This window comes from Vanellus vanellus (genome assembly GCF_965231255.1).
Source record: "Vanellus vanellus genome assembly, chromosome: 3".
NCBI lineage: Eukaryota > Metazoa > Chordata > Aves > Charadriiformes > Charadriidae > Vanellus > Vanellus vanellus.
This window is the reverse complement of record NC_138907.1, coordinates 59,018,325-59,084,567: the sequence shown is the minus strand read 5'-3', so window position 1 is coordinate 59,084,567 and position 66,243 is coordinate 59,018,325. Positions and strand designations below refer to the sequence as shown.

Genomic DNA, 66,243 nt, shown 5'->3' with positions numbered 1-66,243 from the left:
TTTATATATTAATGGTAAGGTTCTGACAGATCAGTTTAATCTCTAGTAACCCAAAGGACAATTATGAGCTTACAGTCGCTGTGATTATTTTTCCCCTGCATTGTTGCAAGAACCCTGGTTAGAGTTAATGTGATAATTTAGGTCTATTATGTAAGGCTGTCTCCTTGCCACAGGACAGTGCTTCAAGCGCTACTACAATTTGGGGCAATGCTATTCCTAATGCCTGGTAAGTGAGATATGTGATTGATTTTTTTAGGGAAATTTTTGTAGCACTATCCCTAGTTTCATATCGCCTGTCAATTCATTTCTCATTGAAGTGCAGATTGTCACAGGCAGACAAATAAACAGAAAGCAAGCAGAGAGGTTACAGCTGGTGACCAGTGTGAGAAATGTAAACAGAAGGAAGGCAAAAATCTTATTTTCCAGGTTGTCTTACAGCCCTGACTTGGTGCTTGGTAAAGCAGAATTTTGGGTTTGTTTTTTTTTTCTTTTTTTTTTTTTTTTTTGAGTAGTCTGTGTCAATGCCATCTGAACAGGAACTGAGCTACACACATTTTGGGTGCTTCTGCAACACAAATAGTTTGAGTCATGTTACATATCTCAAATATTTTGCTCAGAAGCAGGAAGGCATATGGCCACTCTGGATGTCATCTGAAGGACTCCTGGAAGGCACGTCTGGCAGGCTTATACCAATATCACTGCAGATTGACATACTCACTGTAGCTTGTAACTGGTAAGACACAGTGTCAGGCCTTGTGGATTTTGACTTCCACAAAAGGAATATTACTAATGAATTAAGATTGCTTTTTGCAACTGGAATCATTGGAACCTCAGTGGTTTTCTTCCCTTTTTTCCACCCTTAACATTGCTTTTGATCTTTAACAGGGATATTTCTATTTATTTCAGAAGAGATGATGTAGTCAAATGGAAATGATTGCAAGATATTTCTGATAAGTCACTCGCTGTGTTTCCACGTTTGTTGCATCAGCTATTACTCATGAACCTATTTGTTTATTACTCTTCTTGAAAGAACAGGAGTGAAGTGGGACCAATAAAACTATGCAAACTGATATTTATAGTTCAGCTGTTCAATCAAATGAAAAAACCCTCAAAAACTTGAAATAGAAATCTTTTAGCTGAAACCACTTTTGACATATTATATTCAATTCAGATTTAAATTAAACTAGTTGTTTCGGGCACCTCTAAGGAAGCCAAAGGAATGTAGGTATTACAAACTGATAATGTAAACCCATCCCCTTTGCTTTTATCCAGTAGATCGTTACATTTTATTCTCCAGAAAGTGAGAGATTCAAGTTTGTTTTCTCACTAAAAAAGCCATTTGAAGTGGGACAGGTTTCACTGTGCCTTGTTTTATTGTCTCTCTTTGGTTTGTTCCACTTTGCAATCTTAGTGAATTGAACATCATTCACAGCAGACTGCTATCCTGGCACGTGTTTTCCATGTGGGTGCCTTAATCTGTAGGCTGGAGGGTTTCACCTCTCCTTCTGTTTCTAGATCTTGTTGCAAATGGAGAGGCTTAGGAAGAGGGCTGGAATCCCACATCCTCGCCTTGGCGTTTAGGGTACACCTTTGGGGGTGAGACACCCCACTTCAAATTCAATGTCCACCTAAGTCAGGACAAGGATGTACACATGGATGTCTCCAGTCCGTAATATAGTGCCCTGAGTGCTATGAAAAGAGGTGGTCTGAGCCAAGTCTTCTGCTGCGGCTGTTCCAGTTAGGAATCGGGACACCCTCATGGTGGTATGAACACAAATGTTGTCTCCTACTAACCTCTTGCTGGCTTACCAAGCTGCCGAGCTCGGGTGTAGCTTTCATGGGCTGGGAAACTCTCTGCCAGCAAAACTGTCAGCCCCGGACAGGCTCCTGGGCTGCCGTGGTGTGACCGCCCACAATCACACAGAGGGCACGTGAGGGGCACAGCTCAGCCAGAGATGCTAACTGCAGAGTCTGGGATGGGAATACTGGAGAGTGGGGAGGTATAGTTCCCAAAGATGGCCCCTGCAGCTTCATGCTGAACCATCCAGTAAGATGGCTATAGACTAGCTCTACTTGACTGGCCACATATATCCAGTTCCATCTTTGAATTCACCAGCCTGTTTAGAAAGAATAGATGGTTTTCCCACAGTGCTCCTGCAGAAAACTGAAAGGAAACCCTTATTTTACTGTAGTGCAGAGATAAACAGGTTATGCCCTTCTGAAATGTTGGTTTTGCAATGGTTGAGCACGCTTGAGCAGACATAAAGATCCTAATGCTATTTCACTGTGTAACTAATCGTCTCACTCAGGTTGGGTTTACTTAAGAGAAATAAACTCAAGTTATGTGTATGAGAGTTATTTCTGCAGTGAACGTGTGATTTTTATTTTTTTTTAATACCTTTCTTTACACAGGGAATAATAAATTATACTCTTAATTAGAACGAGACAGAAGTCAGTGCTGCGTTTGAAAATTGGAAGCTGACTCAAAGATTGCTTATCCAGTGTCTGGAAACTAAACAAAAGTTTGAGTTCAAGTCACTGAGAAAGTTCTACTGAAATCCATTTCAACTCCTTTGGCACAAAGCATGCAGGCGGAAACGTTTCCTTGCCAGTTAACTAACGCTTCTCCTCTTGCTCCTGGTACCGTGGCTGATTCAAATCTGTGCAGTTCCTATAATTACACCCCACCCTCTCCAAACCCAAAGAACACATGAAATGAAAAAATGACAGGAAAAAGGCCACATGTCACAATAATTACTATAATTTGGTCTGTTATTCCCTTGCTTTCTGGCTCGGTATTTGAGGCTTGATGTTAATTTGCTTGTATAACTAAAGGTGTTTCCTCTGTTTGTTTATACTAGCTATGATTTATAAACATCCTTGAAATTATTTGCCATAACATCGCTCCTCATCATGATATTACTTCAATTTGAGCCACTTATAGATAGTGCTTCTTTCTATTTTCGAGCAGAAACAGTTGGGAGCCAGAAAAATATGTATTTGTTTGCCTTTCTATTTTTGGTTTGAAATTGCTGGAAGCCAGTAGGTGGGTTTTTATTTTCTGTTTTAAGATTTTATTCTCAAACTAAAACAAATATTATGTATGAGGATTGGCATATATCTTAAATTACTGGGTTTAGTAACAGGAAAAAGTTCTTGTTAGAAATTCTTCTGAAGTGCGGCTCTATTTCTGGAAATCCTTTCTTGCTCACTTCAACAGAGTCTTGTATCCTCTCCCATTTCACTGTATGTTTCTTTCATACACAGGAGGGTGAGTTTTATAGGAACTGTGCCGGCACTAAAAATTTGGTATGTTTTCTTTCATCTTGTACGCTGCACTGATTCTTTCATCATCCAGCCAAAAGAAAATCATGTAAGGAGTTGACTATTCCTTGAGTATGCCAAATGAAGTCACCTGAACTATCACCTAAATGGATAACTGCTAAGTTTGTGTATCTTTGGAAAATAAACCCTAGCATCTGATGTTGGACTGCATGTATCTTGCTCTCCAAAAGGAAAAACTGCAATTCGTTATAGAATGGGTGGTTCAGTATGAGGTCCCATCCTGCTCAGGAGTGTGGGCATATTAGCTAATTAGAATTCCCAGAAAACACTGGGAATAGCTCAACCAAACTTAAATCAAAATCTTACAGATTTCTTTCAAAGTAAAACCAAAACAAATAAAAAGCTCCACCCCCAGTTTTACTGATTTATTCCCTATTCATTTCCGAACACTCCCCCCTGCCCCCAAACTCCAAACCACATCCGTGAGTTTTATTCTGTTCATTTCTTACAAAATCTTGGATACCTCTGGATTAGTGTTCCTTAGTACTGGTTAACTTCTAAATTGGTAAAATCAGGTCTCATAACATAGCATTATCTTTGGAAAAGGTCTTTTTTGAGGAGGTGGGGAGAGTGGGAAGGGTAAAGTTGGCAGGTCAAAAGTGTATTAACACATTTTTCTCTACTGTCAAGACTTATGTTATATGAAAATGTAATACAGAACGTAAATAAACAAAACTTTCTCTTTTTACAGTTTTCCCACTAAGCTCTGAAAATATTCATGGAAGCTGATGGCAACACTCTTGTAAGTATAAATGAAGTTATGCTAGACTTACTACTGATCAGCTGAAGACGTCGCATATTGAGGTTGTCTTTGTAATCATAGAAGACTGTGGAAAACATCAATATCTAAACAAGATGTTCCTTATGGGCCAGGCCAAGTGGTGAGGCTGCCACAGGCTGACCCAGTTGTGCTTTAAGGGTGAAATGAAGTTTACTGTATGGGCCTGATGCCACTTCCAAGTCCGACCCCTCAAGGGATGAGAAAGCAGTAACTTAGGACACATGAGCTTATCAAAGGATTTTCCTAGCCACATATCTGTCTAACTATTGACAAGCTTAAGGAAAATACAGCTCTGAAGAAGATGATCTATTGATCATAGCTGCCTTTGGAGCCTCCTCAGACTCGGGCGTTGGGACATGAAACGTGAAGTCTGGTTTTCGGTGCTGCTGCTTTCCCCAAAATAGCCTCGTACACCAATTTCCCTGGTGAGTCTGCAGGCTGCAAGCCCCTCAGTCTCTAGGCAGAAGCGTCCCCTGGAGGGACCCTCGACTGCTCCTGGCAGCCCCTCAAAGGGATGCTGCCCACCTGAGTTTGGTTCCTGGTGATGATTGCTCAAGGCCACCCATTTGGAACAGAGGCTGGAAACATGTAGCCTCCATGACATACCTTTGCAAATCCTCGCTGCCAGGCAAGGACAAGATAAGGGGACCAACAAGGGTGTGGGCCTGAGGATGCTCTAGCAGCTGCTAATGTGTGTCATTAGCTGCCCTTAACCAGGAGTGCCTGGAGCTTTTGATGCAGCTTCCTTGGTTTAGGGAGGGCCAACCATCCTTTAACTGGTGCTCAGGAGGGACCTATCTAAGACCTAGGACCAGACTACAGACAACAGACCCAGCAGTTTGTGCAGCCCAGTGTGAAGGACTGAAGTAAGGGGTCCCTAGGCATGGTGGTAACAGGGCACTTTCACTAAGAAATGTGGGCCCATCTGCCCCTGCTAGTGTAGAGGCTTCCACACAGACTGAGCTTCAGGTGGCGGATGCCGCCCTCCAAGTCCCAGGTTGCATGAGATGCCTGGGACCTCTCTCTGAGGCCAGGAGAGATGGTCTTCTGCCCTGCAGGAGGTGTGCCATCTTGGGGGCGTTGTGCTGCCGAGTGGAGGAGGTACAGGAGGAAGTGAGCAGGCTGATGAAAGGGAGATAGATATGGTTTTCTCTGAGGCACAACAGCTTGAAGACCCTCAGTCCCCAACTGCAATGGACAAGTAGGCACTGTCTACTCCCACTATCAAAGTAAGCAAAACATCTGGAGAAGGATGGAAGCAGAAGACTTCTAGTACCAAGAGGAAGGCTCCTGCCCCACCTAAGAACTTGCAGCTGCAAAATAGGTTGATTGCCCTCAAAACTGAAGAGGAGTCAAGCTCAACCATACTGTCATTCTGTGGAAATCTAAACTGACAGAAGTCTCTCACTGAAGTTATCACTTCTCTCATACGCTTTTGCTCAGCAGTGGAGCCTGCCTAGCACAGAAGTGGCTGTGAACAACGTTCAGTTGTACATCTCCCTTTGCAAGTGGCTCATGGGTGTATTTGCCAAGTGGAGGAGTAATGGATAGCCGGCTTGAAGCCTGCATTGTCCTGCAGGATCACTATCCCATGTTCAGCCTTCAGGTCTTGGTAAACTGATGACCGAACCAAAACCTACTAAAAAAGATTAAAACCTACCCCGTATTGCCAACCTTGCACAAAAAAAGATGACTCTCCTAAAGCTGCAAAGAACTGTAATGTTTTGCATTTATTTCAGAGCTTTTTGAGGATTATTGCTTTTGGATTTTCCCTGGTAACAACAAGAGCTAAAAGTAGATCTGATTTTTTGGGTTGAACCTGTGACAATGAAATAAATCGTTTGTTATCGGGAAATTGAGCTTTGTAGAGAAACATCCACCACTGTCAGAAACATAGTAAAATCATGACATTTGGTTCAGTTTCAGATTGTTTCAGTGTCTATGTCTGGTAGCTACAGTACATTCACATCTGAAACTGCTGTTATGCCCCTGGTCTGTATCATTGGTTTTACTGGTAATAACTTAGCTTTTCACAGGTTTCTCTCTGTTCTGCACTGGTGGTAATGTCCCCTATTAGGAGTGAAACGTAAAAGTATCTCTTAGTCAATGTTCACCCAGGCTCACTGAAATGAAAGACTGTTGACTCTCATGAGATAGTTTTCAGAGGAGGAAATTTTAATTTACTTCTTGAGGAAAGGTTTGCCAGTGGAAAATTGCTAATGTGTTGTATTCTTGTGGAAAACTGAATCCAAATCCTGCTGGTGAGGCATTTTATGAATTTTTAGATTCATTTAGATATAGGTTTTCTATTGGTTTAAGATGAAAAGAGTTTCACTGAAAACTGTTTCTTTATTTCGTAAAATATCTATTGGCTCCAAACACTGGTGGTTTGGAGAAAGAGGTTGCTTTTTTTTTATTCATTAATGAATAAGATTTGGGAAGACAATTTTGTGAATAACACCAGAGTTCGTTGCTGCAGTCCAGGATTTGAGGTTTCTCTTGTGCAGAGCAAAATAAATATCTTCATAAGATTACACCGGGCTTCTGAAGAGCACTACAAACATTTAAAATTGCTGAATTCCAGGCTTAAGATTAATTTGAAGTTGAAAATTTACTTCAGTTTTCAGGAATACTGGGAAAGAAAAACAGAAATGTACCTTATTTCATGAAATCTCACTCAGTGATGCTTTTATTACAGATTTATCAATGATTTTATCCGGGCAAACTAAACACAGTGCTGTCTGGGCAAACTGCCCTTCCTTCCCCCATTAATTTCCCAACTTCTCCCACAAAATATGAAGAGAAGGGGATTCATCACCCCTGTCAACTTGCAACAGAATACCACCATTGCCACTGAATAATAAATACACATTTGTAAATTCTTTTTGCTATGTTATAGCAAAGGTCTTACTAGGTAATCAGTTTTTTCCTCAGTCTATATATAAAGCAGGCCCTAACAGATGACTTACGTAGTATATGTATTAAACCTTTTTTGACAGATGAGCCATAGACCATGTTATTTTGCTTTAGATCATCAATAAGGTTGGTGGAAAGATCTACTTCCTCGGTTGTTTACAGAGAGCCACATCCTGTCTCAGTATTGCTCTTGTTGTACAACTTCATGTCAGTTAAAGATGAAATGACCCCACTGTAGTATCATGGCAAAAATGTGATGTTGTCCCACTACATAGTTTTTGTGCAAGGAGAGCCGATTCATATTTGTTTTTCTTAATACCACTTTGGGTAGCCCTGAAGGAAAGTAATTAGTGTGACCGCGTGACCCGTTGCTTCATTGAGGCTGTATGTTATTTCCAATTAGCATGACCCATTGCTTCATTGAGGCTGCACGTTATTTCCACGTGTCCTAAATAAGGCATTACTTTCTTTGGAATGAAGACACGAAGGGTGGCCCGTGTAGGATGGGGAAACTGTGGAGCCTCCAATAGAGCTGATGTGTTTTCTCATTGCTTTTCTTTGTCTGTTGTCATGGAGAATAGTCTGAGAGAGAAAGAGGCAGTGGTAGAATTGAAAAGAAAAAAGGAGAAAAGAATATGTGATGATTAAGCAGGAGCCTGAGATTATTCATTCCTGGTAAAGCCTCCCACAAGGGTGTTGCTCAGGTCATCTCAAATAGGCACCAGATAAGCACACAACTGCGCTGTGTGGTTCTGCACACTGATCCATGCTGCAAAGATCACCGGTTAGAGAAAGTTCTAGCTCTTGTAAATACTGGTGGCAGTGGTCTCTTCTACTACTGTTTCCAGATGGTGTAGCTTTACTCATCTTTAATTTGCTTGTGAGAAGAACCATCAAATCCTTCAAGAACAGTATGAAATGGGGTTTTGTTTTCCTGAAAAGCCGGCTGGCTCGGCAGAGGGGCTGCATTAAGGATGTTCATAGCGTAGCTCTGCAGCGGATCAGGTAGCTACTGGCTTTGCATAGCAACGTTGTGGCCCAGCATATTAAATCATACGTCACCTTATCCAGCATTTGTCATATGGAGGCTTCAAAACCTTCCTAAAAATAGAAAAAGGTGAATACTTTTGTTCCCATGCTAGAGATGGAAAGGTTGAGGCAAAGAGAAGTCAAGTGTTTTGTGCACAATTGCGTGACCAAACAGTCTGTCTGCGAAGAATTTACTCCAAAAGCCAGACCTTACATCTCTAATGACCTCCTCTTCTGTCTGTGGTCTTCTGTTTTAGTTTCATTTTCTATGTCTTTAAGTGGGATGAGATATATAGACTGCAAATGAGTAAATATAATTCAATTGTGTTATTTTTGCAGTGACTAAAACTCTCCTATATGGCATGCCAAATTTCTGGCATATTTATATTTTACAATTTGGATAATCTGCGAGGTTTGTGTGATTTTTTTTTTTTTTTTATTATTATTATTTGGGTTTTTTTAAGAAATATTATGAATCTCTTACATAGAAGGAAATACATTTTCTGCACTAAATTAAAGGAAGAGGAGTGGAAAATCCAATTTTTTTCCTTTTTCAGGATTTCTTAAAATGAGCTAAATGACAATCAGACCCCTGGCATGTACTTTTAATCTCCCCATGTTTGCAAATCCCCCTTGTGGAGTGTAACGAAGCATTAAAATGTTGGAGTCCTAACTCCTATTTTTTTAACTTCTGAACACAGAATACAATTCAGGCAAACGTAGCAAAGTAGAAGCTGCCTGTGGGTGTGAAACAGGAAGCACTAGTAGATAGACACATGTATAATAGTTACGTTTGCTCTTGCTCAACTAGATACACATCAATTTTAATTAACACATTTTATGCTTCAGCTACTAACGTCCCTTCAGCAGTGAGTGGGTTATGCGTTTCCATCCTGCATATACCACCAGCATCACCACCACGTCCTTCGCTATCTTCCCCCTCCCCTTTCTACACAAATGTTGCAACACAATCTGAAATTTCCTCTTTTCTTTCCTTCCTGCATTTCTTACAGGTTCCCTTGCGTCAGAAGACAAAAAAGAAAAGTCAAGGTAACGAGAGACTGTTTTTTTCTTTTCTCTTCTGTGTTCCTCTTTTGTTATTTTCTTAGTATGTCTTATTCTTGGGAGGGTGAGGATTTTATACTGCTACTCAGCTGGTGGAAAGCTGCTTTTTAACTCCACCGATTCTTGCACTGATTCTGGGAAAAAATGACAACGGGCTGTTCCTTTGGATTAAATCCTTGTGGTATGTTAATTGAATCAAAGCTGGAAATCAGTGAGGTAGAATCAGCTGCCTGCACATACACACTGCACAAACACTGGCGGTTTTCATGTACTTGGCATAATAGTTTTCTCTAGCTGACTTAAATAGACGTATTCTTTTCAGTGCAGCTGTGTGAAGGGAAATATAGGCATGCTTCTCTTAAGGATATATTTTTAATTTACAAAAACTTGTGTATGGTTATCTTGGCGTTAATTGGTGTCTGCATTATCTATAGCTTACTGTTTTGTTTCTGCACATCAGAATGCCTTTCAAATGAATGTGTGTTACTGTCACAGCCATTATAAAACTGAACGACTTCTAAGTATATTTTAAGATATGCTTGGATGACTTGCTGAGATTGCTAAGTAAGGTTGATATCTTTAATTAGCAGCAACATCTTTCTTGGTAAAGCGCTTTTAAACAAGCAGAACACTGTATTTTTAATGGCACAGGGTTCTTTATAATGAGCCGACGGAGGATATCATGTAAAGAGCTGGGGCAAGCTGATTGCCAAGGATGGCTCTACAAAAAGAAAGAAAAAGGAGCTTTCATTGGCAACAAATGGAAAAAGTTCTGGTGTGTGCTGAAGGAGTCATCGCTCTATTGGTACAGCAGTCAGCTGGTGAGTACAGCGTCCATCCAGCTCTGGGTGCCGGACAAACAGTATCTGCTGGGACTGAGAGAAGGGGAGCTGGGGGTCACAATTTAGATGCACCCTGGAGATGTACAGATGACTGGGTTTGTTTCTCAGCCCTGACACTTCTTGTAGTCTGGGAAGTGTCTGTGTGAATGTGAAACATGCAGAAAACTGTGTTTTCTAGTTCAGCAAGTACTTGTGAAATGTTAACTTGCTGTCTGTTCTGCCCTTTAAAGAGCTGCTCTTGCAGGCGCTGGTGGCATTTGAATTTGGGAAAGGTTTTCCTGGGTTGGGCAATTTGTAGACATTCACTATCAAGACTCAAAACGGGAATGCTTCTTCACTTCTAATTAGTTTAATTTTCAGAAGTCTCTTTCCTGCTTATCTCTCCATCCCCTTTCACACTGAAATTAATATGTTTATTTGTTTGCTTGTTTGTTGGGGGTTCTTTTTTAATTTCCTCTCTTCCCTCCCCCCCTTCCCCCCTCCCAATTTGCACTGGTAGGGTTGCAGATATGAATGCTGTCGGTGGTATTTTTACTCCTGGTATTGCTGGTGGTCTCATCGAGGGCGTTGTAGTTAAAGGTTCTCCTGTTCTGCTGATTTTTAACTTCCTTCTCTGATGAGTCAATGCTAAAAGTCAAATCTGCAGGAGGACACAGTGTTTTGAATTGGAGGTCCAGCTTTCTGTTCAGAGGATGAGCTTTTCTCAGGACAGCTGGTAAGGATAACATTTTTCTTCCAGCCAATCCAGCCCAGATAGCCTACTGCACTTACAGCGTGAGTGGGAAATAGTCTGAGACAAAGAACAGCAGGCCCTGAATTCCTGTAATCAATTGAAGAAACTAGGAATTAAAAGCTGAAAAGGGTGGGGGGAGAAAACATAATGAGAAATCCACAGTAACCCTTTTAATGAAATGTTATGGCTGAGTGCAAAGAAGCAGCGAGTCCTAGGGAACAGCCGGTTTTATTCCTGGTTGTTTGCTACAGCTTGGCAGGGAGGGTGTCTTGCCCGTCCTGGGAAGCTTCAGACATAATTATTCTCTTCGCTTTGCTCTCTTGCACTGCTACCTCTAAGAAAACTCCTATCGTGTTCAAATGATGGACTGACAGAGCCCAGAACTGGGATGTGCAGAGGATGAGAGGACACAAGCAACAACACAGATTGAAACTCAGACGCTTCCATGTGGAATCGTGGATGGGTTTCCTAAATACACATGGGTTGCTCTGGAAATCAGCATGTCGCAGGCCCAGCAAAGGATGAAAGATTACAGAAACCTTTATTAATTAGAGCATTTTAAGAAATTAAATGCAATCTGGATTGTTTCTACTTGTTTATTTCTGTTGCAGTAATTCCCGTTTTAAATCTTGCTAGCTGTTTCAAGGAACAAATGAAATAGTTTAAACCATAAAATAAACCCCAAAACCCTAAAGAAAACTCTACTCATGTAAAGAGTATTTCACATTCTCCCTTCAGTTGTGGGTACAGTGTTAGGGTTTTTTTAACAGAATGAAAACTTTGACTGACATTTAAAGACAGTATAAGCTATTCTTTTTTGGGGGAAAGGTGAAAACAACTCTGCTGATCTCGGGCTGTTGTTTTTTGTGGTGTTGCGGTAGTTTGGTTTAGCTTCCTTTCAAGACCGAGTCAAATACCTGCATGAGAGAAAAAGAGAAAGAAAGAAAAAAAAAAAGGAAAAGCAGAAAAAAAAAAAGACAAATGAAAGGCTTTGTTTTCCCAATGCTTACAATACCTTTGCTTGAAAGACATGGCCTGGCAGATATACTCATCAGTGGCATTAATACTCTGCAAACCCTTATTAATGTTGGCTGTTCTAAATCACTGCTTGCAGTTGAACTTCTGGCCAAGCAGTGTTAAGAAAGGAGAGCTGTCTGGCTGATGTGCCTTTTGAGTTGGGAAGTGTCAGAAAGGAATTATTCTGAGGAGTAATCAAGGTGAGAGGAAATAAAGCAAGGCAAGATTAGGCAAAGTTTGCCTTCTGTGAAGAGAAGGGTCATGGGGGAGAGGTGCAAAGTCCTCCACTTCCTTTAGTTGTTGGGGCCTGGCTAAATTCTGCTCTTGGGATCCAGAGAAGCCGTGGTCATGCTGATACCAGTGCTCCCGGGCAGCATTCGTTATTTGGGTGAACTCATCCTTTTAGTGCATGCCTGCTTTCCAGCTGTCACTGGCTGCCCCAGAATGAACAAGGTTGAAGAACAGGTGGCATCCTCATTCTGATTTATTTCATATGCTCTAAAGAGCTCATATGGCTTCAAAACACTGTTGACTTCTATGTCAGCCCTGACTTCTCACCTATCACAATTCTTCTTGTAAATACGCTAGCTGGTAGCACCTCTTTGCTTTCAACTTCTGCTGACTCTCACATGCTATTTTACATTAAAAACCCAAGGTTTCTTGAGACAATTTAAAGTGCAGCCTCTGCATAACTGTAGATTCAGGTAATGTTTGCAGAATGGCAGTAACTAGGGGGTGTGGGAAGGAGAGGAGGTGTCCTTTGCTAAGATCTGCTTACTTAAATTGATGAGACCAGAGCCATGCTCAGGGTCATATCTGAGATGAACTAGACCCATTGTGTTTTCATAGATACTTTCACCGCTACCTTGATGAAAGAGAAATAGCAGTGACATATTCACTGGCTTGCTTGATATTTCTTTCACTTCTGTATCTGGCCTGTCTTTAATACTGCCTGCACTTCCACTGCTTTCAGTGGAGTTAATCCGTCGTCCCAATAGGGCATCCAAGATGACAATCTTAAGTTCATAGTTGTGTTGGAAGAGGAGAAGCCCTCCTCCTCCAGTGCCCAAGGATTCCCATGACAGGCCCTCTTTGAGGCTGAAGTAAAAGGTGGTGGCAAAGGAGTGGGGCTGAGACTGAAGGAACTGGGGCATGCTGGTTGCCTGTACCTCTGCCTGACCAGTTTCGTTCTTGTGAGAAACGAGCATGTTTTGTTCGAGGCTGTGTGGAAACCGCAGTCAACCAGACACTGGCAACTGTAGCATAGCAACGGGGTGGTGGACCTAACCTTTTTTTCTAATGGAGATGGAGAAAATAGGGAGTGGGTGGAATTTGTACAGGAACGTGCTTTGTCCTGGATTTGGATAGGTAACCTCAGCTGTCATCATGTTCTCAGTGGAGTCTGTCTTCAGGCACCTCCAAAGCTCTGGATGTTTCTGTCGCTCTGATTAAATTTGCCTTCAAACTACTCTGGTTCTGGGTCTTTCACATGAGGCAGATAAAGGGAGGCAATACATGACATTTGTGGTGACATCTGCAGATGGTAGTTCCTTCAATTTAACGTAAAATACCTTGTGAAAGCCACAGCTCAAAAGAGAAAGAAATAATAAAATGCCGAGAAGGGTCAGCAACAGCAGATCAGACACCGTGAGTGTCAAGCTTCTCCTTCACTGAAAGCAAACCAGAGCACATAGGCAAATCCAAATTAGCTTTTGACCGGCTAGCTGAGGTACTGAGACTGGTGAAGTTAAGGTCGTGGTGGTCTCAGCAGGCTTGGGTAGACTGCCCTGAAAACTCTTCCTAGGTACCCTTGCTCTTTCTACAAAACAAAAGTTTACGTGCCTCATGTGGTATTCGTTTGCAGCATGGATGTGCCCCCAGTCTGGGGAGGGAAACTTGTCGGGTTTGTCAGGAAGGTCGGGTTTGCAATGGAAGTGCAGAAAATGTCAGAAAATGGGTCTGAGCAGTCAGACTTCCTGGGCGTCTTCAGGAATACCAGATTCCTTGGACAACTGCTCTTCATTAGTGTTTGGTTCCCTCTTCCGAGCACTGCTCTCTGTAGGGAACTGCCTTGAAGGCAAGTGTTTAAAGAGGACAGTGTGTGATCACCTGCCCCCTTTTAGCAGTTTTAATTCTCATGCTGAAACCCCGGAGGGAACCAGTACTCCTGCACAGGAAGAAGGGTGGAAGGGGAAGATCGTCAAACATAATCCCAGGCTCCTGGCTCCTTGTACTTGTTGTGGCCGTGTTGGATAGTGTTGGCTGGAAAGGGACTAAAAGCCTCTGTCTTGTGAGCCTTTAGGACTGCTCCTCTGGTTTTCCAAGTAGAGTTGAAATACAGTTTTGCAGGATGTGTTAACGATGGTTGTCATGGGGATTCAGCCGAAAAGAAATGTAAATATAAAATGAAAGGGTTGCAGGCTGTGATCTGCTGTCACTATTTATCTTTGGGTTTTTTTCCCCCTGTTCACTGCATTTAAATTGGTCCTCACTCCAACAGCTCTGCCAGAAACTGTATAATTGTAGTCTTTTAAAACAGAAACCTTTCACCTCTGAATTATAGTAGCTGCTTCTGAGAATGATAAGAAGTCATTGATGTCGGCTGATTGCGCTGAGAGATTTGGGAACCTCTGGTCCAGCATCTTACACAAATTATTCACAGTTCTATAGGTTGCCTCACTGGTGTACTTGTCAGAGAGAAAAAAGACTAAAAAGTCTTAAGGACTGAACTGCTGCTCCAACACCCACAGGGTCTTCTGGGGGCAGCGCTGAAACGCTGTGATGAAGCCATGAGGAGTACTCTGAATTGCAGATTGGAGCTGTTCCACAATAACTAGATACTTTCACTTTACAGCACTTTTTTTTTTTTTTTTTTAATCTTTCTGCACCATTACATGCACTTTAAATATTGAAAAAGGTCTATTAAATATTACTAAATCTCCTAAAGCCACAAAATTTAGACAATGTACTGAGGCAAGCTGAAAAGGACATTAGCCTCTTTCATTGAATTCATGCATCATGTTTTATAAATATTTTTGAATTTTTTTTTTGAGTGATAAGCTTTTTCTGTGAAAAAGCGGTTACTCTCTTTTTTTGCCTCAAGCACTTGCAGAGACTGTTGCTATTATTGAAATTATTTTCCTGCAACTGGGCACAGCAAAAAGTGCAGATTTATATGTTAGGCTAACCTGTATAAAAAACACAAGAGATAACAGCTTATTCTTTAAACATCCTGATTAAATAGGAAACACATCAAGGTTCTTTTAATCTGAGTTTTTTAGGGCTACTTTACAGCAGTGCAAGAAAATCTGAAGGGATTTTGAGTGAAATGTGTGAGTTAAATCATAGCATGCTTAAAGTCACATTAAAGATAACATTTCAGAAAAAAGATAACATTTAGAACTTCTATACACTTTCAATGTTTCCAAATCTCATTTTTATTCTGAGAGTGACCAAAAAGATGATTTCTACATGTTCTGTTCCTAGTGGTTATTTGGAATTCTATTTGCTGACTGTAATAACGCTCATAAGGTTTTACTGTTATGATTTTGTTTCATTTCTTCGTTCCCTTTTCTGATAATGATGGAACTACACACCCATCAAGCCCCTGTTTTGTGTTATACAGATGGCACATCCGAGATGTGTACCAATAGTGCACTAAAGCAAAAAATCCACACCGTTATCCTCCTTCCTTTCACTCATACATAAAATGAAATATTAAACTTTTCTTATAAGTGAACAAATGTGAAATCACTGACAGAATTAATATAAAATCTGAATTCATTGGACATAATCTTTTACCAACTGGAATGTGTCAAATACTGCATAAGAAGTCTGGAGAGTTCTCTGTTGTAAAAGTGGTAAATGTAAATTACTGAAATCAAAGCCTATAGACCTACATTCACTAGCAATTTAGAGAGTACATCGCAGACCGTAGTACCCACTCACCCATCTGATGGCTTACTTAGCTCAGGCCATGGATTTATTGCTGTGTGGGTGAGAATGTATCTGAGTATATTCCTTCATGTGCGGTCTTCTGGATCTCTTTTTTTTTTTTTTTTTTTTTTTTTTTTTTTTTAACTGGGTTTATTGATTCATACTGCAGAGAAACAACTGGCATTGTATACATTTCTCATCCAGAAGTGTGCATAGTAATGGCTATTGTGTTCTTAGTCTGGTCTTGGGAACCAAACAGGAATTTCAGTGGTCTCACTGCACCTGGTCTAGTAAGTGACCACTCTTTGGCACAGAAATGCAAGATCATACATTCTTTATCTTTAGTACAGTTCAGCCCATGAATGGAGCTCCTCCTTTACTCTGCTCTACTCATTTGCTCATCCGTGTATACTTGGTGAACTATGGATCTGGGATGGAAACATTAGCTTGAGGTCCAATTGATTGAAATATACATTAAAAAAAAAATATTTGAAATATCTTGTCGCTTTTTTCTTTAGTTAATTGTTATTTTATTTCAATAAGTTTAGTCTCACTAAATTCCAACCTGTGGAATGGAAATGAAAGATCCCCAAGCCAGGCTCTAAACAAGTTTGCCAGATACAAATATAATCAGAGAAAGTTAAAAACCCACAATAGCAAATAAGCACTTTTTGGTACAAATTAAACCACATTGTGAAATCAAAGTTTTTTTCAACCCAGATGCTGATAAACATAATTGTGTCTTCTGTACTGAAAGAAAACAACAACAAAAAAAACCCCAAACCCTTTCCCCCCCCTTTCTCCCCTTTCTTTTCGGTCACGGAGCAGGCAAAGCTATTTACTGGTGAAGATGCAAAATATAAACCTCTCATATGAATATTTAATAATGTAAACTGCAGAAATGATGGTTATGCTGTGTTTTATTGTATACCAAAGAAGAGATATGCAGAGGTGCAGGGAAGTCACCCGCTGAAATATCCATTCTGTATCTGTATTTCAGTTCTTAGAGATTCATACTTCCAAGCATTAAAGCTCAAAGACTTGTCTCGATGAACATCTTTTTATAGTCTCTTCATATTAATGCATAATGTGAATTGAGATGCTGTCAGTCGTCTTCATTTATCCTCTGTCTTTGTAATTGTTGAGTGTGTTTTACCTGCTTTAACTCAGTGTACATTTTCAGAATTTTAATGTGCCCAGAGATAAGGGCTGGGAGCAGAAATAAAAGTGATTCAGGAACGAATACTTTCTGTATTCTGGAAAGTAGATTTTTCCTGACTTTGTGCTACAGACTTATGTCTACATTATTGCTTCTCTTAGGAGGGATTCTATTCTTATCGCGGCCAATTGGGTGAATGTAGATAGATGTAGTAAAGGAAGATGTTTCAGCTGCAGGCAGCAAGAACAGGGGTTTGAGACTAACTGATAACTTCAGTATTGCTGGAGCCACTCTCTGACGCAGAGTCCATCTGACCCGGAACAGAGATGCCAATGCTCAGTAAACCATCTCCCAACCAGAAAGGGGTGACTGCATCTAAACAGTGTACTGTAAATGTCTGCCTGGCTTTTGCTTCCTCCTGTACTCTGCCGGCAAATTTCTGAGGGGAGCGGCAGGTGGGTGGCCAAGGCCATCTGAGGCCGGTTTGCAGTGTTTAACAACAGAGCTCAGCTGCGTGGGACCATCCCCTTGCACCGTTTCACCTCCTGGCGTGGGAGCAGCCCGTATTGCCTCTGCCTTGCTAACGCACAGGCGTATATAAGTAACCCTATGAAACAGTCCATGGCCCCATGAAACAGTTCATGTTACACTTATCCAGGGGAGACCCTCCTCCATCTTTACCTAGGATCGTTTTGGGCCACTTTGGAATTCCCATTGCTCAAATATACATAGATGACTAGATGTGGTGCTGTTACGCACCAGCACACTGTATGACACACATGCACGCTGTATAATGGAACAAACGCTCCTTTGAGATTGTATGTAACAGCAAGACCTGAATGGATGATATAACCCTTATTTGTCCTCTCCTATGTCATCCATCTCTTTTGAGAGGCTTCTGCTTTCAGAGCTGAGGTTCGGTAGTTCCATTTTCTGTGGTCTATGCACAAAGCGTGGCTGGGCTCTTCATCAAAAGTTACGTGATCGCTGATGGCTGCAAAGGAATCGGGTTGCTCTACCTTCCCGCTGTGTTTAGTCCTGGTTTGATCCAAACCTACGTTTTGCCCTTGACAGTTTCAGACTCAGCACTATGACTTAACCATGAATCTTAGGTAAGGGTGCTCAGACACAAATGCTTCGAGGTGAGGAGGACGGGGAATCCACCTCAGCGCTATTGTAGGAGCTGAAGATCCCTCCTTTTTCAGGTGCTTTGCTATTTGGAAGCATAAGACAAATCCTATGCTCACACTGCTGCTTGCACAGACAGGAGTGGTGGCTTTCTAGCATCCAGGACTTGCACAAAGTGTAGCTGGTATAGGAATACTTCTTGTTCACAAATATCAGCCAAAACGTCAGCTGTTAATCTATCCCCATGGTGATAAGCATATATTTTCACACTATAAAAAGCTGTCAAAAACAAGCACTTCATGTTATATATCGTTGAGCATTGGAGTCTGGTAGTTTACCAATTGTGGTGATTTTTTTTTTTTTTAATTTTTTTTTTTAGGCTGAAAAAGCAGAGGGATTCATCAGACTTCCAGACTTCAGTGTGGACCGAGCAATCGAATGCAAAAAAAAGCAGTAAGTTTATCTCTTGCCCCCAGTTTTGCATGATTTTTACAACGTTGCAAGGAACTGAATCTCAGTAGTGCCTGACAATGAAGCTGCGGGGAACTCTTCTGTGTTGTATAAATAATGAGATATTAATTGAGCTACTGAAAGAAAACCATATTGCAAAAATACTTTTGAAAATTCTCTGCCAGATGTGCTTTGTTAAAGCTACAAATAAAAAAGTAGATCAGTATGCCAGATGCTTTTTTTCCTTCTCTTTGTTCACTGATTATGAATAAGTTGTATTCGATCTTAGATACCTTCTCTTAGGTGGGGAGGTCAACAGTGGCGCAAGTAATGCTGCTTCCCTCTGACTTGGGACTATACTTTAGGCTGCTGTGGTGCATCTTTGTTTAGCAGGGTACAAATTTCAAAATATTCTCTCCAAACTCCATATGCAGCACTGACTTCCATCTACTTTGGAGTACGCTTCAAAGATTTGGAGGGGTGTTGCTGCAGTTCAAAGTTATAAAGCCCGGCATGGTTTTTACTCTGCCCCTCAAGAGAAAGACTTCGTTCTTCTGTTTGGTTCTCACACAGACGTTAGCCGTAGGTGTTCCTGAGACTGACTGTGGGCTTGACTCTTCCAAAGAAAGAGGACAGCTATTTTGAATACGGGGAGCTGCGTTTTATTTTCTCAGAGGAAAGGTTGAGTCACATAGGACAGGACCATGAGAAAATGTTGCCCTTCACTTCTGCAGCTGTCTGCTGTCAGTGACTGGGAGGAAAACGTGCTCATCACTTATGTGGGATGGGGTAAGTTAGGAGAACTTCAAGGAACGACTGGGGCTGCTGGGGCCCAGTCAAATAGCCACGGGACAGAGTCATTAACCTACCGAGGGACAAAAGAGGGAAGCCACACAGTCTCAAGATCGGAGACTACGTTTTAGGAAAAAACCCCCAAACCCTCACCCTCTGAGAAGTCTTACTGATGGCTATTCAACTAAAGCATAGCCTGGGGCTGAGACCAACAGGTTAACTCTTGGTATGTCAAGTGATTACCTCCATTTTGTTTGTTTCAAACCTGCTGCCTAGTTGCCTCTTTCGTGCCTCCGAAAACTTGTCTTGGAAAAGACAGTGACATGTCCCTATTCACCTGCTACGTGCCGGCTGTGATTTTATTGTATTATATCTCCCTTCTCTCAACCATCAGTTTTCCATCCTGTGGGGTCTTAGCCTGATTAATCACTCATGGAAGATGTTCCATACCTTGGGTGACCCCTGGTGCTTTCTCTGAACCTTTTCCAGGTTTGCTATTATTTTCTGAGCTGAGGGAAGCAAAGCTGCATACAGTGTTCAAGATGTGGGCACACAACTGAATTATGTAATGGCGTAATGAAGGTCTTTGTTTTATTCTTCATTCTTTCTTTTCTAGTTGCTGTAGTTTATACCCTCTGAATAATGTGTGGCCTAGGAAATGAGCTAAAAATAGTCTAGAGTTTTAAAAAAAAAGCTATATGGATGGATAAACTGATCTGGAGTAATATAGCAGAGTGAACAAATATTTTAAATAATTAATTCAGCCATCTTTTCCTTTTCTTATGTAAACTAGTTTTCTTCATCTCTTTTATTTTTCTTTTCTTAAAGTGCTATTAAGATCAGCCACCCACAGATCAAGACATTTTATTTTGCAGCAGAAAATGTTCTGGAAATGAACACGTAAGTAGGAGCGACTGCCCATGCTTCATTCTGTCACGTGCCTGAGAACACCCTTTGAAGGTTCATTCTCTCACTGTCAAGCAGTTGTTGACAAAGTTATTTGGGGAATTACTGAGTCTGTTTTGCTTTCTGGTCATTGTATAGAAGAAAAATACTGCTGTTTTTTTCACTAATGACAGTTGAAATCAGAATCCTATTATTAGCCTGATTTTGATACTAATCTTCCCAACACTTGCTGGTATAAATCCCTTCCTGTTAGAGAGGCGCAAAGGTTTGATAGCAAGTTGATCACCTTGGGAGAAATGAGGAAGGAAAAGAAAGAGAGAGAAAAGCTTAATATAGCTTTGTCCCAGAGCTGATCTAGGACTAGAATATAGTATTGTCCGCTTTCAGAGTAGGGTGTCAGTTCACAAGGGGGGTGAAAGGGATAGAAGAGGCTGTTTCTTTAAGTAAGCATTTACTTCACTGCCAAACTATGATGCAGTTAAACGACCCTCATGACAGATGAGAAACTTTCTTTCCACAAACATCCATAAGAACAACAATTCATTCATGCATTTTTTAATGCAAGAGGTAAAACTGGATATGAAACTTCCAAAGAAAAATGTATATGAAACTGCTATTTTAGAAAACACTGAGGTTTCAGAAATAGATATTACTTGCTATTGATCCAGTTTTGCCTGATTTAGATACATCTCATGTCGTCTTTGTCTATTTTACTTCAGATTGCAGTCTGTTCACAATGCTATTGCATCAAATGGCCAAATACTGGATATAAAGTAATGCAATTTAAATGGGAAGAGAGCTCCTATGGTAGTCAGGTCAGGATTTTAATCATGGCTCTGCTGGTGACCTTTGTGAGATTCTTCATAGGGCATTGACTGTTCTTCCCCTCTATAAACAGGAGACCTCATACATATTTACCACATCAGAAAAGGATAGAGGTTGAGAAAATGTCTGTGACCTTCCAAAAGGGCTATAGATGCTGAATTGTATGATACTACAATAGTGTATGTACATATATATTCATAAATCTGCAATCTATAGATGCATGCAAGTAAACATGAACGGAAAGAGTGTGTTGCCCTTTGCAACTTGGAGCAACACAGAGCATACTGGTGGGAAGATAACCATCCGCTTCTGTATCACCGCATTTCCTACCGGAGCTCCTGAGTTGAGTGAAGTTCTTGGGATGGATGGGCGGAGAATGACTGAGGATGAGGGACTGCTGGGCAGGAATATTTCTGTAGAGATTGTAACCCTGGTTGAGATAGAAAAGAGGGAAGGATGTGGGGAGAAGGAAAAGGAAAATTTGAGCTAATGGACAATGTTGGTGAATGCTAACAGCCAGTTTGGAGCCCAGCTGGAAATTCTCAGTGTCTTAATGGCACTTTTGAAATGTTTAGTCTCATGTGAGTGAGTGATTGAAATCTATGCAGGTGTCCCAGCTCCTTTTCCCCCGGAATGATTTTCTTCACACTCCACTTCTAGAGTAAATTTTATTTTGGCTTAAAGCTAGGTAGCTTAGCGTTAGAGCAGCTTGCACTATACTACACTAATACTAAGTCCTCACTGTTGTAACTGATGATGTTTTCCTTGGCAAAGTATAAAATACATGCATCTAATACTTAAAGTACGCACATACTCACGCATATGTCAAAACAGACTAGAAGACATCTGTTCTCTTGGCTGCAGTCCCACAAATACATATGCATGTGAATGGTTCCACTGAACTCACTGGGGCATTTGCGTGTGTCGAGTTACTGGTGTGTATATATGCTTGACAGATCATGACCTTTCATATCACTTCATGCATATATATCTATTAAGTCGATGGTGGATTTATTAATACAGTCATTTGCTTCATTAATTTAGCGTGTATTTGCCATTGTCATGCACACAGGAAAAGTAAACGCGTGCTGGCCAGCTGTGTGCATTTACCTGGCCTGTTGCTCATGGTTACTAATGATCTGTCTGACCCTGTGGTTAATGAAGTCCTGTATTTTTAGCAAACCTTTTCTTTTGCTTATATTTTTTTATTTAAAAAGTCATTGTGTTATGATTAGCTGTTAGAAGAAAGTCAACAATCCACTCTAACAGAAATGACACTTTGTGTTCCTGAATTGTTATGTGGCTCTATTGTTCATATTGTAGTCTGAAAATCCAGTACTTTGACACTGATCTTACTCCCATTGCTTCAGTAAATCGAGATGCGACACGATGTTCTTTCAGAGTTATGAATCTTAATTCCTGCCCTTCATACATTCCCTTTTTAGGCCTTGAGTTTTAATCTGAAAGGCTTGAGCTTTTTCAGTTGTAGTTTCTTAAACCATTCGAATGACCTACAGGCAAACACGATATACAAAAATTATACCAGGGGATTGTTTCTAGCATTAGAAAAATGCAGCCACCTAGGAAGAGAAATGAAAAAAACCTGTTAATAGCTTAAAGCAACACAGGAAGTGAGACTTAGTAAAAACAAAAGTACATTGGGAGTTAAAGAAAGCAGTACGTAATGGTCAGAAAGTCTGGTTTTAAATGGCTTAGATTATTAGACAGTGCTACAATAGCTTTGACTGGGGCAGCTGACATCACCTTCTATGGCTCCTGTGCCTTTTGCTTCACCTCAGATGAAAGATGACACCTCAACGGCAGGACTAAGCCACCGACATTGTGTTATAGCACACATACTTTTCCTTTAGCTTCCGTGAATGCAACTCCTTGGTCATCAGTAGTGCTTTTTTCAGGATCAGGGAAAGATGTCCCAGGCAATTAGTCCTGCTCACCAAGGGGAATATTAGCATTTAGGTAACCGGTGCCTTTCTAGAGGATGCTCTAAGAAATAGAAGGAAACTTTGATATTCAGTCTTCAGGTTAATGAAAATGGATGTAGTAACGTAGAACACATCTGAAAGGGGCAACACACTGAACAGCACGCGAGTATCCCTAACTCTATATTCCCTCTGTTTCTAACACAGGTGGCTAAGTAAGCTGGGTATGGCTGTAGACCCTCAGGCACCCAACGGGAAGAATGAGGAAGGTATGCTCCTAACGGCGGTTTCAGTGTGTAACTACATCATGTTCTTCACAGTTTTTGCTTGGCCAAATCTTTGTTAGCTCTTTTCTTCCTTTTAAATTGTCGACTTGGGTCCATCTACCAACTGAGCTCAGAGAAACCACGCTGACACAGTGGAGAGTAATCGCAGAAAAAGAAATAATGGTGAGAAATGGTGCCGCTGAGAGACGCTCGGTGATCTTGTGAGAGGCGCGTAACTGCTTTCTTCCAGTTCGCTGGCTTGCTAAGCCTGCCAAATGTGAAGAGAACCAGCTGTGCTGCTCGGGGTTTTGAGTTAGTAAGGTGTATTACAGGAGTCACGCTACAGCCCAGGAGCGCGCTAGCTTGGGAACATCTTGTGCTATGCAGACCTGTCCCTACTGTCTCCTCCATTTCTGGAGGTTTCAACAACAGCAATTCTGGGGAGGTGGGGGTGGTAGCGGTGTACTGAAGCCTACAATTTCCTTCAGAGCCAAGCCCGAGACTTCATTGTGGAATGAGTAATTTTAAAAGTTCCTTAGCAATTTATTTCACAGAATCACAGAATCACAGAATCACCAGAGTTGGAAGGGACCTCTAGAGATCATCTAGTCCAACTCTCCTGCTAAAGCAGGATTGCCCAGAGCACATTACTCAGGACTGCATCCAGGCGGGTCTTGAAAATCTCCAGGGAAGGGGACTCCACAACCTCCCTGGGCAGCCTGTTCCAGTGCTCTGTCATTTATTGTTTTAATTTGCACACTGACCTCAGAGAACTTTTTGGCAGGAGGATACCTGCACTTGAATCACAAATCTGTGTAGAGGACAAAGCAAGTCACCTGTTAGAGTGCTTGGAAAAGCTGCTGGTGAGGATACATGTGATGGGAGCTGCTTTAGAACGAGAAGCGCTGCGGGTAGTAGTAAGTTAGCAAACCAGGGATGAGCTTGGACCTGAGGAATATGTATAATCTTCTGGGCTTTTGACCCTCCATTTTTAGAGTATTGCTACCCAGTGCCTTTTTCAGAACTGCTCAGGTTGTGAAGGAGCTGACATTATGAAGAAACTGGTATTTGTAGTAGTATGAACACTTAGGTGATGGAGCCTGTTTTGTCTAAGCACTGAAATGCTCCTATTTGCATCCCTTCTGCTGTCTCCTAGAATAAGGTTGTGGTTTATGTCCAGGCTTTGGACATGTAATGCCACTATTGATTATTCTGATCTCTGTTTATATTCTGGCTCCATTTATACTCTGCTATTAAAAGAAGCTTTGGGGCTGGTAAACATAGATACCACTGATTTCTGGAGATTCATTAGGTCTCATCAGTTCTTTGTTTTGAGCTCATGGTTCTTTTTTTCTTGTCAGGAAACTTGTTAATTTCCATACCTCTAAATTCCTCCAAAATGCCTGTGCTCTCTTTGAACCCAATTTTCTATCAAAACAGTCTGAGATCATTAGGATAAAGGGCTATAGTCAGTATTAGGCTGTGCAGCAAGAACTGCATGGTAATTGTACTCCGGGAGGAAACGTCCAAACATATTGTCCATGTTTTCACAAAGGAGGAGTTTGATGGAAGATGAGGATGGTCAAAATTCTATACATGAAAACAATTTTTTTTAAAGCCTCAAATATGTAGTATTGATTGCGTTGGCTGAGTCAAGAATTATAAAACAATTCAAAAAGGGTCAGCCCACTAATCTTGATTAAAAAAAAAAATGACAGAAAGATACAAAATAATCCGCTCAGTAACCTCTACAGCAGGTTATCTAATTACTGTGCAATAAACATAACATAGCCAAGATTTCTTCAGCTTTTGAAGCCGGTGGCCCGTTTCCCCTTCAGAAAAAGGCACTGTGATTCTGGTGTCAAACACCTCCTCATCTTTCCACGTGTGTTTTGCCACAGGTGCTCCCGCAGCTGCCTTGAGCGTGGGTTCAGCACCCCACCGACGCGCCGGGGTGGACGTGCCCTTGCAGAGGCATTGCTGTGCTTCAGAAAACCGCTGTCATTACCTACAGTCACGTCTGTTCCTGCTGACCTGGTTCTCCCCTCTGTGTCTCACACCATAACTCTTCAGGAGGGTCTTGGCTCTCCTTATGGCAGTTCTTACGTATTTGTGTCCTTTCTATGCATTTTAGCACTCTCCCCCCCCCCAACCCCATTTGCCTATTTAGAGTATCAGAAACAGCTGTTGATTCTTTTTCAGTTCTGTGTGCCTAAAAGGGGAGCTGTAGAAACAATAAGCTCTTTACTAAGAGTCATTCAAGAAGGCATTAATAGAGCCTTAGAATTTGATATAGGCCTTATTGCGGCCAGTCTCGGTCCTTTATGGTAAGACGTGCCAGCACATATTTCCAGTAAACAGAGTAGCAGCTACGCTGTTAAAAAACCTTATGGCTCTGCAAAGAGTAAGGGGAGAAAAAGTAATGAGTCCCTAAAAGTTCCACTTGGTAAACATCTTAGAAACAAAATTCTTGTCTCTTAAAACTTTGTTCCCCTTGCACCATGCTTATTAAAAGCCCCAAATGACATACACAAAAAGAAAGCGTGTGGGTGTTAATTTAGTTAAAAGATGAGATAACCACAGGTGGTTTCCCAGGGATTGTGCTGACACACTGCTTTCTAGTGGTGTGCACTCATGAAGTCCAGCTCTTACAAAGTAGTCCCAGAACACAAACAACCCTCGCCCGCTTGGGGAGAGAGCAGGAGGGTTGCTACCACCAGAGAGACCCAGCTGCTCTGGGACACACAGACTGCTGCGTGCAGCCGGCGGAGGGAGAGGCAGTGCAGAGAGACGGCTCCCGTGGAGGCTGGCACAGGCAGCCTCTGCTCTTGTCACACTTGACACTCACTCATGTTGTCCTCATTAAGCTCCGACTATGTCTTTGCAACCCTTCATGTCCCCAGCTCAGTCAGGGGAGTGTGAGTGCTGTCACCCTTCACACGTGGTGCAGGGCAGGATGCAAGCGATGCTGCTACAAAGGTCGGATGTGAAAGGCTGATGCGTGCTGGGAGATTTGGCGGAGGGAAATGATCTTCCCAGTGGTTACAGCCAGGCCCTGAGAACAAGAACAAGCAACTAACTGCCTCCTCTTTTCTGTGTCTCATTTTATCAGTGATTATCACTTTATTTAATCCGCTTTTAAAAAGTACCTGAGAAAATGCTTTCATCTGCCACAGGTAGTTGAAAGAAATAACAATATGACTGCCTCTCTGCCACATGTCAATGGATACTAAGGCTCTATCAGCTTGCTTTTTATTTTAAAAAGAAGACGAGTGGGGCGTATAGTCCTCGAGTACTGGGTTTACTTTTAGTACTAGCTCTGCACATGCCCTGCCATGCTGCGTGGTGTGCCTATGTGAGTTACCATGTGGTGACAGAAGACCCTCATGAAGCTGCTCTATGGTTTCCAAAGCGCCATGCGAGCAATGTGTTTCCTCCAAAATTGCAGCCAAAACACCAGTGCTCCAAGAAAACTTACTGGTTACAGAGGTTAAGGGACAGCATCTGCTGCTTGTGATAGATCTCCTTAACATACTAGATGCAGGCTTTCTTTTAAAGGCTGCAAGGGGAGGAAAAGAAAATCCTCCCCAAACCTATTTGTGAAAGCATCTAGAGCAGTGTCACCTGGTGTTTCCTGCCATAGCAAATTAGCCAATACTTTGGCTTAAAAAAATTAAGAAAACATGTTGCCGTGAAGCAGTGTAGTGTTACCACAAGTGGGTTAATTTTCACTGTAGGAGACACTGACTTGTTACAGAGTTGTCCTCAGGCCAGAACATCCTATGCGGTGATCTTTGGTTACCACAGCACTGCTGGGAATAAACGGGTGTTGGTCTAACACTTTTTTTTTGCTCATTTTCCATGTTTGCCTCAGAATGCTACAGCGAAAGTGAACACGATGATCCAGAAATAACAGACACACCACCTCCCCCCTACACAGTCCAGCCCCCGCCTCCTCCTTCGGTAAGTAATTACCTTGTTTCTAATTGCTAGCCAGTTGGAACAAAACCTTCTTGAGGTGCTGGCCCTTTGAGGAATAACTTAAAACAGCGGCTGGGAAGTTTTACCCTGTGTGGCTGTGGAAAGAGGATGCACTGACTGCCCCTGCCCCTGTGGCCCGCGTTTATCTTGCTGGGGAAAAGAAAGTATCACTATACCTTGTAGACACGCTGTGGCTTTTCTCTACAAGGTTTTTAACACACTGCTATAACCCTGTTTTTCACACTATTTTTTTTTTTTTTTTAAATCGGTCCCAAATCATCTTTTTTTGTGACCCTGGTAGCATCATCCAACAGATTTGAATTTGTTTCTTTGAGTGAGCTGTTCTCAAGACTGCTGAATTTGAAGCTGCTTTTGCGGCAGTGGAGAGGAGTGAAGGGAAAGAGGCCTCTTCTTACAGCGATAAAATCAGATCTTTTCCTCTACCTCTGAAAAACAGACTATAAAAAAAGAAAATAAGCATCCTACCAAAAATCTATACTATTTTTCTCTCTTGCTGGTAGAGTATTTGTCCAGAATATTCCTTCCTGCCTCACTTCATTTCATAAATTAGAATAAGCACTATGCACCCATGTGTGTCTAATCAAATTGACTCACCTAATTATTAGCCACTTATCGTCCTATTAATCTTATTTCTATATTGTTGCTTTTCCCAGTGATGTCATCTCCCCTTACATGCGCTTTAAGATACAAGGTTTACTTAATTTTATGCTTAGAAATGAGTAATCCAGTTTGGGATGGCAATTCAGCTGAAATAAGGAATCCTGAGTTCAAGCCTTTCCCTTCCCCAGCTGAAAGTTGACATTGAGGGGTATGCAGTAATATACTTCCTACTAAATAATTTCATTGCATCTCACGGAAGGGAAGTGTCTGCTGCCTCGTTGGTGTGGTACCGGTTCCTGTATATGGCACGCTGAAATGACATCCAGTAGCTAGGGTGGGCACAGAAGCAGCAAAGCAGGAACAAATTTGAAATATACAGATGAGCTGGATGAAGCTTGCGTGGCCACAGGCAATAATAATAATAAAAAAAAAAGATGTCATGCACAGGGTTGCCTGCCTGGTAATCTTTAATTAGTGCGCATAAAGCTGGGAACATATGTCACACTGTCACCCAGTTGCCCCCTTCTGTTTCAGTCAGATAAGTCAGTCTTCACTTCCTCTCCCGAGACAGTTGCGTAACACTAATCACTGCAAAACCATCCACCTGGCACTGGGGGGGTGCGGGGTGTTCACTGCTGTGTAAAACGTGATTCTTTATTGCCTGTATTAACTGGAAGATAAATGTGGCTGAGTGGCTATAAATACCAGAGAAAATAGGAACCTTGGCAATATGTCTCCAAGAGTTATTCTGGGCCAAGGGCCGATAATGAAGCATCTTGAATTTTATACCTCAGTGGCTTGCCTTTAAGAGCCTGTAGATGTCTTTTCCGCCTGCTCACCTCTGAGTGAATGCCTGCATTTTTCAAGTTGATGAGTTTTAAACAGGTGCTGTTTTTTAGTTTTCTGGGTTTTTTTTTGGCTTCCGGCTGCTTGTCAGTATGTTGCTGCAGAGGCGATCTCCGGTTGTCTCCTTCCCATATGCTCTTCTTGAGTGCTGGCCTTCACGTTTTAGCAGGGGACGCGTGGGAGGCAGGCAATGGTGCAGGTGCCGACGGGTCCTGCTTCCTCAGCCTTTCCCTTAAAGGTTATCTTCCCTCCAGCCTTTACCTCTCTCAGCTGATTTCCCTTCTCCTCATCCCCAGCTTAAAATTCGTTCCTCCCCATGCACAAAGGTTAGCATCTCCTGAGCAAAGCTGTCATCTTTTCACCCCTTAAGTGGCCACCGGAATAAGCTCCAGCTGCTGCGTGTCTGCCCTGTGCTCAGCTTGCTTGCGTGGTGGGTAGGAACAGTTAGGTACCAACACGCCTGAGTTTGACTGCAAGTCAGAGTCTTCTTTTAAATACCCAATTTAATGCGTCTTTCCCTTCTGGACAAGTACTGGAGCAAGAAAACCACTGGCAGGATTGGGAAAGCACAGCTCCTACTGTAAAGTCAGTTCTGGGAGTGGAGCTCTTGGTTGTCTCAGGGAAGGCTGGTTAAACACTGCTTGCTGCCTGTTTATTCGCTGTGGAGTTTTTGAACCAAGCTGTGAGGTCCCAAACATGGTGGATTTGGGTTGATATTTTGTGGGTAAACCACTTTTGGAAGGCCTGCTTGAATCTTTTCAGATTGCTACTGGAAGAGATGCTCATCCTGGAAACCCAGCCCAGCATCAGGAATGCCACAGGCATTGACTGGGGTTCATTTGTTTTCATTATTTTTATCTTTTTTTTTTTTTTTTTTTTAAAGTTGCACTTCTTCCTCCCGAGTACCAAAGAGATTCTGCAAAGTAGGAATTAGGAGCTATGGACATTTTGGAGAATCAAATCAATGCTGTCTTAAGCAGAAAGGCCTCCAAACTTCCTGAGGTCAACTCCAGATTGAAAACTATTAGTCTGGAAACAAATAGCCACCCAGGCACAAGCTCTGTTATGTGTTAGAGCAGCAAATATTTTGCCGTACTTCTAACACAGAGTTTTCATTTGCTGTTCTGTTCTCTGCTGACCCAAACCATTCTGAAACTTGAAAAAGACAAAAATAGTGATCATAAGCTTTCTATGTTTAGGCATGCTTTTGGGTACTGTGGAAGAAAAAAGCAAGTGAGGAACAAGTAAATTTTAACATCTGTAGGACAAAAGTTAAACTGACCATCTGCATTAATTTCTCCACGTGTGAATGGATTTACAGTTCAAAAACCAGCAGCTATGTTGAGACAATAGATTGCAGCAGTCCCAAAAGAACTGTTGAGGTGTTTCATGGTGATAATTTTTCTCTAAAAAATGCCTAGAGACTCATTGATCTCCAATGGAATCTTTATGATCTGCTGGCTCAAGCATCTGCTTTTTAAAATGTCTCCAAATGGAGATTTATTATTATATGGATGAGTGCAAAACTTCCAAAGGAACCACTTGAGTAAGTTAGGTAAACATTTGTCATGCCAAAGGAGGAAAAAAAAAAAAAGAACAAAAAAACCCAAAAAACCCCCACCACAACACATATGTAGAGAAAGAGAAACACATTCTGGCAGTCATCTTCATTCTCACCCACATTTTTTTTATTTAACACACAACAAAAATGAAAACAAAAATATATTCCACTCAGTGTGGCACAGCTTTCATTTCAATAGCACTTTCTTTTGCATGGACAAATGCCAGAAAAATAGAGTTGAGATCTAACATCTTCCTTTTCTGTCTTTGAACAATTGAAATTAGACCATGTCAGCAAGAGCTCTTATTGTTTGGTGGTTCTGCCTGGCTGTACAAATGCTTCAACAATTTGTCTTTGCAATAGGAGCTCTTAGATGAAATGCTTCAGGTCACCTGTGTTCCCAAGGGTGTGTTTATCACTGAGGAAAGTAGTTCATGCAAGCACCTCCTTGTCCTTTGCTTTAGGATGCATTTGTGAAGGTTTCCCTTTTAAAAACAAAAATGCACCTGAAACACAATGTTGTACTTCTCACAACAGGAATATAAATTAAGTTTGGTACCACAGTGTTTGGGACAGTCTTGCAGGAATGGCTTTGAAATTTTACAAAAGTGAAGAAAGTGCTACAAACAAATGGTGACCCACAATCCGGTATTGGTCCTCCTCATCTTCTGAATTGATTAGTAGCTACATGATACAGCTAGACTAGAAGCATAGGAAGGCAAATCTACTTTGCTTTTTTTAATGTAAAAAGGGAGTAGTCTACATTACAACGACACGGAATTGCAGAAGTTTATATATCATAATAAAAAAAAAAATTCGCTCTTAGTTTGGTTTATATGAATACATCTTATTTCTGGTTTACCAGGTTATAAATAAGTATTCCAGGCTAGCTCCTTTATTGTGTTTGCAGCTTGTCCGCGTTTCCCTAGCAACATCTTCTCAGTAATTTTCAGTACTTCCAGTTTAGTTATCATCTGTTTTAATCCTTACATAGATCTATTCTACATACGTATTGAGAACATAAACTTGCCAGAATTGTGGTCCGTCAAGTCTGGTACTCTGATTCTGGCACTGGCCAACAGCAGATGATTTGCAGAAGGAGTAAATTTCTGCAGTAGCAGACACAAGAAATCTGGCTTTCGTATAATGATGATCTCATCACAATTTCTGATCGTTTCTGCTAAGAGTTTCACTATAAGGCTTTGTCTCCCCTTGTCTTCCATTTATTTATTATTGTCAATTAATCCTCTTTTGGGTATTTGAATGTATATTTGTTTGTTTGCCTATGTGTTACTTGTGTATTTGATTCTCTTGGCTCATCTTTTTGGTGGTGTTTGGTGGCTAAGCAGCAGACTAGTGCTAGTTCTTCTTGTGCGAGCAGCTTTTTGTGATCAGATAAAAGTACAACTCAATCAATGTAAAAACCTACAGTAGAGAAAGACCTGAACATCTATTTACTTCTCTGGGAAGCTAAATACTTTTCAAAACTCTCTTCCTCCTGTCAACATTTCTTTACATGGAATAGTGCATCTGTGATACCCTCTCCCATTTAACACCCAGCTCCTAACGATGACTGTTAGATGCCTCTGAGACCCCTCTGGTTGTATGCACTCTTGTTAAGGCAGGGTGACCGGTAGAGTATAGAGAGCCTTCTGAATTCTGACGTGTTTCTAGTGAAGTTTGGCACCCTTTCCAGATTCATGTGCTGAAGGATGAATCTGAGCAGCACAAATCTTGTACTGTTTCTCTTTTCCTGCTCTCTGCCCCATGACTGTCTGATTTTTCTTTCTGTCATTAACTTGCCATCATATTGCCCATCAGCCTTCTTGCCTTGGTGAATGAATTAGTCCCCTGAATGGACCAGGTAAAATGGCTTTGTGTGCTGAGAAGGTCAAGATACTTCAGTACTTGGGCCCACTTCTGTCTATCTGTTGTTGTGGCATTGGTGGTTTTACTGAATGCTTCAAGACAACTTTGTGTTCAATGGCTAATTCAGAGTTTCTCTGCTGCACTCTTGATTAGACCAATAAAGTGAAGACAAATAAAGAGTGAACATGAGTGTGAGACCTAGCATGGAAGGCTACGTTCAACACAATATTTTTCCTTGGTCTTTTGTTTCTGGGCTTTGACAGGGTTTTTTACCTCTGGCTTTCTTGTGGCTTAGTTTCTGAAGTTACTGCTCTGTAGAAGATTGGCTGCCATACCTCAGGCTTGTTTGGGTGGATAATTAATCAGATTACATCAATTTTAGGTTTCAGCATTTCAGCTGCGTATCTATAACACGTAGAACCTAGGAACAGGAAAAAATTGAAATAACATTTTTTTTTTTCTTTTTTGTCCCCGCTCTCCACTCCTCCTCCCTAACCCCCATGTTTCTGGAAAGCAGGATCAGCAGAAGTCTTCTTTCACCTCAACTCTGTCAAGTGAAGCATCTTGTTGTCTTTCGTCTCCTGAAAGCACTTTCAACTCCCAAGAGTCATCTTCTTCCTTGACGTCCAAAGTGGTTTATTCCGAGAGGCAGTCCTGGCTTGACCTAGTTAACAGCTCTGCCACAGAAGAGGGTGATCAGCCTTTAACTTTCTGTGTACAGATTCACTCTGATGAGCTGCCAGAAGTAGACTGTGGAGACGCGGCAGAAAGCCAGGAAGTCCAGCTTTCCAAACCCAACGGTGGATCCCAGAACTCTTTTTTAGGTCTGGATACACATTGTCTAGCTGTGCCGGATGCAACAGGACAGAGATTGCTGGCCAAAGGTGAGCTAATGAGAGAAGAGATTTTTGTCTGCAGAGCCATACAATGTGGGAGTTCAGGGATTTTCCTCAACTTCCTTTCCCCTTCCTTCCTTTATGTTCTTCACTGAAGAGTTTTTCCAGGGGCACATCATTTATAACAAACATTTAGTTTATTGCACGTTAAATATATAACCTAGTATCTAATTGGTAAGTACCTTTACAGCTTTTCTCAAATGTTACCTATTTGTTAAGATCATAGCCTTGGTATAAAATCCTAACATGGGCATATTTTTATTAGCTTTCTTTATTTCAATACAGCTGTCTTTTATTAGTTAGGATTGAATCAAAATTTTAAGAAAGTATGTCACAGAACTGACACCCTGAGCAAAATAGCTTATGCAGGAAGTGGTGAACATGGGGTTAGGTCAATCTGATTTTAAAAATAAAAGCAATTGCATTTACTTCCAGTACATATTTGCTATTTGTTTCATTGAGCTTCATTGTAATCAAGGGGAAACAACCAGAATCCTGAATCAGAAAGTCCATTAAGACTGGATTTTGCTTAAGCAAACGGCTATCTGCATAACCATCCTCCTACCAAAATGTACTGCTAAATTAAAAAGGTGGCACAGTTCCAGAATTTGGTCATTGTTACTGTTAATAACTCTCCCGCCATAGCGAGACAACATGTCTTGCCTTTTGAGCAAAGCTGCTTCTTCCTGCATTAAAAGCAGTTGAAGCATAAGAGGCGTTTCTGGCATACAATACGCTGAAATGAGGAGATACTCAGCATGCTGCCTAGAGGGGTAACACATAAGGAAACAACGATGATGTTCTGCATCGGCTCTACCCAGTATTCCAAAACCTTGTAAAGAGTTGAAGTGAGTACTTTATTGCCGAAAGAGCAGTGTTGTCTCAGTACAATGCAAAACAAAGGTGCATCCAAAAGCTGAAGGTAATGTAAAGGGGGAAAGAAAGAGCATTGAACTTGTTGGGAACTTACGGTACTTCTCTATAGGTGAGCTTGGCAACTGATTGAAAAATCATAGTATAAGGCACATTAGTTATATTGCCAGTCTCCCAATTGTTTTACAAATATCAACAGTTAGCACCCCTTTAGTTTGTCATTTTTTGTTTTTCTGATTTCACAAAAAAAAAGGAAGTTGAGCGAAGCACAGATTTTATCAAAAGTGAAAATTAATTCAGAGTGTTTTGCGCTCAGCTTCATTATCCATCTTCTAGGCTGCTCTGCTAGAGACTTCTGTTGCAATGAAGTTCAGTAAGAATTAAAACCAAGAGTGAACATATGTACTATTTCTATGTGGTGGAAAAGAGTGGATGCTTTCAGAGAGTTACTGTGGAATCTAATTCCCATAAGCTCTGGCTTTGCAAGTAGTAAAAAGGCTGAGGCTGGCAGAAATGGAGTCCCTAATGAAAAGGTCACAAAGAAGTAGTAAATGCATTGTCTTCTGTAATTTCACCTTCTGGGTTAAATTTGACTAAGTAATGCCTTTGGGAAACATAATTAGGTACATTCAGGTGGACTGTTGGAGTGTAGGTCATATATGGCATGGTGGCTTATAGATCATGTTGAACAAGATTCACTGGTTGCTCTTCAGAAATCTAAACTTTTGCTTACAATATGTTACTGTGGTATTGCCAGCAGTCCTGCAACAATGCGTAAGTTAATGCTTTTCATCGTAACTGTAAGGGTGACAAGTACTTTTATGGATGGTCATAGAATTAGCATGACATGTCCATACTCATTTAAGGCATAGTTTGATAGGCTTGATAATACTAACCAATAAAAATGGAATTAAAATGTAAATCAAGGCATGTTTTGAGTATATTCCTGCCATTTGCAAGGTGGTTTAATTTTCCCCAAAATATTCCTGGGGAAACAAATTCTTCCATTGCTTATTGCTTACTGATGGCCAATCCTAATCACAGAACACTTCCATCCTAACCACACCGATGATCTCTGATGGAATTCCAGAAATAGATCATTTCAGTGAGACAGTCACTATGGAAACTGTATAACCTCACTAGTTACTGTCTGCATCATAACCCGTTGTTGAGCAAGTAAGGCATACACTGTCCACACGTTTTTTTTTCCTCTATTAGTCTGCATAGTATGGGGATGGGATGGAAAGTGTTGGCATGTGGGGCCCTCCCCTGCAATGGCCACTGAAAAAAGAAATGAAATAATTTGCAAGGAGATTAGTTAAGCTACTTCAACTTGAGAATGAGGGAGAAGAAAAAGGATTAACGTAGAATAGCAATTCAATTCCAAATGAAAATTATCAAAAAGGATGCAATTCTGGTTCTGTGGCTTATCCCCCAAGGATTTTCCCCTCCAGCTAGTTGATAAGGATGTGCACAAATACCGTGAGATGGATTCAAATTGTGGGGTAAAAGCTAGCTGCAAAACCTCATGATTTACAATAACTAGTTAAGAACACCCTTGTTATCTGATGCGAAACAAGAATGCATACCTCAGCGCAGTCTGTATTATTTGCTTTACAACGCTTTCTGACAGCTCATCATGTTTCAGAGTAATGAGACTGCGTCCAGGAGGAGACAGGTCCTTCTTGCATTGGCACCTGTCCTGAAAGCACGTGTCCCGTGTGCGTAAAGCTGGCCCTGCTGTTATCGGAACAGCTATGTGGTCTTTGAACCCGCTCTCCACAGAGCCTTCATGTGTGTCCATACTCTCTCCTTCTCCTTGTGAGGATAGAAAAAAATCCAGTCACACACTCTGCTTTGTGGCCACGTTCTGCTTAGTAAAACCCCATGAGGGATTTTTGGTTGTAGCTGATAGCAACCTAGAGCTGAGGTGAAAGTTTTCAAAAACTGAAGAGGACTTTTGTTGGCAAAAGTCAGAAATGGAGGCCAATGTGAGATAAGTTGGTACCTAGAAGGAAGAAAGAGTAGCTGTGGCTTTGTGGGAAGAGTTTATCATGAAAATCCAAAAATAGCAAAGAAACCTCAATGATGAGTTAAACGATGAAGTTTCTCAGAGATAAATGGATGAGTCTCTGTAAGAGAAACTACAGATTCAACTAAATGATCATGGATTATTTTTTCAATGAAAATTATTTAATGAAATCTGCTAAGCAACTGTAAGCGCCTGGTGCAATGAGCTGAGCTGTGCCATATGATATTTTTAACAACCTTTCCAGCCAGTCTTTGTGGTGTTATGAGCATTCTCAGTCTTAATTCTCAGCACCAGTTACTGGGGAGAGGTTCCATACCAGAGGGTAATACAAAGGTACAAAAACGAAGAGTTTAAGAGCTTTCCCTTCTGAAAGGAGATCAGCATTAGGTTTCCATTTACCCTGCGGGAATATTTAATACTTCCGTGTTGCAGCTTGCTTCATGCACAGTGACAAAGGATTTGAAGCTGCCTGTGACACAAAGAAACTGAAAGGTAAACAAGAAACGGTTGGGAACACAAACGACCATCTGACTACGTGCTCTATATCCAGAAGCTGGCCTTGCCCTGTCTGGGATGGCGAGACACATTCTGAAGCCAAACTCCATCCTTTGTATTTCTTCTGGCGACTTCTGGAACAAGAAGTATCTGACTATGACCAACCACCACCACCGTCAAAATCTATGCGAACAAAAGGAAGCCGCAGAAACCGAGATGTTACTATAAGAACACAGGAATGTGTGTTTGTATTTATTCAGGGATCTTCTACTACAGCAATAACATCCTTCTTCCTTGCATTTTCTGAGGGTTTTATGGTCGTGTGAAGTTAATCTGTCTTGGCAAGGAATTCTTATGGTACCACTTCTGGTTTATTTATTTTACCTTAGCTCACAGAACTTGGTCTGTGCTGATATTTTGAAAAAACCTGGAAAGCTTTTTGCACACCACTTGAATTTTATCTGGGTTGGTTTTGTGGGAAGGAATTGGTTAAATAGGAGCTGGATGCAGCCGATTCCTTCTTTTTTCAGGACTGATATCCTCTTCCCCCCTGAAGTCTGTCTGTGCCAGTAATAGCCAGAACAGTTCCTCTGGTGTGCTCTGTCCCCTTTGGTCCTTCTGCAAAAGTTACAGAAAATGGCTAGATTGTGGCTGAGACTAGCCAAGAAGTATGTCTATGGTGAGAACAACTCAGAGAAACAAATAGAGAAACAAATGTGTTTGATTATTTTGCTATTCATCAAAAGGGCTTTAGAAATCACTGTGAAAACTATGGTGTTATGGTTTTTTGAACTCTCTGAGAGATACTTATTGGTGTTGTTTCTGGTTCAGTCACAGTTTGTTAAAATGGCATCCCTCACTGCCGAGTCCACTGTGCTGTTATAGTCCAGAACATTTAACTGTTGGTAACACGCTTTTCCTGTTATTTTCTCCCACTATCTCCCACCTTTAGTTCTGCATTTGCCAGACAGGAGTTTGCATAAGCTCTGCCCTCCAAATTCAAATATTTCCTGTCTTTTCTTTTCTGTAGTTCTGTGGAAAATGTGATTCCCTTGAGGTGTCATCACATTTCCATTGAAAAGTCTTCTACCACTATGGAGAATGGATGGGTGTGGGGTGGTGTGTGTAGGTAGGTAGGTAAGGGCAAAAGTGGTTTATCATTTTTTCTTCTCCCCTCCCCAGCCTGGGTCTATACGTTGTCCCACTGGTATCAAAGGTTGTGGCAGAATCAGAAACAGGGGTGTTGGCACAGCCACAAGAAGCTTATAAGAGTAGCAAAGACAAGAGGAAGAAGCAGGGTTTTTTTTCCTGGGATTAATACACAGTTGGAGAGCTGCGAGATCACAGAGAACGGGAGAACAAGTATTTACATTTCAGCTTAGAGTTGGTAAGATACGTTCTGTTGGACGTGGTTTCCAATGCAAAATGCTTTTTCAGCCAAACATTGCCAATTTCTATATCTTTACTGCTGTGAAACAATTAGCTTGATTTTTCACAGCTGCTTTTTGGAAAGTTCTGGATAATTTCACATTTGTAGGCTTAAAGAGCATTAAAGTTGAGTTTTCAGGCAGGCTCTTGTATTGCTGCTGCAAAGTGGGGAGTCTCAATACCTTAATGTCTCCCACCTCTGGCGAGTTGGCCGACAACATGGTGGCAGCTGAAAACCGAGGAGGCGAAGAGCTGGCGTCTTGAACCTCTGGCAGCTCTCTCTTGTCTGTGATACCACCTATTAGTTAGAGGGGAATTCCAGATCAGTGGCATCAAGCCACAAAACTGTGTTTTACTTCCCCTGAAACAGATTTTGTCAGAAGTTCTGACTTGCCTAAAATATGACTTTATTTTCCTCACCCTAACCTAGAAGGTCTCTTTCTCTTAAATGTTAAAATAGCTCCGGTCGTGACTTCCCTTTTCCTTGGGTTAGCAGTGGTTCTTTTCCACTTTCCCCATTGTGGAGTCTGACAGTGTTAAGAGCTATACAAAACTATGTAGTTTTTCCAGAAGTGCTATGAAGCTTTAGCAGACTGCAAGGCTTGTGAGTGAAGGGTGTTTTGCAGAAGCCCAGGAAGACTGATCCTTCCAGTGGCATCCCTCAGCAGAATTTAATACTGCCAAGGGAACGGAGAAGCGCCCAATGCATACGTTCCCCTGTGTGCATGTGCACTCTCATGGATGCACACAATATGCAATTTCCTTCCACTGTTGCCTTTGTTCCTTGCTGCTAATCCTTCAGTAGGTCCTGAGAGAAAAATGAATGTATTTTATCTTTAAAACAGGATGTGATAAAGAAGTGCTGTAGTAGAATTTCAGTTTCCTAACTTGCATGCCTGAGACAGAAAGCGCTTAACTTGAAGAATACTGGTGGAAGAGATAACATGCAATCTTATATTTTGAATGTGTCTGATATTAGCTGTGTGACCCGGCTGGAAAGACTCACTTCAGACCGGTGCTAGTGGGGCCCAACCTATCCATGTTATTAAGAATTTTTGCTAGTGGAATATATCCATCATTATAAACCTTCTGAGGTTAACAAAGATCAGAGAAGGGGTGGTACCTTGATCTTTGGGAAGCCGACACAGACAATCTGTTCATTTTTACACCAGTGTTTGAGTTCTATGTGCTTTTTGCTTTGTGATGCAATTTTACTTTGTGATGCAAAACAAATATTTTGTAACAATTCAGCGGTATGGTCTAGACAGCCCATGTTTCATAGGAAGCATCCACATCACTGAATCCTAAATATACAGAACTGGTGAATGACTGTGCTTCTATTAGAGACTTTGTCACCTGCAGGTCAGTGCTCTGACTCCAGGTGCAAGGGAATTAAGCAATACGAAGTCCTGGGAAAATGTGCTGTGAAGTTTGAATCTGGAGAAAAAGTCCAGTCTGCACCTAAGCCTTGAGTCATGTTGCTTTATATCTATTATTCAACCTTATTTGAATGTTTTGTGGGGAAAACAAGCAAGCAAATAATAGGTAGTTTTTCCTTCATTTAATTTCGTGGCATTAAGAGGCTTGCGAAATATTGTAGTGTAACACTGTGAGTGAGGAGAAATATATTTTCTTATCACAGATCATTTTATTGGTCTTGTTAATTGATTGCTAGAAATAATGCTTCTCCCCTTCCTCCATTACCTCTCCCCCTTTCAGATTTATAGTATCAACCTAGTGTGTTCACTGGCAGCTTCAAGCCTGCAACACGTGGGCTTTTGCTTTCTGGGCTTGGCTCAGGAGAACTCAGGACATTGAAGGTAAAAGTCCAGACAGGTATCAGACAGTCTGGCTTCAATTCATAGAGGTTTGTTGTCAGACATACTCTTTGTCGATAACACCAGTATCTGCTTCTATACAAAAGCACAATATTAAGATACTGCTTTGTTGTTTTTTAACTGTTGTGGGACAATTTCACTGTTCATCAGTGTAAAGAAAGATGGAGACAAAAGTACTATATGACTCACGCCTGGCTCTACACAACCTGTGGGTTTCATTCACCCTTTTTTCCCAACTGTTTCTTGAAATCCCGTTTAGCTGCTTCACTGTCACTCCCTGGATCCACCCGGTCTGAAGAATCTAGCACATTCCCTTCCCTCTGAAATTACCTGACCCTGATCAATCCTTTGGGGGTGGGAGTGGTGGAAGAATAAGAAAGAGGAGAGGAGTTTGAGGTTGCAACCTTGAAAGAAGGCAAGAGCTGAGTGCACATCATTGCCGGTCAAGTGCATCGTCTGGGAGCTTTTTGCTGGGCTTTTCTAACCCCGGCTCCTTCTTTTTTCTGTGCTGACTACTTCTGTCTTCCTTACCTTCACCAACAAATCCATGGACAATATCAGAGTACTTAGCGTGGAAGAGTGTTCAGTGAGAGTGTTTGCTCATGCTCACCCTTTTAGGACACTGAGGAGCTTCATGAGTTAGCCTCAAAAAACTATCTGGAGCAGGGATCATATGTCCCCCGTGGCTTACCTGTTTTTTAAAGTTGCTGGACAGGATCAATGCAGTGTTTTTTTGGTTTTTGTTTTTCTTCTTGCATACTCTTGCTTGGATATCTGATAAGGGTGAATTTATTTGTCAAAGTTATACTGTGTACAGTCCTGATGGGAGATGTCTACAGTAGAGCTGAGCCAGTCCTGTGCAGGAGCTGGCTAATGAAACAAACAGCTGCTTCATCCCAAGAAAGTAGGCAGGAAGTTAGTTATAATTACGAGCCTCATGGCATGAGCCAACAGTTTTCAGGAAATACTACTGCTGTGTATTATGCCTTACACTTGCATTTTTTTTTCTGTTTCCCGCAGCTTGTTAAATATACAACAGTTCTCCTTTTCCTCCCCCAGCACTGTACCAATGTTGGAAGCTATATTTAGTTCTTGTCGAGTTACAGCAGGCTTTTTATAATCAGAAAGTAGTGAAAAAAAGGCCAGCAACACAGTGAAGGCAAATATTTGTAGCATATCATAAACCTTTCTTGTAATCTAAATATTTAGAAAGAACAAGGGTGTAGGAGGATGCTGCACTTTTTAAGACATGGGAAAGACAAGGAGCAGCCTTCTAAGTGTGCTGACATGTTGGAGAAGTCTCTCTGCTGTGGCATGAGTGAGCAAAAGGACTTCTTCCTTTTGTTCCGAACACGTTTGCTGACTGAAGATGATTTAGAAAAGTCAAGGTCTAACATTTCATTAAAAGAAAGAAGTGCTCAGCCAGCTTGGCTGGCACACGGAGGACTGCAGTTGAGAAGAACCACCACCACTATCCCCAGTGAAATAAAAACAAATATTATCCCAGTGGCTCTTGATGGACTGATTAGCACCCTGAAAACACCCATAAATTTAAGATTTTCCTTTAGTAAACACTGAAGTAGAAAAGCTTGCAGTATGGACTGAGGGGCAAGAAGAGAGTTGCTCAGTCTGTTGCTGAAAATGGCCTTCTGCCAAAACGCCCCTATATACGCCTGGTATATTTTTAGTTTCTGACTGTTCATTTTTAAGTTGTTTTATTCTGACAAATGTCCCTGCTTCAATTTTTATCTTGTGTTGCGCTATTCATTCTCAGCTGTTTGTGAGGTTTTCCTTTTGTGTCCTCTCTGTCATGGAAGATGGTGCTACAGCTTGGGAGCCATCAGAACAATTCAAGTGGAGATAATCAAGGCTTTGTTGTGAGGCACCACAAGCAAATTCTGTGCTGCAATCTGTGAAACTCATGAGTTAAACATCAGGTTCCCCAAGGGTTTCTGCTTTAATCTGTTTTCTAGGGACCTTCTTTTGGGACCCCTGAAACGTTCCTGTGTTTCACTTCATTGCTCAACTTTTTTAAGCTCTAGTTTCAGTAATTAGCAAAACCTGAATTGGTACCAAACAGAATTTGACCTGTGAGTTGCCAGGTGGAAATATAATTCACTGTGTGCAGCATGTAGGGAAAGGTGAACAGGTGTAGATGTTGTCAAAGTTTTTTCATTCAAAGGTAGCATTATTGACAGTTGTTCAAAGTCTGTGATATATTTGAAGCGTTAAAGCAGCACTCTATCAGTGGAAATACATGCTCATATCTGTTTCGATCATGACCTGATTCTTAAAAACATTTGAGTTTGGTAGTATGTCTTTTTCATATGCATTATTTCCCTATAAATTACCCTAACAATTGCCCCTGGATTTAACTCTAATACCATTACTTTTTGACTTGGCTAAGAGCCTTCCTGATGGCTGAACTTAACATTTCTGCTATCATCTGCTGCCATATTCACATTCTCATACCCAATTTATTCTTTTGCTTGCAGATCAGGAAAAATGTGATGATGACGAGATGGAGCGACTTTACAAGTCATTAGAACAAGCAAGCCTGTCTCCCATTGGTGATCGTCGGCTGTCAACGAAGAAGGAGCTTAGGAAGTCATTTATCAAACGCAGCAAAAACCCTTCCATTAATGAGAAACTCCACAAAATTCGAATGCTGAACAGCACATTAAAGGTGAGGTCGCAGAGCAAGCCAAGAAAAAGCCTGAGAGAAAGAAACAGTTTGGCTGAAAAAAGAAGCAAGCTTAGGCTTCAGCCAAACTATAATTACATATTTACTTCAAGCCCCAGAGAATTTGGTTAAGTTTTTGAAATTGTTTTCTACTTCATTCTGAATACTGATCTGTGTTTTGTTGTTAAATCTGAACTGGAAGCAGAGGCTCAGAAGGGACTCTTCTTGCAGGCGTTCCAGCCCATTTGGAAAATTTAATAAAGCAAGCTTCTCCTAGTTAGCTGGAAAACGTGCAAGCTCAGCTGAATGCACTAAACAGGGGAGCCTTAAAAAAGGAAGAGCAGACAAAGTACGTTGATGATAAAGGACACGAAAACGACCCTGAGCCAAAAAAAGTTTTCCTTATGTGATTATTGGAGAATGTACAGGATGTGCCAAAGCTATTGTAAAGACCTCCTGTAACTAAAATATTTTTAATAACAAAAGCATCCTGCTTTTATGTTGGAAACGTATCGTGAACTGGAGGGGTGGAGGGTTTCAGGGGACGTTCCATGAAAGGGCCAGTAAATCTGTCTGGAGTATGGGGATTTATGAGGCTGTTTACTTGCCAGCATCATTTCAAGTGTCACGGGATTTCAAAGCCTGCTTCTGAATGGCACTGAGGGAAACAGAAAGCTTAACCATAGTACTTAAATTGTAAGGAGAAGAAAGAATAAATGTGAACCTGGAGCTTCACTTGTTTCTTTTTCTATGCATTAGAAGCAAGAATTGAATATCTTGTTTCAAGTGCGTGTCTTTGGCATCAGGCATTGTACGTTGGAGAAATGCACGAATAACTCCTGCTGTTAGCACAATCATTGATTTGGTTATTAGTGACAACAGAAGGAATGGCTTTGGCACCCCGGCCTGTGTTAAACTTCCTGAAGATACAGCTGGAAAGACAAGTGGGATTATGGGCATCCTCCCCATTGTTGGGCTTCCAGGTTCCGTATGAGACCTGGTGAAGTCTTTCCTCAGTGTTGAAGAATCTTCAGTGACGTGGTACTGACCATAGCAGTATTAATCTGCATCAGCAATAAAGTGAAGCCGTCATATAACAGAAAGTTAGTTTAAAAAGCATGCTTACGTTATGGGACAGGAAGATAAATACAGAAACATAATGCAAAGTTTCCCCCGATAGGAGCCTCCCTAATAAATCTAAGAACCAGTAAGTGCAAAATAGAGTTGTATCTTGTGGGACAATCGATTTCATGAGTATGGACCTGAATGGGAGCCTAGAAGCTTTACTGCCAGACATGAGCAAGGACAGCTTTGCATTGATTTAGCACAGGAGTATCGTATAAGTTGTGACTAGCAGCGTTTATAATCTTAGACTTGTCTAACGCTTGTATTTAATATGGAAAAACGATTTTTAGAGTGCTCATAATGTATAAAATGTGTTGATCTTTTTTTTGCTTTCTTTAAACTAAGAAATTGGAGTATTGACAAGACAAATATAGCACAGACGTTTTCTCACAGACACAAACAGAATTCTATACACAGTAGTGTTTAAGTTAGCCTGTCTGAAAGGCAAATGCCTGCAGTGGGAAAGTGCCATATTCTTTGCATCACTGGGATTATGTGCATTTAAAGTCAGTTTTCTTAATGTATAACATGAGACATGAGATAATTTGAAAGGATCTATTGGAAATTTAAAAATCGGGAAAGTTTTGCATCTGATCCACATTTACTCTGCTTTAATTAAACCCCTATTAGTTTGAGACAAGTGATGTATGCAAGATTCAGTGCAATTTTAATTTTGGACTTTTGACTCCACATCTTTAACAACAGATTAATGTTGCTGCCACAATATATCATTAACAAAACATGCTTTGGATAGTTTGGAAGAGAGGGAAGCTGTGTGCAAATTTATCACAGGCTTAATGAATGTGGGAAATAGACTTACTGCTACAGAAAAATTCCATGGCATGGCTTTTTGCCACCAAGTTTGTCCTGGGAATACTCTTCTCTCCCTTCTGTCTCCTTATCTCCGCTTCTCTTGGGCTAACTGCACATATCTCTGCATCAATGCCAGAAGTCCTCTTAGAAGGGCTAGCACTAAATCTGGAGGGTAAGACCTGTGTAAACCAACAGTTGAACAAGATTTTCTGTTTCAAAAGTGGCTCAGGCATCACAGGGATTAGAGTAGTTGATAGTTCATTAAAGTAATAGTGGGATATGGATGTGTAAGCAGCTGATTCCTACTATTGGGAAGCATCGCGAATGTGTGGGAGTATTTCCAAGGCAGCCACCAGCACAGAGTGTCCTCAAGCATGATGAAACTGGTGGAAGCAGGAGAAGATGGTGAAGAACTATTCCAATGCTTTCACAGAGACTGGGGGGGAAAGGAGCCAGGCAAAAGGAGTAAAGGTTTGTTAGTGCAGCACGGTGACTCCATTAAGAAATCATAGCTGCTAACAGGGGTTTTTCTATCCTGTGCTTCTCTGCATGGATAGGCAAGAAGGGCTGGAAAAGCAAAGTCGTTCATTGTGCCACAAAATGCGAAAACATCAATGTATATAAATGCCTGAATAGAGAGTGCAGAGAAGAGGGAGACAGGGTCTTTTCAGTGGCGCCCAGTGACAGGACCAGACACAATGGACTAAAACTGAAGCAGGTTCCCTCTGAACACCAGGAAACATTTTTTTGCTGTGAAGGTGACTGAGCAGTAGCACAGGTTGTCCAGAGAGGCTGTGGAGTCTCCATCCTTGCAGATATTCAAAAGCTGGACACGGTCCTAGGCAGCCTGATCTAGGTGTCCCTGATTGAGCAGCGGGGTTGGACCAGATGATTGACCTCCAGAGGTCCCTTCCAACCTCAACCATACTGTGATTCTGTGACATAAAGGTTCTCAATCTCCCTATACCAGTGACTGTTCAAGTCTTATGATTGAACCAGGGGGTCTGCAATATACAGCCTTAGCCTCTCTTGTCTAAAAGTAGAGACCAGATTTGTTGTTAGTAGCTGGCAGTAGATCTATGAGCAACCACATGTGCTTTAGCCACCCAGAAACTCTACTGCCAGTGCATGGGTTATATCCAAAATTATTTTCTTTCTAGGTCCCAGAGAAGAGACATTTCTAATATCGTCAGGGAATAAGTATTTTTTGAGAAAGTTGGAATTGGTGTGAATTATAGAAATAAATGCTGTTGTGTCTAGTTTCATGCAAGTACTAACTTGTTGTGAGACAGCATAACTGTCTAATTTTCACATGAATTCTCTCTTGCAAAGTTTTGTGAAGAATCCTATAAAATTAAAAATCTACATGGAATCATAATCTTGCCTTCAATAGGGACAAATTTCTGCTATGGACTTAACTTTAATGATGTGCATTCTAAAAATGGGAACAAGTTGCCAGGAGGATGGATAATTGGCCATCTCCTTGTGACATGGTTCTCTAGTGTTCCCAGAGTGTTTTTATTACGGACAATGAACTCGACAGTTTCTGTGGGAAATAACCACTTGTTCTCTTCCTAGTGTAAGGAGCATGACCTGGCCACAATTAACCAGTTGCTAGAGGACCCAAAGTTGACTGCAATGAAGTACAGAGAGTGGAGGAACACAAACATCATGCTGGTCCAAGATATCTATCAGCAGCAGGAGGTCCGGGACATTTCCACGGGGAATAGTGAGGAGCAAGAGATGACTTCACAGCCTATCGCTGAAAGTGCTATCTGAGGCCATGGTTCGATGGTTCATGGCAAGATTTTTCCCCATGGGACTTCACATACAAGCACTTTAAACTGCTACATTTTGAGGTTTGTTTTTTTTTTTCAAGAATTCTTTGAAAGGAAAACAACCACTTCTCCAAAGATTTAATTCCTTTTGCAAAATTTATTTCATGTCAAAAAGGCAAATCTGCCAGATTAAAAAAGCATGCCTGAACCTGGGTTGCTTACTTAAGAAGACTATTTTATGAAGCAGTGAAGAGACGTTTTTTCATCTTCAGAGAATTAAATATGTCCAACTCCTGGAAGTCACAGAACTGTATAATATGAACTGTATAAATGTGAGATCCTTGGGGTTGTTTTGACCAAGTAACTTACTGTTAAAGGAAGCTACAACAATGCCAACAGGATGTAGTTTACTCTCTACGGTAACCTGATGTATGTGTTTTCACCTCTACATTCACTCCGTTCTACCAGTTTAAACTGAGACAAATAAAATAGCAATTACGCATGAGTTTATACTACAGACAGCTGTCAGGCACCCAGTTTGTGCTCTGCCTGGTGTTTTATGAGTTTCAAATTTATTTATGGATCAGACCAAGGTACTGTCTTTCTACATGAAGAAGAGAAGGTCTCTCAATGTTTGCTAACATGTAATTTACTCTTCAATGAGGCAGCTTATGCTTCAACAAGTTTCAAATTTTATTATGGACTTGGCAGAATTCCTTGGAAGATTATTGTCTTTTTCCTATTTTTCACAATTATTAATATATAAGGTACAAGTTCATCCCAGATTTCTACTTGGGAAGGTGATCAAGTTCACAAGGCAGAAGCTAAATAATTGAATTCCTGATGTGAACCCGGAAGTGTAAAACATAGCTGCAAATATTTTGTAAATATATGTCATTTTATGGCTTATATGAATGTGACTATGTACTGTATATATGTTTTATTTATATATTTATATATGCTGAATTTCCTAATGTAGACAGGCACGCATGGACCAGACCCACCCAGATGAGGGCGCTTACAGGTTGACTTGAAATGCCTCTTCGTTTTTTTTGTTCCATTATGAATCACAGTAATGGCTCTGTAACTGAGAATACCCTGGGACCTCTGCTGCAACTTTCTCTTCTTTCTAGGTTTGAGTTTTAGATGAAGGAAATCTGCATAACTTAGGGCAGGAAAATATGTTTTCTATAAAATGTTGGGATTTCCCTTTGGGTAAAGAAAAACAAGTATGTTAAGAGGTTTTGCTGCAGAATCATAACGTTTTGGCTTCATTGTCCTCAGTACAAGGTTTGGGGTTGTTTTTTTTGCCTTCACACCTTCAGCATGTGTACAAGTATGAGGAACTTTGCAGAGTGTTGAATTGTGAAAAACACGAATTAGCCCACCGTTCTCAAATTAACGCCGCTACAGGAACTGTGGCAATCTTCACTTCTGTTGGCTATTTCATAAAGATTTTCTTTGTCATTAGTTTTCAACACAATTTATCTTTTAAAGCAAAATACACTATACAGATGCAGCCGTATTCACCTGTCTTTATACATTGTATGTTTTATCACAGCTCAATTGAGAAAACAAAAGTTAACAGTGTACGTGGGAACACGTGAAACCTTTTCCACCTGTGTCGTGATGTCTGACTGTTGTCATTGTATTTTTTAATGCTCAGCAGCTTTTGTTTTAAAATAGGGACATGGGATTATGTCCCAATGCACCCAAAAATGGCAGTTAAGGCTGTGTCGAGTATGAGAGCTGAGGAGAGATGGTAAGCTATAAGAAAGGGCAAATAGAAGGAAGAATGTAGGCTCCTTTGATACAGGCTTTAATGGGAGAGGGTCAGGTGAAACGGGCTAGTTGGATGAAGAAGCAGGGCTATGCTTGGGATAGCATCACTGCCTCGTGTATAAAAGGGTTTAGGAGTGTGAAGGTAAGGGCTGATATTGGGTCAGGACTTAAAAACTTCGGGTGGGGAGCAAATGTTAGGTGCAAACTGGAATTGGGTGACAATGACTAAATGGAGAAGAAGGCATAAACCTCAGGTTGGTTAAAAAGCTATTGTTTTCGGGAAATTGTCATATGAGTGGTGATTTCACCACTTCAGTAATTCTAACTAGAAATTGATAGAAATGAAGCAAGCTCAATACCTGTTGCAACTTGGTTTACAGTAATCACTTCCTAAAAATTGAGCCCATTTTGTGTTTTTTATCTTTCACCATCCCCAGAAGACCCTCTGGGCTGTGGATGTCTGTGAGTGTCCCATTCCTGAGTGAAATTCTTCAAAGCAGATGCATAGGTGGGAGAGGGATAGCCCCTGAATTTGACATGATGTTAACGAACTGCCAAGCACGCACTGAATGTTAGGAGTGTAGGGATTGATCCATCTCAAATTTAACTACTTGGTGCTAAATAATTGATAAATAATGGAGGTCAAATTGAACATACACTTCAGATTTTCTCTTGCAGGTGCACACAATTCATTTTCTCACGGGGAAAAAAAGCCTGGAAACACCATTTTTCTTCAAAAGCATCTTCACTCAGATCTTAAAAACAAGCACTTGCTTAAGTGGCCTGTTGAACTGGGCCAGACTAGTCAGTGCCTCGCAGTTCTGAGCAAAGTTCTAGTCAGCTCCCTTTGCTAAAGTAGATTTGCTGCTATACAAAGGAAAGCCCTACGTGGCCTGTGCACGCTGTGTTGGCTCTTTTCACGCTGTGCTTGTCTAAGCATATACAAAACAGGTTTCCCAAATACGGAGACAGCCAAATGTCCTCAAACCACCCAAACTCTGCTGTTGGTTTTGATAAGCTTACATAGTCTAAAATAGCTCTGAAATTACACTCTTTCACATGGTGAGTAGATACTTGTTGAACTATTGAGTTTTTGAAAACCTGCTGAGGGTGGGCTGTATCACCCTCTTTGAAAAGAACAGAAAACTCTTGAACCTTAATGCAGTTGTTATTTTAACAAATTTCTGTGTGTTCAAGAAAACAAATATATGAGTTTTATGCAAGTGCAATGCTGGGAGTCTGTCTCCATTCTCTGCAGGTAATATTTAAACACAAAATAAATGGACAGTTTGGGAAAGGTGAAGTGAAAGTTGTAGTAAAACAGGATTAATTTTCCAGCACTGCTAATTAACGTGACAGTTTTGACCAGGTGCTGGGTTCATCACAATGGGCTGCACAGAAACGTGAAAGCCACAATCGGAGAAAGAAGCGTACACGGGCTGACAGCTACAACTAGCGGACGCAGCGGGGAGCCACCTCAGCAGGAGAAACTCGGACAACTCTGTGCTCCGCTCAGTGATACTTAGGGTGGACGGTGTCTGTTCGCCTGAGTTTAGAAGGCGTGCGCTACTGACTCATAGCGTAGGGAAAGCGTGCATCCCTAGGGAACGTCTAATAGTTTTTAACCATCTACCTCGTGGGACTCGTTTTATGTACTTTTTCAGGAGAAAATGTGTGTGCGCGGATGCGTGCACATGCACACTTGTTCCTTTGCCAGTAAAGCCTTTTGGTGTTGGTGCAGCTATCGGTCCAGCTGTGCAGATTTTGGAGTAACTAATCACAATATCTAATTTCAGCTGTTTCTGCAGCCTGTCTCTGGTGGCTTTTCTGGCGATTGAATCTCTCTGTTTTGGTGGTGTAGATCTCAAGAGCTACAAGAACAAGCTAGGATCACATTTCCTTGCCTAAGATGGGAGAAGTTTCATGTGGGGACAGTGAATAGTTTCTGCTTCCAGTTCTGATGATTTACTCAATACTGGGTTTCACCTGAAACAGGAATAAATGATGTGCCACAACCTTTCTTTTTTTCCAGATAATTTTCTTTCTGGAGAAAACCTTCACATTGAGAGAAAAAGCTGTTTCCGGACAGCCAGGGAGAGAGGGAGGGGAAGAAAAGAGGTGGTATTTGATTTAAAACTACGTAGAATTTTAGAATTTAAAGTGATTTCTGGGCTTGCTGCATCTATTGTGAACCTGTAAGCTTACGGGTCTATTACAGATATAAACCAAAAATTTGTATCTTTTAACTCTTAAAGTAGCAAGAGAGTCCATGTAAGCATACTACTATGTGAGGAACTCCATGTACTGTGGTTGAAGTTTTGGGTTTGGCCTTTTTGTTTGTTTGTTTTGCTATTTTGGTGGCACAGAAGTGACCAATTGCAATGAGAGCCTGGGCTTACTTCACTTATATGAGACATGTCTTTCTGCTAACAGGAAGCCAAAGTGGTTTTCTTGTAGTAGTAGAGCCAAAGTGGTATTTCCTGTTTTGTGTGGGGCATTTCGAAGCAGCAGACGTTTGAAGATGTCAGTCAGCATTTCCTTGGCGGCTTGAAGATTTATCCCGTTTTGGTCTGCTTCAAGCTGCCACATTCTTGCATTTTTTAGAACCAGCTTCATTATTAACTACAACAAAAATTGAGATGAAAAAAGAAAAGGGAAAACAGAACAGAAAAGCTCTGAGCTAAGATCAGGCTGAGAGTCTTTTCTTTGTGCAAAAGGGTAATGGGAACTAAGCTTGCCAAAAGCCAGGCGTTTCAACACTGAAAAAAGATTGTCAGGTGTTGAGGAGAGTACTACGTTTCTGGAGTTTGCTATGGGAGAAGTTCCAAGACCTGTCTGTTCTGGAAAAAAGATTATTTTTCTAATTTATTTCCTCCTGGAAATAATCCACAAGGAGTGGCTTATAAACTGGCAGAAAGTTAAAAATGAAATATGCACGTAGACCACTGATAGTTCATCAGCCTTGATGTATTACCTTGAAATGATTGACTTTAGATGACTGAACCTTTAACACAGAAAATACAGTTCTTTGGGAAATCATTGTAGCTACCACTGTGTCTGAGGCCAGTGTAGCCCAATCTGGCCCACGTGAGGGCTCATTTTGAGTATGTAGATGTATGGCATTTCGACAGGGCAAATAGCTTACATCTTCACACCACAGCTTAGGAAATATGTGAACTCTACTGCTCCCTATGTCCTAGCTACTTTAGGATCTACCCAAATTATTCTGACTCCTGAAGTTGCTTATGGTTTTACCTTCTCCCACCTAAAAATAAAGAGAATACGAAAATCCCACTCATGTGAAGAGAGACTAGCGCTAATCTAGAAAATCTAGCAAAATAACTCACCTGACGAAATGCCATACGTGCATAATAATAGCACTGCACTTGTGCACAGCTTTCAACGCTGAGGACTGGCCAAAAGGAGGAACGGGGGTGTCTATGCCATTACCCTCCGCGTGTACAGGGAAAGCCACGCGTAGAGGAGTATTTGCAAGGATATTTGTTAGGCAGGGGCAGAGCATGCAGCACCGTGAAGGTATACGGAATCCCAATTTGGTATTTTATCTGCTAAGCCAATTTTTGGTTGGTTTTGTTGTTTTTTTTTTTTTTCACTGGTTTCAAACTCAAAGCACAATGTTTGCACTCAGCGCTGCCTTTTTACTGCTTGTTGCCCACACATGTGACTTGATTTTAATGGAATGATACACACATCTTGCAGAATGAGAGCCTTATGTTTGCACTTGTCAATTAAACACTGAAATGAGAGAATATTTTGCTCAGCCTTTTTTTTACTTTTCACCGTGGATTTTTCAGTTTGCTGCTATATAATAAAACAAGGATTTGCTGGTTCTTTAAATAAGCAAATTCCCCTTGGAACTAATATTACTATTAAGTTGAATGAACTGGAAGCAGGAAAAGTCAATGAGTGGTTTGACTGAGGTATGTCTTCTACTAGTTGGCAATGTAATTTTTGAAACTCTGCTGTTAAATTAGTTCATTTTCTTTAACTGGTTGATGTAGCCACCCTTAGGGAAGGATGGTCACATCTGACAGGTATCAGACATTGTCAGATTTGGATTTTTTTTTTTTTTCCAGCTCACAAAGCAGCCTGTTTCAATTAAAAGAGGATTAGGACCTTTGTCAAAAGAGTTTCAGTTTAGCTGGACAGGCCAGCCAGATAGCAGCACAGTGACGGTGTGTTTCCTAAGAACTGAGCTTGTCTAAGGGGTCAGCTGCCCTGAAGGAAGAATGTCCCTGTCTTCCTCTGTTCCTCCAATCTCCTGCATGCTCCCACTGCTCTCCTCAGGCTAATCTGCTCATCGTTTGGCACCTCTGTCAGCTCAGCTGAGTCAGGCAGCAAGGAACAGACCCAGCAAGCTGGGTAGTTGTCTACTGTGATGGTGAATAAAATTGGCTTATGAAGAGGCTCAGTGCCTGCCGCAGCCTGCGCAAGGGAGGCAGCCGGATTGTGTAGGCAGAAGCAGAAGGAAGAAGAGCTGCATAAGCAGGAGGGAGGAGGGGGACCTCTTCCTTTCAGGAGCAGAGCATTAGCTTAACTCACCTTCCCGCAGAGCTATAACTTCACTTTCACCAAGTGATGGTCCGTGTCCCACCCCCCGTCTCCCCCCCAACACATCGTTGTGAGGACAACCTAAGGGAAGAGTTTTCATGCAGGGTTTACTGTGATCTCATTCTGTGTGCTTGCTTTCTATGCCTCATGCGTGGCCAAACATTTTGTTTCTGGGCCTGAAAGCCAAACACTACAAAATCCAATGCTATGTTTCCTCAGGATTCTTCCTGGTGTGGTTGCTGCAGGGATGCTGGTGCAGGCATGAGAGAAGCAGCGGTTGTGGCTGGAGCATCATACATGCACCCATTTACGCTAGCTATGACACTGCACCTCGCTGGCTTGGACTGCTTCTTATTTTCCTCTGGCTTTTTGATTCACACCCTCCTGTGGTAATACGAAATATAACCTGTTCCAAAGTTTTATAAGGATAGAAATTATTTGCTCATCATGATTTGGACATTTGTTTTTTGTTTACTGAAAAAAACCCACTGGACTTCCAGACAATCCCTGTGAGCTTGGGGGTCGGTGTGTTCACTGGCAACACAGAGGGCAAAAGTGTCATTCCTGGCGTCTGACCCTATTTCATCACTTCACATTTTGGAAAGGCTCAGCCTTCATTCTTCTGGCATTGTCATCGGCTGTTTCTTTTTGCTGGAAGAAAGTACCTACTGTCAGGAGGAAAGTTCCTGTATTATCTTCCTGTGCTCAAGAAATGACCTAGTTGTCACTAGGGGATGTTTAAAATTGTCTCACGGAAGCCTTGGGAGTACATGGGATACTGTGCATGGTGACAAACCGCTCTGTTATTTTGATGGGGAAACGTGTATCTTCCCTCTTTCCACTCCTGGGCCGTATCAGTCTCGGGCAGACACAGAAGTTCTCCTTGTACGGCCGGTGGGAAGACACAGCTTCTCGCAAACCATCTCAGCAAGTTTGTCTGATGGAGAAAAGTGATCCCTTAGCACAGCCTGCTGGCTGCTGGCGAGACAGCAAGCGAGGGAGAAAATTGCAGGTCTCTGTGTAAGAGGGGAAGTGATAGTGTTACTGCTGTAGGTGTGATGGTCTCGGTCTACAGCTGAGCAAGTTTTCCAGGGAGGTGACAGCGCTTGCTGCAGGTGGGAAAATGGAGATGCTGTCTGGCACACAGGCCCTCTCCTGAGCTGAGACAGAAGCAGTGAACTAAAACCAAGTACAGTCTGAGGAAACAGACGCTCTGTGAGGAAAAGCAAGTTAACACCTGAGAGGCCAAGGCGGGTGCTGGGAAAGGAGTGGTGGTAAATCTGGGGCCAAAAAGGGGTAACTGTTGCCTGTGGAATAATGAGAGCCACGAGGTCAGTGGAAACCCACAACCTGCTGTACAACTGATGTTTCAGAGGGGATGGTTTTAATATCTGGTTATTCAACATCCGTGAATCTCAGTCAGTAAATTGTTAAAGTTGTTTTGTAGAGCACCCTAAAGGACGAGGGTTGAGAGGTCAGAGGTTGTTTTGTGGAAAATGCTCTTATGCTGGTGTTAAGGACCCTGGCGTGCTTCTGTCCTTCACGAAACGTCTGCGCAAGTCTGGTAAAACCAAAAGCCACTGTCACAGTGTGGTGCAGGAAGACAGCTGAAAATGCAGAGGCATCTCCAATGTCCTCAGCCCTTGCCATGGCAGCCACGTCCTGGCAATCCACGGGCCTGTTTGTGCTCTTGCAGACCTGTTGCTGAAGTGGGAGGTATGTTTCCAAGGTACATTTTCTTAAATCTGATTTTTATTACAGACAGTAATAAAAGAGAAACTTTATGAAGTTCAACAAGGGCAAGTGTAGGGTACTGCATCTGGGGAGGAATAACCCCATGCATCGGTGCAGTTTAGGGGCTAACCTGCTGGAGAGCAGCTCTGTGGAAAAGGACCTGGTAGTCCTGGTGGACAACAGAATGACCATGAGCCAGGAATGTGCCCTTGCAGCCAAGAAGGCCAATGGCATCCTGGGGTGCATCAAGAAGAGTGTGGCCAGCAGGTCGAGGGAGGTCATCCTCCCCCTCTACTCTGCCCTGGTGAGGCCACATCTGGAGTACTGCGTCCAGTTCTTGGCTCCCCAGTTCAGGAAAGACAGGGATCTGCTGGACAGTGTCCAGCAAAGGGCTAAAAAGATGATTAGGGGATTGGAACATCTCTCATGAGCAAAGGCTGAGGGAATTGGGTCTTTTCAGCCCGGAGAAAAGAAGACTGAAGGGGGATCTTGTCAATGCTTATACATACTTAAAGGGAGGGTGCCAAGAGGATGAGAAGTCTTTTTTCAGTGGTGCCCAGTGATAGGACAAGAGGTAACGGGCACAAACTTGAATATAGGCAGTTCCATTTAAACATGAGGAGGAAGTTCTTTACTTTGAGGTTGGCAGAGCACTGGCACAGGCTGCCCAGAGAGGTTGTGGAGTCTCCAACTCTGGAGACATTCAAAACCCACCTGGATGCCATCCTGTGTATCCTGCTGTAGGTGAACCTGTTCTGACAGGGGGTTTGGACTAGATGATCTCCAGAGGTCCCTTCCAACCCTGACTATTCTGTGATTCTGTAATTCAACTGACCTTGGCTAGCACTTAAGTTCATAAATTACAGCAGCGATGAAGATGAGCCTAGTGGCGGTGTCTTTTTTTGTCTAATTTGAAAATTTCACTCTACAAATGCCAGGGCGAGACCCAAATAAGATTTTATACTGCTGTGAAACACATAAGACACCTTTCCAGTTTGATGTGATATTTCATCATGAGCATAATTTGTTTTCTGTGAAATAATTTATTCTACTTATCTTGCTGATGACAAATTGAGGCAACTCCAGTGGCTGCATCTTATGTGCTGTTTCTGAACTGTGTCTTCTAACACACAAAAAAGGATGAATTATGGTGCTGATACTGGTTTGAAGAAACAGGTGAGAGCCCTCAGGACTGATGTAGCAAACAAAGCTCAGCACTTTGGAGACATTGACACAAATGACGTGTGTGCCTTGGAAAGGGGATGAGGGAACCTCACTCATTAAACAAAAGGAGGACACCAGTCCCAGGAAGAATCAGAGGAATGATGAAGGCAGAGTTGTGGCTGTTCATAAAAAAATCTGAGTATGAAATAACCCCTGAGACCAAAGTCCAGAAGCAGGAAGGTGCTGGTTGGTTTGGGAGCATGGGTGTTTTGAGTGACCACAGGGCAACTTGGTCAGGTCATACCCCCAACAGGTTTGGGTGCCGGGCCAGGGGAATGAGAGGCGACGTGGCTAGGCCTTTCCTCCAGACATTAGCACCCATGTCAGCTGTTCTCTGACACAATGCTAGTTTGCGAATCCAGGCCCAGATTACTCTAGTTCTGCATTTTTATTTCTGCCTGAGAGCGCACCTGCAGCAGGGGGCAGTGGCTGAAGTGCCTGGTTTATTGGCCTCGTCCTTGGACTGCAGCCATGTCTAAGACTGGCCAGGGTTTCTTGTTCATATTTCATTGCAGGTCCACTTGCTCTTGCTGATAAAGATCAGTCTAAAGTTAAGATAAGCTTTTGTGTCAGAGCAATGTAGTGTTAACATTGGGTGTAGGAGAGGTCACAGAGGTGATCGAGCACTGCATCGTGCACCTATCCTTGCTTTGTTCCTAGCTGTGGCCCTGGTATGTGCCAAGGGGATGCTCATGATTCACTTTAGGCTTAGACTGTGTCAGGGTTCAAGAAAGAAATAATTTATGATCTCTATTACTATGTCTTTCATGAACAAATAGGATTGATTTAAGATCCAGGAGTAGACAGAAACTTGTCTGTAGGGCTGCATTCAGTTTGGCATAGTGAGAGCTGAAGATACTGATTATTTTCCAGGTAACAGGAAAAGCTCAGAGGATATTTTTGGGTTAGCAGAAGCTGTTGCCTTTTAATTTTGTTTTGGGGTTTGGTGGCATTCTGAGATTAGGATGACAACGAATGTTTGGGCTAGGGGTTGGGCTGCGTGCTGACATTTGCTTCTTAATCTCTGCCCACCCTAGACCTGTTCTACCTGTGCCCTAATTGTCACTTTTTTTCTGTAATAGCCTTAAATGTAGCTTGGTGTCTCTGGACCCAGAACAGCTGCAGGCTCATTAGTTCTTGATTACATGAGTGTCATCCCTAAGTAGACAGAGACTGAATACTGCTTCAAAGACCATAAATATTCCCCTAAACATCTATCTTAATTCTAGAAGGCAGATTTGTGCTTCAGCAAAGATGGAGGCAGAGGGCAGAGATGCTGGACCAGCTCCGAGAGGAAGTCACAGTTTTGCATAATTGTTCTTCTTAATGTACATGGGGACTGGCAAAAAGAACGCAGGTACCGGTTCAAGTGAAACCAAAGTTGCGCAGCCTTGGAGAGTGGTGTCTGGCTTGTGTGTCTTCAGGTGACCTCAGCTTCTTACTGGTAAACAAAGGGACCTTGACTGCTTTCTGAGGACAAAGCTTCACCTGTAGATGTGGATATACTGAAAACTGCTATATTTGATACTTTAATGTTGTCAGAATGAATTTTAGAGTTTCTGGTGGATCTTTTCTTAAATGCATTGAGCTAGGAACTGGGACTGGGTTGGGTCAGGTGCAGGCAGAGAGACAGAGAAGCCCAGCAGATGCTTAAGGAGTCTGGAGCCCATGGAGCCACACAGTTCGTAGGTGGGACTGCCATGAAAGGGTTACACTTGGACTTCCCACCTTGCAGCTGGGAACTCTCCTGTAGAAAAATCTGGCTGTGGAAAATAAGAAAAAAAAATATTATATATTTGGCTATTTTGAACCACAAAAGGAGACAACAGTGCCGCCCTTTTGCTATTTATGTTCTACAGCCATTCCATGTTCTGAGTTTGGCCCTCCTGCCCGGCTCCCTAAGTGACACTGGGTGTTTCTTTGGGCAGCAAAGGTAACACTGCATGAAAAGAAGTGGCGTATGACATGGCACTGGGTGTTCAGGCAAGTTAGAAGTAAGTGTGACATAATGTGTTTATTTCACCCCAGAAGAGTGAGTCTGGTATATTCTGAATAGTAATACATTTCCTGTCTGTAATTTTGTTATGCCGAGGAAATGCATATGGGTGGAAAAGGTAATTTAAGGTCTACAATGTCGGCTGTAGATTTGAGGGACAAAAGTTCAATTTCCAGTCACAGATAACACGTGGTTTTGATTAAATCACTCCTTCCCAGTCACTCAGTGCCCTGTTTGTAACTTGGTGACGAGAATTGTCTGCTGCGGAGGGCTGTGAATCCAGCAGTGCTACACCACTGATTAAACAGAGGATGACATGGCGTTGCCAATACAGGCTGTGACAATCAATGGTAACATGGTGACTCTTTCAGATCCTGACGACTGATGATTTGTATGCGGGTCACTGTTGGCAATACACTTTCAGGAGGTTCTGTGTAAGGGAAAAGGAAAGTTGAAGAGATTTCCTGTCTAAGCGTCCCCTCTGACATGAGATGCGGCATCCTAGAGCAGATATCGTCCACTGCAGAGTTAGACCCCATAAGCCCAATTCTCCTTGTGTGACTCTGTCTCTCCTGAGGCCAGAATATGGCTGTGTGCAATTGCAGATGCCTTTGCAGAAGAAATATGCAGCTGAGCTGGCTTTGAGCTGGCTGGTGTGAGTTCACTCGGCGAACGGAGGGAGGGGTGGGCTCAGCTGCCACACTGCGGAGGGGGTACAACAGCTGAACTCCCTCTCTTTTCGGCTCTATCGTTACGAAAGTCAAGGCAGCACGAGGAGACTTGCCTGCGCTACAGGCATCTGACTCTCATTTGGAATAATGGGAGTTTACGTTAAAAATCCCCAGCAGGCCCTTCCACCTTTCCAAATTAACAGAAAAAAATAGGGTGCCGATGGCAGATTGTGTCATGGGCAAAACAGTCTTGACTGATTCATGCCCATTAACACAAACTTTTCATCAGGATTCAGGTACTGAGGAAAAACTCTGGAAATCAACTAAAATGTGCCAGCTGCAGTGGTCGAAATAATACTTCAGTGGCCTCAGGTATGTTCCTGCCCCAGCGTGGGCTGCCTGCAGCCTTGGGCTCTTAGGGCTGTCCCTGTTCTTGCTACTTATTATTCACTTATTTATTTGATGAAAAAAGGTTTCACTATAGGATCAGTGTTTTGGTAAATTGACACAAAAAAAGATTATGATTTTCCAAAGACCATTCAGTGATTTTTGCCGTGACTTACTTCTGAGCTATTTGATTTTCTCAGAACTATGTTTTTTTTTAAGATTGTGCTGAGTTCTTTTGAAAGCCTTTTCCTACAAACAAACGGAAAGGCCTCCTTTTAATTTTTGCTTTGTACCAAACTTTTATCTGGATCATCTAGGATCAAATTGATTGCTTCTGTGACAGGACTGATAACTGATTGGAAAATACATCATATAGGGATTGTCAATACTGAAATCTCCAAACAAGGCAACAAGATCAACACTTTACCTTCCATTGGTATCCAGTTTCTAATTTGACCATCTGCTGTTTCTCTGGAATGTTTTAAAATTTTCTCCTGATTACTGCTTCCCTGTATTACATTTTAGCTAATGAAGGCAAAACTACTTCTACTTTCATATGTTTTGGCTGAATTTGAGGTTCATATTCTTTTCCTTTCCCTCCCTCCCTGAGATTTCTAACAACTAGTGTTTTCTTTTGCATTTTTGGAAGAAGCAATATATTTGTGAATAAGGCACACTTTATAGTTCAGGATAATCCGTATTCTATCTCGTTGCTTATCGAGTCTGTGAATGTACATACTCAAACTCTTTTACTGCATGTTTGCTTAGTTTAGTTAATAGTGCAAAGAGGATACAGACTGTTCAAATTTAATTACTTTTTTGTATTCCTTCATTGGAATATTTCTTTGTGTCTGATGTTCCAGAGAATCAGAAGACAAAAGAAAAGGGAACAGCAGGTTCCCTGTAAATTCACGTGTAAATGATGCATCCTTTGGGTGTTTCTGTGCATCTGTTTACTGTCACAGCCTCTTTCTGTAAATTTCTATTTTATTTTTCTCTTGTAATGCTGTTAGTATACAGCATCAGAAGAAAGCATTCTTCCCCGTACCCTGCATACTAAGTCAGAGGGATAAATACAACCTGATGGAGCCAAATGTATTGGGGGGCCGATGACTAGGGCAGTCAAATCCTCTTGTTCTGAAAGATTTACAAATCAAGTTTGTTCCCTGTATCATAAAGCAGTTAGCTAAAAGAGGAGAATGGTGGCATCATAACACTGACTAACACAAAAATTGTTATACAATGTTTAAAAGATTTTTTTTTTTTTTTTTTTTCAAGAGAGGATCAGACCAAATCTAAGCATCGGCTTATGATGGATTAGAATTCATGCATTGACATTAATTCTTGGTAATGGAGAAGATGAGTATCATCACTAGATGAACTCTGAACAGGAGGCCTCCTATTGGTGTTGCTAATAACTATGACCTCCCTCTGTGCTGATGGTCTCTGGCTTAACGCAGTTCATTACAGGGCAACACAAGACTAATTTTTTTAAGCTGTTTAATAGAGTAGTTATGTTGCATTTTTATATTGCTGTCATTATCTCTGCCATTTGGAATTCAAATATGGGATAATTATAAGAAAGCTTTTCTTCTCGCCTAAGAAAACCATGCATTAGAGGTAGGAGAGAAACTCCGTGTTAATTGTATAAAAACAGGAAAAGTAACAGCGGAATTATACATTCACATTCACACCACCTGTGTTTCTGTCTGTTGGTTGTGCTGCAGTGGAATCATAGAATCACAGAATAATTTAGGTTGGGAAACACCCTTATGATCATCAAGTCCAACCATAAACCTAACGCTGCCAAGCCCACCACTAAACAATGTCCGTAAGTGCCACATCTACCCATCTTTTAAATACCTCCAGGGATGGTGACTCCACCAGTTCCCTGGGCGGCCTGTTCCAATGCTTGACAGCCCTTTCGGTGAAGAAAGTTTTCCTAATATCCAATCTAAACCGCCCCTGGCGCAACTTGAGGCCATTTCCTCTTGTTCTATCACTTGTTACATGGGAGAAGAGACTGACCCCCACCTCACTACAACCTTCTTTCAGGTAGTTGTAGAAAGCAATAAAGTCTCCCCTGAGCCTCCTTTTTTCAGGCTGGACAACGCCAGTTTCCTCAGCCACTCCTCATAAGACTTGTGCTCTAGAATCTTCCCCGGCTAAAGTTTTAAATTTGAATGTGGATAGCTAATAGTTTGTTTTTTTTTTTTTTTTAAATATTTATTTATTTTATCACTTTAATTTTCTGAATTTAGTTTTCAGGATATTGAAGAGTTTACTTCTGTTTCATGTTCAGACTTATGTTTGTTCGTTATTATTTTGGCGTTTGATGACTGAGCTTGATAAGGGAAAATCATTTGAACCTTGTATGTCTTAATACAGGCAGATACAAAATCATGGATCTGGGAACAAAAAAAATGCTGAAATAAAGTAACTGTGACACATTTGTAGATAAAAGCAAACAATTAAATAAATAGGAGCTCCTGATATGATGCTGATAAAGAGCATAAAGCCCTTGGACAATACAACCTCTGGATGAACACGCCCCCCTCTAGATGTGCAGGAAAGCCAGTGGCTGGTACATGAATGCATTTGTGAAGTGTCATGCGTGTGTCTGAAACTCTGGGTACTGTTCTCATTTCCACACCAACACAGACACTGGTATTAGCAGGCTAGTTGGCAATAAGTTATACACGATGAATGGAAATTTGGAAACCATGCCTTGTAGGAAGAAAATTAAGAAGTGCAAAGGGTTTCCTTTAATGTATTCGGAGAAGTAGAAAAGTTTTGTAACAGTCTGTTTTTTCCTAATGATGCTGAACCTCATCCCATGCTCTGAATTGCCCTGGAGGAGCCTGCCTCTCTGCCTTGAATAGGAAAATTTGAAGGGAATAGGAACTTTGAAGGGAAAGGGGGAAGAATAAATTCACTAGATCAAAGTTATCCCATAAGAAGCATCTCAGACAAAACCAATAGGCAAGGACGTGGCTTCTAATAGCAGGGAGTCCTTAAACTCTCAGAAAAGTCATTGCAATAGGTAGGAAGTGAAGCAATGGCTAATTCAGGTAGCCCCCCTGTGTGAAATATATGTAGCAGATACATGTTTTGGACTAAAGTATCATGAAGATATAATGGGATTTCTGTCCTTTAAACTCACTGAATCAAGAATACCCTCCAACCCCAATTTTCTTAAAAAAAAAAAAAAAAAAAAAAAAGATACATCATGCTGTGGGATCATTTGGACTTGGTAAAAATCAGCAGAGTGGCTTTGTAGAAAGTCTGAACAGAAGGCTATAGCATTTGGTTTTTGCCTTCAAGTCTCTGGATTGGTGAATTTGCCTGTAAGGGATGAACAAAACACCATTTGCAGAAATCCTCAGGGTGTTTTGGTTTAAAAGTACTAATAGAGGGCACTAATAGCAGTAGATTTTAGGTAACCATGGCAAAACTTCAGTAAATCCCTTACAGACCCTGAACAAACATACATCAACAATAAAATACAATTTTGAAGTGAGTGAGAAAAAGAAAACAAACAGAACAGTGTAAGTAAATTTGTTATGCTAGAGAAGTCAGTGAAACCAGGATTACCTGTACTGGAGTAAAACCCAGGGCAAGTTTTAAATGTTACGAAAGCGGTTATCTCCACAGGCTGTTTTATTAAGGTTTCCCCTTCCCCTTCCCACTCCCCTGCCCCTTTCCCTGTAACATTACTGCCTCTGCTTTGTAGTTGCTATATTACCTCCTGGCTGGTGTAAGCTCAGTGGACCTACTGCTGCTTCTTCCCCAGCACAGCAGCAATCTTCTGTTCATTGTGTAATGCTTTTCTTTCCGGTCCTACTCCTTTCTAGAAACGATTGTTCCTTTTAAATGCATAGTTTCCATTAACGTCTTCGATGCCTGTTGCTGGGCTTTTTTGCAGAGATATCAATGAGAGTGTAAAGAGAAGCAGCACTTTTTTCCTCTAAGTTTATGATGAAAAGAACAGCAAAATAAAATATTGTCTAAAAAGTGTTACGAAGCAAAAATTACTGTGAGCGTTCAATAATTTTACAGGCTTTAACACACCTTTCTTCAAGATCAAGGTGTTTTGTTTTGTTGCAACCAATATCAGCACATTAATCTGTGAATCTGTGGGTACGTGTAAATTCATGTGTACTCCAGAAAAGGCTGTTGGATTAGAAGTGATTAATTGGAGTAATACACAATAAATATGTGTCTTTCACCTTTAGCCATGCTACTTTTTATATTCCTCACTAATGCAGCACTCAGGAATTTAGCCTGATATTACAAATCACTCCAAAACTTTCACTGAATTGTCTAACACAGAAAAAACATCTTCTGTTTCTTCAACTAATGCCACAGGTGAATTTGGTGCTGTGGAATTAATTTGATGCTACATTAAAACTGAATACAGGTTTGTGTGTAGTTGTTGTGCTGATCCTTATTGTAAATCTTAAGAGAGAGAGTAGGAGCATGAAATGGTTGCAAAGATCCTCATCCAGAGAAAACACTATGTCCTGGCCTTAACCCGATGAGTCATTTTACTGTGGGACTTTGGGGGGCTGTAGATGGCTCTACATCCCAGAGGCCAGCTATGTCTTGCTGGGGAGCTGCACAGTGTCTGCGTAGCTTCCTTTGGATCGTAAACAGAATTGATCACTGCTTCCTATCCAGGCAGTAGACAGTGCATCAGGGAAGATGTAAACTCACATAGCAGGGTTTCACCTCTTCCAAAGCAATAAAATCATTGAAAGACTGAAGGCTGGAGAAACTATTGTCAGTGCTGCCCAAAGTGGCATCACGGTTCAGGCCGTGCTCCACAGTTCAGGCCCAGGGGTCTGACCTAACACAGCTGCCTGTTATGTACACATGTGTCTTTGGGAACCGAATCTACTGTGGTTTCTCTTATGTTACCTCCCCATCCTTTCCTGACACCAACACATGGTTTCCTATGTCTGGTTGCTCACTTACTTTCTGGCCAGCTGGTGTCTATGAAAGAAATGGAACTTGGGGACTGACGCTGTTTTGCATTGTCTGTTTTGTCTCTGCAGGATCCTCTTGCCTTGTGTCATGCTAGTTCCCGGTGTCAGCTGATGTGCTCCTTGAGGACAACATTTCTTCTCCAGGAGTTTACCCAGGCTGGGAACTGCTGAGAGCAGTGTGTTCAGCGGCTACCGGCTTGCTTCATCTCACTTCTATTCACAGAGAAATGTGGGTGCAGAGTGGACATAAAGCAAGGCCATTAATATAGAGCATTTGTTTGCTTTCTTCTATATCAAAAACTTCACTGAGGCCCTGTGTGCTGTACTATGCGATCACAGAATCATAGAAATGGTGTTTTGAAGGGATCTCTGCATATATTAAGTTATTTCTCTGGTATTTGTGATATTTCCCCAAATGATGCAGTGTCTGACTCTGACAGCGATCACAGATCAGTTAGCTTTTTTTGCTATGGACTTAGCTTCTTTTACTACTCCTGTTATATGTTGGTAATATAAAAAAATACTATTATGACCTAGAGCAAACATAGCATGACGCACTGGAAGGCTGCTTAGGGTCTAATAAACAATGGGGAAAAAAAAGACGATGGAAAACGAAAAGATGTGTCAATCCTTCACTTGAGAGTTCGTCACAGAGGAATTTAGGAGAGTTTCAGTATTGCATCCTCCATAAAGGATCTCAGGATGAAGTGCCAGCTGAAGTGGCTTAGAATAAATCAAGTTTTCCAATAGGATCAAATAGCGAGGGCCAGATGTTACTCACTCAAGGGTTCTAAAAGAACTCAGGTATGAAATTGCTGAGCTACTAATGGTGTTGTATTATGCACTTTAACATGGTCTTTAGAGCTAAAATAATACATGGCAGTTGGGAACCTCTTTTTTTTTTTTTTTTTTTTTCAAAGAAGTGCCTGTGTGTCCTGGTTTCAGATGGGAAAGAATTAATTTTGTTTCTAGTGATTGCTGTTAAAGGACTGTCAATAACGCATATTGTTTTAGTTGTTGCTAGATGACGTTTAAACTTTACAAGGACTCTTTTCATCTTCCCATAGATGCTAAAAAGGAGCACAGACAGAACAACGGAATGGCCGATGGAATATTCCGTACCATAGACATCTTGCTCATATATAAATGGTGGTTGACCTGGGTGGAGAATCTGTGGTCACTGCTCAGGAAGGTACCAATTCTGGGTGGTAAGAGTGACTTCTGTCATCATTATTAATTATTATTTTTTTTTTCCTTTTCTGCTCTTGCTCTATTAAACTGCCTTTATCTCAACCCATGTTTGTTTTTTATCCCCCTTTCCCCTCCTTTTCTCCCTCTTCTCCCTGCCCTTCTGGGGGAAGGGGGAGAACTGAGCAAGTGGCGCATTGTCCTAGCTGCTGGCTGCAGTTAAACCATGACACTGAGGAAAGGGGAACTACTGACAGGGAATTCTGATTTTTCAGCAAGCCAGGTAGGTGGAAGAGTAGAACGGATAGACAGGTGGCAAGTATGGCAGAATGAAGAAGAACTGACCCAGCATTTCAGAGGTCTTTGGAAGAGCCGACGAGCATGTGGAAAAAAGTGATCCAGCTGAGATACAGTGTGCAACAGTTCTGAAAAACCTGTTGGATGCTGTACCTCACCAAAGGCTTTTAAAGAAACCAAAGTATAATAATATAAAGGAAAAAAAAAATCCTTCATGCATTAATAACTAAATGAAAGGCAAGAAACAAACAGTAGGAACAAATAATAAGTGGAAGGGAGGCTTCCAGTGATGTCCCAGAAACTTGCTGTCCCATTTTGTCATATGTTTCATGTAAGAGGGGCATGCAGTGAAGTAACAATGTTTATAAAAACACAGTTATTTAAAATAGTCAAAGCTAGGCTAGATGTGACATAAAGCTCGTGGTATTGGGTCATGGAGGGATCAAATGATGGATGGCATGCAAAGTTGATATACATAAAATAATGTACTCATGTGGAGAAAAAAATCCCAAACGCATATGCACAACAGTGGGTAAATTAGTTGTTACAAGCAAAAGATCTTAAGAGTCATTTTGGGTAATCCCCTGAAAACATCCATGCAGTGCTCAAGAGTGTTCAAAATGGCAATGAGCATGCTAGGGAAGAAACAACTGAGGAGTTATACAATAAAATCTGTAAAATCATGACTGGCATGAAGAAGAGAATAAAAATAGTCACCATTATTCCTTACTGGATAGTCATATTCATATCATCTTGCTCAAATGTTGTACTGAATGGCCATTATTCGCTTTTTTTTTTTTTCCCCAGATATAAGAAGTAGTTATGCCCAAATAAAATATCTGGCAGAACTTTTGAAATCAACAAAACAAGAATATTTTAGCAGAACTCAACCATGGGACTCCTTGCTAGAGGACATTTTAGGTAACAACCTCTACCAATTTATAGATAGAGGAACTTGTCCAGTCACTCCATAAAGAAAAATAATCACCAAAGTCTTTTAAAAATGACGAGTACTTCTACAAAAACAGAGAAAATGTGCCAGGTAACATTGTAGGGACACGGAGACTCACTGGAACAAAACAGCCTGCATTTAAGCGAGTAAATTCTTTTAGCCTCCAAAATTGTATAGGAGCGTGCAGGTCAGTAGGGAACCACCCAGGACCCAGGCAGTAGCGCCAGGCTCTACCCTGCCTCCTGGTTTAGTGGTACGGGCAAACTTGTTCCAGTGCCTGGCTGTGTGCCCAGGCTGTTTAATTTAATTGGAAAGAGGCTGGGAAGCCTCCATCTGCCAGAAGCTGGAAAGGGAAAGTTTCTCTGCTCAGCCTGCCTTTCCGTTGCCGGAGACAGGCTCCCGCGCGGGCGGGCTGCTGGAGCTGAGCCCCTACAGCGAGGTCTCAGCACAGGAGGGATGTGCGCAGTTTGGATCAAAATCGAA

General features: G+C 41.5%; 1 protein-coding gene across 1 annotated transcript; it reads left to right on the top strand.

The window, feature by feature from the left end:
* Positions 1 to 5,669: 5,669 nt before the first annotated feature.
* IPCEF1 (interaction protein for cytohesin exchange factors 1) lies at positions 5,670 to 45,970 on the top strand (the record flags this gene model as incomplete). The annotated part of the gene is made up of 10 exons (XM_082480718.1): positions 5,670 to 5,738; positions 9,085 to 9,121; positions 9,788 to 9,957; positions 18,331 to 18,404; positions 20,022 to 20,093; positions 23,072 to 23,133; positions 27,005 to 27,093; positions 32,730 to 32,892; positions 42,066 to 42,256; positions 45,770 to 45,970. 10 exons carry the CDS (start codon positions 5,670 to 5,672, stop codon positions 45,968 to 45,970), a joined length of 1,128 nt encoding a protein of 375 aa, XP_082336844.1.
* Positions 45,971 to 66,243: the final 20,273 nt, after the last annotated feature.